The 61,603-nt window shown below is 39.7% G+C and overlaps 2 protein-coding genes across 2 annotated transcripts; one reads left to right on the top strand and one right to left on the bottom strand.

The window, feature by feature from the left end:
- Positions 1-1,751: 1,751 nt before the first annotated feature.
- On the top strand, positions 1,752-15,247 carry CCDC146 (coiled-coil domain containing 146; the record flags this gene model as incomplete). The annotated part of the gene is made up of 6 exons (XM_010074866.1): positions 1,752-1,976; positions 2,593-2,821; positions 10,010-10,138; positions 11,677-11,814; positions 13,211-13,459; positions 15,044-15,247. Coding segments are annotated over 6 exons (1,174 nt in total), but the record flags the coding sequence as incomplete, so codon positions are not given.
- A 1,714-nt stretch (positions 15,248-16,961) lies between these two features.
- GSAP (gamma-secretase activating protein) lies at positions 16,962-58,590 on the bottom strand. The gene is made up of 30 exons (XM_010074865.1): positions 58,507-58,590; positions 54,015-54,071; positions 53,245-53,314; positions 52,766-52,822; positions 52,535-52,623; positions 52,079-52,148; positions 50,891-50,937; positions 49,511-49,615; positions 48,497-48,556; positions 47,789-47,832; positions 46,098-46,183; positions 41,480-41,557; positions 39,123-39,200; positions 38,561-38,653; positions 37,152-37,369; positions 36,774-36,843; positions 35,994-36,076; positions 35,371-35,424; positions 31,321-31,446; positions 30,837-30,892; positions 30,400-30,431; positions 28,667-28,728; positions 26,993-27,088; positions 23,451-23,521; positions 22,796-22,890; positions 21,548-21,667; positions 20,371-20,432; positions 18,315-18,419; positions 18,073-18,166; positions 16,962-17,062 (listed from the first exon to the last, which is right to left on the bottom strand). The coding sequence occupies exons 1-30, from the start codon at positions 58,588-58,590 to the stop codon at positions 16,962-16,964; spliced, it is 2,463 nt and encodes an 820-aa protein (XP_010073167.1).
- Between the last annotated feature and the right edge of the window lie 3,013 nt (positions 58,591-61,603).

The following is a 61,603-nucleotide window of genomic DNA, read 5'->3' as shown; positions in this document are numbered from 1 at the left end:
CCAAGTCCTTCTCCTCGGGGCTGCTCTCTTTCTTAGTATCCTAACACTTCACAATTAGCTTGGGCATCACTGCATGGCACAAAGCATTTTTGAAGTTTGGCTACTTCCTCACTTTCCCATTTTGTACCACAGTTCTTAAGCCTCCAGCATCTGCATTATTCATGCTGTTTCATTCAATATGAACAACAATCCTGTACTTATACTTGCTGTGCTTAGAAAAAAGAGGTCCAATACATATACAATTCCAGAACGGATTGGTGCATGGTACTATTAAATGAGTCACTGGCTAGTAATGCAGCTGTCTAATTATTAAATTGGAACAATCTGGGTTTCTTGGTTAAAACTCAAATTGAAGTTTATTGGATAACATTTATTTCAGATAAAACAAAACATGGTTTCAATTTTCAGGCAATCCCAGTCAAAATGAAAGGTTACATTCACAACAAAGAGGATGAAGCAGAACAGTTGGTGCTTATGATTATTTTTTCCTAGACCATTATTTAGTGGAGATAACTTTTTGCCATCTTTTTGTCATCCTAGTCATAATATTCCGCAATATAGACAGAATTACAACGTCTGGTCAGGGTTGGAAGGGACCTTAAAGATCATCTAGTTCCAACCCCCCTGCCATGGGCAGGGACACCCTCCACTAGCCCAGGTTGCTCAAAGCCTCATCCAGCCTGGCCTTGAACACCTCCAGGGATGGGGCATCCACAGCTTCCCTGGGCAACCTGTTCCAGTGTCTCACCACCCTCAGTAAAAAATTTCTTAACATTGCATTTCTGCAATATTGTCATGCTTTCAGTCTGAAACTTGCTTTACAGAAGTTTAATTCAATTCATTAATACCTTGTGGAACTGGAAAGTGTTATATGCGTGGGAGAAATGAACCAGAAAGAAGCTCACTGCTTTGTACAGAGTAATTCAACAATGTAATGATGGAGCCTGTGAGGGGAGGCAGGATATTTCATCTCCAGTTCTGTATTTTAACAGGCGACTATGCTTCTCCTTTCACTACCTCTTTTGCATGTTGATGTGAATATTTCCCCAGTGTAGATAAAGCAGTGATACTTGATCAAGAAGTGATACTCACCACAATCAAATGCAGTACCTCTGAGTTCCATGTTGTGAGCAAATAAATGGTATCTGTGGCAACAAGAATCTGTCTTTTAAGTGAGGGACCATCATCTAGTGGCCAGCAAGGTCACTGAAAATAATTTTAATTGGTCTATAATGTGATCTTGTCGGTAACATTTTGTTGTGATTTATTTTTCTCATCTGTCAAACAGAGAAACCAATAATTTTCTTTCTTGTGTGAATGTTGTGATACATTGTTTTATAAACAATAAACTTGGAGACCTTTGAATTGCAACCACAAAATTATGTAAATATTGCTCTTAAATAGAAGGGCAGAATTTCTACACATTAAAAGCCTTTGCATCACAGTTGATGCTTCTGCTCTTGAACTTTATTTCTGACAGCCCCTTGGGCTACCCAGTGGAGGAGAAAAGAGCTGTAGTGCCTTCTTTATAGCATTTTTCCTGGGTCATAATCCAGTTCTCTTCAAGCTGGAAGGAGCTTGCAGAGGGAAGCTGTTCTCAGAGAGCCTTTCTACTTCTTGTAATGCTTCTGTGAAGCAGAGTGACAGAGAAGATCCTTTCTGTATTTGAGGAATTAGTTTAAGCTCTGCTTTAAATTACTGAAATTGCTTTCAAATTGAAAGGACAAAACTTTCTTACTTTTCTGTTAAAGAAAATTGCAGAAGCAACATCTGAAGAATACAAATAATCTAGCAATTAGAGACAGTCTCAAAAGTGATTATCACAGGATTGCAGAAATCATGCATGAGATGAAAGAAAAGAAAAAGCAACGATGTCTGGATCTTGAGAGGCTTACCCATATCGTCACCTGCATTGAGGAGGAAATTCTGCAGCTACACAAAAAATATGAAAGGGCTATTCAGCAACAAAATGAGAGGTATACATGGAAATTCGATGTAATGTAGTGTTTAATTTTGATATTGATGGATCAACACTGTTTTTAATAAGAGCACTCCACATAAGGATTACTAAAAGACTGCCTCACTGCAATGTTTCACTGCACAGTCTGCCTCACTGCAAAGTCAGGGCTGCTTTGCGTCACACAGAGATTTTTACCTACTGGTGAAGGTGTTCACTCTTCAGAACTATTAGTAAAAAATATGGTAGCTTGGCTACTGATTGCCTTGAGAGCTTGTGGCCTCCTATTCTATTTGTGCTTTGTGCACAGATAAGGTTTGAAAATGCAGAAGATGTAAAGCTCCCTGATCATGTTAATCCATTTTTAAATGAATGCTGTGGAAGGCCAGAAGAACTTTAAGAATGATATGAGAGATTAAAATAATCTTTGTAACTGTGTGTTCTCTAATTTTCACATTGTAGTTATTTTGTTACCTGTTTAAAATGTCATGATCTTAATTTCTTTTTTAAATCTTTGTACATTTTCCTGGATTATTACAGTCTTTCAGCATCACCAGTTATGTTCTTGAATGGAATATACTAAATAAGAGTTAATTTTAAACATATGTCACCTTTTAATTTTCGACTTATTGCAGTGGTCTTCTGCTCAAAAATCGAGAAGAAGAACTGTGCATTTTGTATGAAAAAATAAACACGCAAGAGATGTTGTGTAGAAATGGAGATATTGAGATGCAAGTTATGGATGAGAAGATCAGATTTCTGAAGCTGAAGATAGCTGAGAAAAAAAGACAGATTAAATTGTGGTCCAAAGCACTCCCACTGAAGAATGCCCTGGATGCACATCTGGTGGTACTTCAGATACAGGTTGGTGGGAAAGAAAACCTTTTTTTTGTTTGTTTGCTTGTATTAGTCTGTATTTTAAAACTTCAGGTAATTTCATAGAAAACAAATGTCTGCATGTACAAAGTTTATTCAAACAGAAAGTTCAGTAATACACCTGTTCTAGTAATACACCTAGTCTAACACTGATGTACGTTTGCAGCTTCGGGTATGTGAGTTTCTTGCTTACATGTAGCTGGCTGATAACGCTTTGTTATGCACATGCCAAATGCTCCCTGGGTACGGAATCTCAGCTAACCCTCCCCATAGCCTGAAAAGTCAGTATGACTAAGCTGGAGAATGGGAGTCATGGAGAAAAAATGGGAATGTAGATAAAATCTGTTAAAACTGTATTGATGGGGGTAGGTGGAGGGGTGGGAGATATACTTAGCTCTTCAAATGCCTAAAATAATAACTCAATTCACACTTGACCCTGAGCCTACTCTGGAAACTCCGCTGCCTACAATGATATAATCCACATATATTTTCTTCTACACAAAAACAGTGTAAGTTTTAGTTCTAGTTACAACATGACATTAAACAACTAACAAACTGCAGTGTTTGGGACATTCTTTCCTTGCTTTGTGAAATGGCTCATTTACTTTTGACCTTATCTCCAGATGGAAATTTTTTCCATACATATTCTGTTAGCGTCTGCACAAAGTCCTAAATTGGGGTGTACCATTGCCTTTCGTCGTTGCATCGGTGGGAGCTGTGACTCACTGTTAAATAGTGGTTGCACTATTCTGTTAATTTGGGTAAAATTTTAAAATAAAGAGATTGCATGCTCTGCTAAAAGAATAAAATGTTGTACAGTGCCTTGTGCAAATTATAGCCCAAAGAACTTCACAGTGCCATTCCAGATTTAAACAATGAGTAGAGGGAGTATGAAAAAAAGACAATAAACTAAAGAAAAAAAAAGAAAGAGATGTTTTCAGGTGAGATTTAGAATAAGACTGAGAGTCACTGAGTCAAAGACAGTAACAAAATACAGATGATTTTTGTAAACTGACGGTGTCAAACATGAAACTTTGATTTTTCTGTTCTGCATTCCTAAAACTTTCTCCTTTGTGATGAGGGTTCACGTGAAGCCTGAAGTCACTGTTAAAAGGAGGCTATTGTTACAGGTGCTTTCAATCTTTTTGCAATATTGACATAAAATTAAAAAGTAGGAAAATACAGAATGATGTGATATTACACATGGAGTAGTCGTAATAAATGTTCCCAAAAGTCAGAGATTTTCCAGTGAAGAATGGCAAATAACCAGTTATCAGCCTTTAAAATGTAAGTGGATACTGTGGTTGCCAAATAGTATGTGATTCAAACTGGCCATTAACCCAGCCATCTCCTTATGCACAACTGTTCTAGCATTAATACTCTTCCTCCCACTGCCAATAGCCATTATGTCTAGTGAGAAACAGTTTCAAATTGTTTGGCTTTACCTCCATGATTTAAATAAAAGCCATAAGCGTCAGCCTGAATTCTGGTGTTGGTTGCTAAATTCAGAATGCTAATTTCTGTACCAGTTACAGATTTTATGCCATGGTGAAATCCAACTCGGCATCTCATCAGTTATGGTGTGCAAAGGCTCTTATGATAATGATCATTTCCACAAGACTTTGGCTTGATGTCGTGAATACAGATCTAAACCACTTGTCTATGAAGCCAAGCTCTGACACCAAGCTGAAATCTGAAGAGGTGGTAACAGAAACTCCCTTTCGACTACCATTTGTCTGTCTTTCAATTCAGAGAGAGGATCAGTCCACCACAAGACTTTGAAACCCTGATTTCTACCAAAGACTACTGGATGTCCTATGACGCAGACTGTAAATCTTGTTTCTGAGTTCTCCTCTTCATTTTTATTTCTCCATTCTGTTGCGACCTTGTGCAGGAGCCAGCATGCCCAACTGTAACTTGGTGCTAGAAGCCCACTGAACAAATTACCCAGATAAGTGAACGAGGTCTCTTTATTAACGGAAAGAGCTGGGTGTCTTTGCCTCCAGATGGAGATGCTGATAACCTTACTTAGGCAGCATGATATTCCTCTTGCAGGTCTTTATTTCTCAAGGCACCTACCTGTCCCCAGTGATTGTATAGGAAACTTTGAATCATGTAAGAAGGATGCTACAAATGGCTTCTGCATTTGAAATACAGTTCAGAATTAGGCAGGCTGAATCCTGCACCTATACCTCTCAAATTTTATTCTTCCTTTTTTCCTACCATTCCTGTCTCCCTAAGTTTTGGATTTTTATCAGACATTGTCATCTTATTATTATATGTCCTATTTTTCTCCTCACCTGCATTTCCCAACCATTCTATTACCCCAGAACTTTTTTTCCTTTTTTCTCATTCCACAGGGGAATTAAACTTTCTGGTATTGAATGCTGAATGATTTTCCAACAGATATCTGTCATTGGTAATAGTTGAAATATATAGAGAGACATCTGAAAGGAAAACAAAATCCAGTCTCATGAAATAGAAAAGGTTTCGGTATTTGTTGGTTGTCTACGTTTCAGTGAGATCTTCTGAATTTTCTGGACACACAGTTTGAATCTAAGTCTCACATATTCTCTATAGATCCTTATGGAGAAACTGACCCCCTGTCTTGGTGGCTGTGGTACCCATTGGGAAGGTGAAAAGCACAGGTCAGGGCTGTGTGCCAGTTCGGGAAGAACAGAAATGTCACCTGGGTCGTCTACATTCCAAATCACCTGCTTAATCATCAAACTGATGGATGTTCCACTCTTACATTTTTCATCAGAAGCTGCATATTTCCACCAAAGAGCAAAATGTTGGTGGATAAATTTTAACTAAGAAAATACTGTTGTCTTAAGCAATACCAGACTTGTTCTCAGCAAGTGCTAATAAGGTGGAGTACGTATGTTACTACCAAGGCAAAGCATTCAAAATAGAAACATTTAGAGGTACCTGGTGAGATTCTAAGGTGGTTTTCTCTGGGCATAAAACTATGTAAATTTTAATTGGGCCTGCACATCAAGTGACTGTTCCTGCTGGCTGAAATGACCCATGAAAACTAATCTGCCTTCATGCATCAATGAGAAATACTTAGCATTAAGCGTTAATTAGTCCAACACATAGACCTGCTGAGCTGTCAAGGTGCTGTAGATGGGACTTTCGTGCCTCAGAGTTCAGCTGACATACAGGGACTGACAGTTTGTTTGAGGCATTTGGCACCAACATTTGTCCAGGTTTTAATACAACCCCTTGAAAATCTCCAGACTACATCATCACAGTCACAGAAAAATGGGGCTAGTAGAGAGGTAGAGTTCCTCTAGGCAATCCTGTTCCAAACTCCAGCATCAGACGGCCTGTCATTCCTGAGAGAGCTAAGTCGTGCTTTCAAACCACCGCTGGGAAACTCCAAGTTTCCCCAGCAAGGTATCCCAGTGCTTCCTTAGCACTGGATTTTCTTAACCATTAGCCTGGATCTTTCTTGTTGCAGTGTAAGCCTGCTGATCTGTATTCTGTCCACAAGAGACATAACAAGTGGAACATTCTCCTTCTCCCTGCAACATTTCATGTTACTGGAAGACAGTTAATCCTGTTCCTCTCCCATCTTTTTGCTAGGCTACATAACGCTGTTTCTCTCCATCAACCCTTACAGATTTTTCTTAGACCATTCTTTTCGTTTTGGCAACATGGTCTGTATTTTTCTTGAGGTTCAGTGCCTAATATCAGTGTCTGAGAGTGAAAGGATACATCCAGACATCTTGCAGGTTATACTTCTGCTTGTGTGTCCAGGTATGGTGGTAGCCTTTCTTGTAACACCATGACATATTGATTCATGTTCACCTTATGACTGAATGTAACAGCCAAACTCTTCTCTTAAGAAAGGGTATCTAATCAGTTGGCTTTGATTCTGTATTTGTACAGGTGATTTTTCCTGCCTACATGTAGCATTTGTTATTTAATACTCTTTGTTCAGACCTTTTTTCAGACCAATGTAATTTTGAATTTGAATCTTCCCCTCCAGAAAGTATTTGCAGTGTCTCATTGTAGTGATGTAGTACTTACCTTACATTTTCATCAAGACTGTGTTTCCTTAGCTTGTTTATTAGCATGTCATATGAAACAATATCGAAGCTATGTAAAACATCAAGATGTATGATACCTACCATTTGCCATCCACACACCTGTTAAGTTTTCATGGTAGGAAACTGGTCTGGTTTCGCATGACTCCACACACCTGTGTGGGCTGTTATTCCTACCCTTTTTCTTTTGTAGCCACCCGCAAAGGAACTTTAATGATTTGCTACAGATTTATTCTTCAGAAACAGAATCTAATTATCTATAGTACCATACCACCTTTCCCCCCGTTTTTAAAAACAGGTATGACACTCTCCCTTTTCTAGTGCTCTGCATACCTCACCTACCTTCTCTGAATAACCATCAGTTCTCCACTTTTTCAGGCAGGTCCCTTTATCTAGATATGTGTTCCCTCTCATCTGTTCTTCCTTCAACAATTCCTCCTGACTGATTGCAATCAAACATAGAATAGCCTCTCTTGTTGAGCCTTTTCCTATCCCCTCTATCAAATCCACTCCAAGAAAGAAGGCATTTTTTTTTGTTTTAAGATTTAGAATCTTTTAGAACCCAGATGAAGTCTTGTCCAAGGAAAATAGGAGAAATTATGAGAAAATAAAGAAAGATGCCTATAGTCACATCACTTCAGCAGACACAGAATAGCATGGTTATCTCTAAATGTGCTTTGTTTTCCATACTTTTGGATTAGACTGTGGCTAACCACTCCCAATCCATATTGCATTTAAAAGTAAGCCTAGTATTTGAGTTTAACAAGAAACTTTTTATTGATTTTTTTTCTAGTTTGGATTGTAGTTTTGTTGCAATAGTCCTTCTTCTCTACATTAACTATTCAATCCTGCAAAATTTTGCTTGGTGAGCTGTCCCTAACCTCATTAAGGCACCACTGCCTCCAACAAAGCATTTTCAGCTGAGCTAGTGGTTGAGAAATTTGGCCTCAGAAGTGAAACCTCACTGGGAGCATACCTGCATCCTGTTGTTTGTGCTAGTCCTGCTCTTACATTCTTCCGCTCTGTGTATTATTGAGCTTGAGTTTTAGATGTTTATAATTAAAATGAATAAATCTTTCAGTATGCCTGAAATCAGTCACACACTGAATGGCATTAATTTTAAACTGAATCACGACTGGACAAGGAACTTGTTTATTACAGTCATTTAAAGTTTTTACTTTTTCTGCTCTTAGACAAAGTATAAAAGAAAAAGCAGTATGAAACTTTTTTACCAGAAAAATAAGTATTTAAGACAAGTGTTCTGGTAGTGTTCCACAATCACCTAAGACGATCTGTCCGTTCTCCCTTTTACAGTTAAACATGACTTGTTAATTTCCAGTGAACAAACCCCATCCTGGTAGCAACATCTAAACATTTAATTTGTCTTTTTTGCAAACTGTTCATAACTTTAAGAGCCAGTGACCACTTATTTCCTTAAAAATATCATCACCTGCAATTCCTGGTTAGAATTTACAGCAACTTACTTGGGTCGTGTTATGTTGGAGCTAATAGATCAAAGTCAGAGGGGCAACATGCTGACGGATGGCCAGGTGCATTTCAAAGCACAAAAAACTCCACCACTGGCAGTCCTGCAAGTCCCAGTCACTCCTTCAGCGAGTATTTACGTGAAGCGTGGATGTCCATCTAGCCTGTTCTGGGAAGTGTTGTTCCATGGGAAGGGCTCACATGGGAAAGGTCAGGGAACACCTGCCTCTCTGGGTCCCAGGAGTACCACATCGCTCAGTGTCTGTCCCCACTGAGTCACTTCAGGACACGTGCTGGGAACTTTAACGTAGAAAACCTGATGCCTGGAGGGATGAGACCTTCAGCACTAACCAGCGGGGAAGCGGGACTTTCAGATTTAACTTGCAACCAAACAGGCACTTGTATCCTTCCTGCATCCCTAAATGGATCCTGTAGGTCAAACAGAAGATTGTAGGGATAAAGGAAGACCCCTCCCATATCAAACATTTGGTGTATTCCTGAAGATAATGGAAGTAGCCTGAGGACAAAGCAGCAAGTGGGACTCCACTTCTGGCAGACAGCAAGGGTTTGCTTCCATCCTGCAACTGTCACACCACTGTCTCCTTTAAAAAAATTAAAAATGGCTCATCATCCCTTGTATTAACCCCTCTCCCTGCCCCTCCCCCCCCCGCCCCAGCACAAGGAAATCTTGTCTGTTAGTGTTAAGAAGCTCTGCGGGGACCTGCTCAAACCATGAGTCCCAGAGGAGCCCCAGGCGCCCACCGCTGCCCCGCGCAGCCGCCTCCACCACTGATGGTGCTGCAGAGACCTGGGGAAGGAAGCAGACAGCGGTGGGAACTCCCACCCTTCCCGGTGCTCCTCTCCCTCCTCAGGACAGAGCTGTAGGTGTGGTGGGTCTCAGCTCTCTGCCCAGCCCCAGTGACCACACTCCATCCCCCACTAACAGCAGCTGTGGAGCGTGGCCCTGAGCCTGCCCCGCTACAGCCCACAGGACGGGATTTGGTACAAACCACCTGCGGCTCTTCAGCCAGGCCACCAGCAGAAGGTGAAGAAGCCATCAGTCCCTGGGACAGCCTTTTTCTGACTTCCCAGATGTGTTCAGAAGGTGGAAATCATCTTTGGTCCAGGGCTCTTGCCATGCTACCTGGTGGCTCAGAGAAAAAGCTGCCTCTGTGTGGCTGAATTATTCATACACAAGTTTAGGTGGTTGTGTTGCACATGGAGAAGGAATCAAGGGAACAAGCGTTCAAGACATTTAAACCATTAATAAGATGAAGCTGATTTATATTTGTGCTTTATAAGGAAGACCTGTAACACAACCCACTGTTTTTCAGATTCCCATTCATTAGCAGTAGGACAGGAGAATGATGTACGTCCATCTCTGGTTTCATAGGGAAATGTTTCCCAGTGTTTGACCAGTGTTGTTTTGCCGAGTCCTGCACCGCCCAGGCATCCCAGCAAGGCTGGAGTCTTGCTTCCAAGCCCAGGTATTGGCAGTGCAGCCACCCACGGCACACCCAGGCTACTTTAGTGCGGTTCTCCTGGTGTAGGTCATTCCATCTCCAGTCATGTAGTAAAAGCAGGGCTTTTGGCTTCTTGTCTGAAAAAATAACTGTTGTGGCTTTTTGTTTCCCAGTATTCCCAGTGCAAAGACAGGATAAAACAGATGGAGGCAATCTTTGCTGACCCCATGAATGAGACCAGAAAGCGGGAGTTGGGAGGGAAGGACCCATCTCCACCTGAGCTGCTAAAAAAGATTGAGCAGGTAACATCACTTCTCACGTCACAAGTGCTCACACTGAGTGACCTCTTCCAGAAAAAGCAAATGGTATCTTTTATTTTCAAAATAAACGTTCTGTACGAGGAATTACAATAATTATAATTGGCTAATGGGAACTCCAGCCCAGAGTGTGCTTTCAAGGGCAACTCGATGTGGGACATTTTGACCTTCCAGCAGAGGGGGAAGTATATGGGCTCGGTGTACTGCACCTGGCTCCACAGCAGCCCCTGGGAGCTGGTCCATTCGCATCATTAGCACAGACCCTCCTGCTTCGCTACAGGAAGGCACAGAGAAGGCGGCAGAGGGAAATAAATGCTGAATAATGAACTAACAAATGAAGTTGTCATTCTGCTGCAACTGGCTCCTGGCTGTTCCCCTGCAATGCTCAGGCTGTGAGCGGGAGGCAGACCCACTGCCCTCCTAACCAAGTCCGCATATGTGACACAGGATCAAACATCCTTCTTGGACTTCGGCTGTACCGCTTTGTTTCTGTGCCCAACAGGGAGCCCCAAAACAGACCTACACGGTAGGGGCAGTCGGGCAGCAGAGCAGCTGCACACCTGCTGGCAGCACCACCAGCCCCTGCCAGAGCAGGTTTCAGCGTGAAATTAAGCTTCAGGTCCAATGTCAGGGCACCTCCTGTATTGCGCGTGGGGGGAGGTAAAGGAATGGGAAGACCAACCACGGTGTTTTCTTATATGTTATTGTCTGTCCCATTTACAGGGGCACCCCCCCCCCCCCCCACCCCCCCCCCCCCGTATGTAGTGCCTGGGGAGATTCACACAGGGCTGGGGAGGTATTAAGGTACCGGTGAGCTGGGAGCAGTATGCATCTAAGTCCTCCTTTTGAAATCCAGTTTGTAATGATTTACCAAGAAAGTTTCCCAGTATGTACTTGAGGTTTTTGCTTTACTTTCACCTGTTCCTTGACAAGAGGGAGCTCGGGAGCCCAGCAGGCTACACCAGAGCCTGCTCTTACTGACCCACACAGTAGAAAGCCAGGTTTCTTGGAGTGTAAATGTTCTCTTTCCATCTCCTTGTGTTTTTAAAGTCCTTTTAGTTACACAGTACTTTCTCTTTTAGTCTTTGGAACCCATACTTAGGTTTTTTTTAGCAGCAGGAAGGAAAAAATATTATTTAAAGCAAGAGCTGAAACCTTCTCATTACGGCGTGACTCAAGGAGCCAGAAGCTTAAAAAACCAAACCAAAACAAATATCACTAGAAAAAAAATAATTGCTTTCAAGAAAATCACAGCAAGGCAGTAATAATGCTGGTGTAACCCCCTGACCCCAAAAGGGCCTGGTCCGATAAGGAAGAACTGTTCAACTGACAGTAACCAAATGAACCAACTTTGGCCTGGTATTTGGCAGAGAGGGTGAAAATCTTGAGAAAACTGATGAAGTGATTATTTATGGCTGTTCACCAATACTATTTCAGCAGCTCTCAAAGCAGTCACAGGAACTCCTTGTGTTGCACCTTCCCCTGTCATTCACCTACACCCTGTATCCTCCTCCTCACTGCAGTTAGAGGTGGAGCTGGTGCAGAAGGAGGAGAAACTGCTGGAGATGGATTTTCTCTACGAGCACGTTTCCCGGCTGACGGACAGAATCCGTGCCACAGCGCAGGACGGGAAGCAGGACACGCTGCTGTTAGCTAAAAGGGTAAGAAGGGCATTGCGCACTCTGCTTGCCAGCCTGGACAAAATGAAATAATATCTGGGCAAGGGGCACGATGACTCACTTGCAAATTACAAAAGTGGCTGGAAATAGTGAGAGGCAAATCACGTTAGTCTTCAGAAAGTATGGACATCAAGTAGTAACAGTAATACATACCAAAAACATTAGGTGAGTGTAGTTCCTGTTTGAAAGTTGCACTGTTAACTAGTACCTTTCACCAAAATTTAGGATTAGTTATTCCTCAGGTAGGTGCTTAGAAACTCGGTAAAATCCTCCTTTTGCACATGCACTTAACAGCCCATCTACACCAAACACTTCAAAAACTAAAAAGAAATAGGGAAAAGCCAGGTAAGCTCTAGTCCAACATACAAAAAGATACATTTGATACCTGGGTCAAAGTTTCTTTGTTATTTAGGTAGGGAGAACCACACAGGAATGAAATATTATTTTCAATACTTACTTTTAGATATTATAGTATTTCCTTTTAACTGCCAGTAATATTGTTTGGGGGTAAGCAAAAATCCTCTCACCTTGGCCTCTGTAATGAAAAAGCTCCAAATAGAGCAGAGCTGAGTGAAAGATAGGAAAAAAGTGTAATGTATTTAATGTAAAACAAGGCCAGGGTTGATATTTTTTTTTTCCCTTAGGTGTTAGGTCTGGTACTCAGAAAGGCTTAGAAACAAAACACATCTCTATAGTAAATCTTTAATTTTCCACAGACAGAGAAATGACATGGCTGTTATTTGGATTTGTGAAATCATGGCCACAGGCTAATAAACTACTGTAAAAATGGCAGCGTGCCAAATGTTACATTTGAGCGCTCTGACTCTCCCAATTCCATGTTAGTTAGTTAAGAAACAGTTTTGTTGGGTTTTTTTGTTCAAGTCATCCTCAGACTCAAGGATTCCTGTCCTGCTCCTCTTCTGTTCATCCCCCTGCTGAGGATAACTTCCAACGCGCAGCCCCGCTGCATCTGCATTATCACTCGGTTGTTGTAGGGATCAGGCTCCCTACACCTTTATTACAGAGTTAATTGTGCACATGGGCAATCGGAATCTGGGTTTAACGCCTGCCTTTGCGGGCGGTGGGAGTTTTGCTGTTCAGCTGAGAAGGGCAGAAGATAAACACAAACTTGCTTTTCTGTACCGTGTATTGGTAAATGCACCCTTTATAGATAAACGCGACTTTTTACACAGGTTTCTATGGTGCCAAGTGTACACAGAAACACACATCCTGTTTCATTAAGTCATTTTCAAGTATGAAATAATTTCTAAAACCAAGTCAAGCTGGACTTGTTCTCACATAAATACTTACCCAAGTGTCATGCCAGTAAGTGTCTAGTGAGAAGCCCTAACTAAAATGCAGCTGTTACTTATTTCAGACAAATGAGCTGCAGAAGAAGATAAAGGACAGAACCCAGAAGATGATGGCTCTTGTTGCAGAGCTGTCCATGAAGCAAGCACTCGCCATCAGACTCCAGGAGGAAATGCGAGACAAAGAACAATTTTTGATGATTGTTTCATCAAGGATAGATCAAGGCCTTCCCCCTCCCAAAGAAACAGAAAATGAGTGGTTGAAGGTGTTACGCAATGAGAAGATGCAGAAAGAAGCAGCTGAAGCAAGAGCGAAAGTAAGTTTTTACCATCCGTTGCAATTAGATCCTCAGCCCCATCTTTCACTGCTCTAGCCTGTCGTTCTGCAGAGCCATGCTAACTCCCTGCAGAGCTCTCCCCTGCCACACACACTGCTCCAGGAGTCAGCGGCGATGGTGGTGCAAAGACAACTGCTAAAGCAGAACACGGGGTTTGTGGAGCTTTACCTGCAGTGTGGCACAGCGCTTAGGGCAGATCACTGACCCTTACGGAGAGAACACATTGCACTGAAAGGCAGACTTCCCTTCAATTATTAGAATCACAGAAGGGTTTGGGTTGGAAAGGACCTTAAAGATCATCAAGTTCCAACCCCCCTGCCATGGGCAGGGACACCCTCCACTAGACCAGGTTGCTCAAAGCCTCATCCAGCCTGGCCTTGAACACCTCCAGGGATGGGGCATCCACAGCTTCACTGGGCAACCTGTTCCAGTGCCTCACCACCCTCACAGTGAAAAACTTCTTCTTAATCTAAATTTACCCTCTTTCATCTTATAACCGTTACCCCTTGTCCTGTCCCTACAATCCCTGATAAAGAGAGTTTCCCCATCCCTCCTGTAGGCCCCCTTTAGGTACTGGTAGGCTGCTATTAAATAGCTATTTACTATTAAATTACTATTAAACTAATTAGCATGACCATGTTTTGGGATAATGGGTGAGACAGCCATCGGTGAAATATTGCTTTCCATTTGATTTCAAGGTAAAGCTGCAAAAGGTGGGGTGTGGGGTTTGGGAAAAATAAGTTTAGCACCTTCCACATACCAGCTGCAGTGAGCATCGGATCAGAAGTAGCAGGAAGTCAAATTGCTGGGTAAGACACCAGGTAGGCAGGGCAGCACATCAAACAGTGCTCCAGATTCTACCCTGCTGGATGTTGTGCCTCCTTAGTTGAGGCCATTAGGGATCCCTGAGCAGAGAGCTCCCAGAGAAGAAAAAGTAATATAAAAATTGTGTACTGATGTGTGTACTGAGGGAACTCTTGCTGATGGGAGATGAGCTTTGCTATAGGAATGCTCTAGTTATCACTCCGAGGAAATCTGAAAGGTGCACAAAGCTGGGAAAGGAACACACTGTGCATACACTTAAAGAACTTGAAGTCTGCAGTAAAACTTCTCTGTCATTAACACTTCTCCTCATACCATGACGCAGTTTCCTTTCAGTGCTGTGGATACCAGCTCACTGCAGTAACTGTATTTGGGAACAGCTGCTGTCAGCGTCAATACAGCGTGTTTTGAAGCATCAGAACAATTATCCCATTCCCGAGAGATTCTGTGCACACTTACTACAACTTTTATAAGTTAATCTAATCTGTTTTCTTAGCAAATAACGAAAGCATTACAGGCTCAAACTGTATGCTATTTGAAAGGACAAACACATGTATCTACATGGTCAATAACCCATGCTTTCCTTTCGGTGAACATTTAAAACCTCTCTGGGTTTCCTGATCAGCTAAGGATTAGACTAACGGTGTTTCCTTCGTTAGGCATTCTGTACGTTAGCTCAGGAGAGTACTGGAATTTTAAAGCATATAATCACTATGGGATCAAAATGTGCTTTTTTCACAGCATGCTGCAGAAGAGGAACAAGCTGCAGCGCCTGGCTGTGTCCACACGACAGCTGAACAACGCCCAAACGCCTACATCCCAGATGATGAATTCAGTCTCCCAGTGCCGCGGCCCTACGGCGCTCTGGCTCCTTTCAAACCGAGTGAAGTTGGTTCAAATATAAGACATTTCAGAAAACCTACTGTAAAGCCGATTGAAATCTGAACAGCACCTAAAGTAGGAGAGGCCACTAGCAGTTGCTGAATCTCAAGGTCAATAGCATTTACACTACACTGAAGGAATGTCCATTCATGTTTAGCCAAATTCCATACTGAAAACACAGTAGTCGTTAATGCCTGAAGCATAGCTGAATAGTCAGTGAGACAAAGTTCCCTTCTCCTGGCTAGAGGTGCCTGGTATCCCAAATGCAGTGCAGTATTTTAAAATGTTAAGAAAAATGAGGCATCATCGTACTATGCTTTTTTTTTTCAAGGTAAAGTTTTATTGCATCTGATTATATTTTATAATACATTTCATTAAAAGAAAAGGCTAGAAAATCTTCTCTTGTTATTAATATAACACAAAGTCCCCACCGCTCATACAAATACACCAACACAGCTTTCTGCAGTCTGGGACTGGAGCTTACGCTTGTCAGACAAATTTCAATTATATTGAGAAAAGTATTCATTCCCTCCATGCAGTTACTGAGAAAACCAAAACTCTACCTCCACTGATGACAATGACAAGGGAATGACCATGAACTTGCCGAGTCCCTCCTGAGAGCTGGATCCTTTATTTCACTGGTTAGCAACAGGAAACATCAGTGGAAACTCCTCAGAGGGAATATCAGATGTTGCTATTGAAAACCTCCAAAATCTATCAAATTTTCAATGAGTTTCACTGGCTTAGTAGTCTGAGACTTTGATGGAGTTATTTTTAAATGCAATAAAGACTGTAGAAATCCTACATGTCAGAACTGAAGATTTTCTCTGCATAGCAAACCACTATTACTATTTTAAATTAATGTCACAGTTCAGAACTTAAAAAGACACCAAACAACAGTGCTTCAGTTATACATAAATAAAAGTTGAAAATTAAGAAAAAACAACCTCCATCGTTTCTTTTTGAAACCGAGGTTTGAAGTGTAACACTAAAAGCTGTAAGGAAAGAATTAAGTAAAACTCTGTCCAAGTCACCGTTAAGGTAAATTTCTAAAGAACTTTTTCTTATCCTGTATTGCTTACAACATATTATATGTATCTTAAAAGACCAAAACAAAACTGTGTCACATGCACTTTAAGATTATATTTTGTGCTAATTACAAAACTGAATATATTAGAACCCAACTGCAAAGGCAGAAGTACCGTACAATAACACATGACCACCACAAGGAATGAATACAACGTTACTGATGCATTGCATGCAGAGACCAGCATTTGTTATTCTTACCTGCTTCACAGGAACACACCAAGAAATCCTTTTATTAATCTAAATAAGTAAACAGTTACCGGTTTCTTGTTACTGTACAGTACAACTGGACTACCTTTTCCAGTGTTGTCCGTCTTCTTAAAATAATTGACATTAATACCAATTTTCACAGCTGAAAAATACTTGCTACTTTGATACTTCCTGCAGTTCCACTTATTTGACCACTTCAACATGAAACAATGAAACCACAGATACCTTTAATTGGAAACCTGGGTTTGTGTCAGACAAATTCTCTAGGATTTATCTAGAAGTCAGTGATTTCAGCCTTAATACATTGCACCAAACAATACTGAGTAGCTTATGTCAGTAATGGTCGCTACACAAAACTGCAGATGATTTGGAAAACATGACATTTAAGTTTAAAACAAACACAAAAAAAGTTGGTTGCACACTTCAATGTGAATACTTAAGTAACAGTATCACAGTTAGCTTTCTTCAACAACATGTTATTTCAGGAATAGTTGAGGCCCAAAAGCGTCATAGTGTGTTTGAGTGCTGTTTCCTCTACAAATCTTACATTAACATGATCTTGGTTTTCGTATGGATGCACACCTAGAAAAACATTGTGAGAAAGTTAGTATTTACAAAATCATAAGTGTTCTTGTCCTGCAGTCTATTAAGCATCTTGATCTACAATACTAAAAGATAAGGTAATAGACAGAACTGTGTTTTCATTTACTCAAAATACCTCCAGCTTTCAGTGGAGCCATTTGGATGCTCACCCATGGCAGAACCTTTCCTGTCAGTAAATGACAGACCAGCTCTGGAGGCCACCAGGGATTTCCTACTACATTCTACACTGGGGAAGCCAAAACAAGCTTTAAGCACAGTGGCTAGGTTTGTGCTAGTACATAAAATGCACCAGGGCACATTCTCTTATAGTTCTATACAGTTTCACTCTTCTTCCTCCTCAAATGGGATGGTATCCATACATGGAGAATCCTGTTCTAGCCTTAAGGTCCTTATCCCGACTTTATTTTGCTTACTAATGTAGGCATAGCCAGTAATACTAACAGGTATAATGCTTCCTTTAAGGCACCTTGCTTTTTGAGTGGAATTCAAAATCTTCAGGTTCACTGTATGAAGCAAGTGCCCTAACCAATTTGAATTTAATTTCAAAAAGAAGGAACAGTGTTGAAATAGAAAAATGCCTGTTACCTCAGAGCACCTCCTGACCTAGTGATCTCAGTGTCTTTTCTGAAGTGGAAAATCTTATTTTAGTTGCCTCTTAGCCATCATACTGTATAAATAGGGAACAGGCTATTCTCCTCATTTGAACACAGAATAACAAGCTACCACCACACTGGACATGACCCATGTTTCACTACATGTGTTCACTACAAGTTTGCCAGTTGGATTCAACACACAGAGGATTCGGATAAAAGGATACACAGTGAAGAAGCCGCTGACAACTCCCATCAGCAGCAAGACAACCAAACCTACATGTTCAGACATCACTGAAATTTTAGAACTCAGTTGTGTCAATATAGTCAGGATATGGCTGAGTGTGAGCACCAAAGAGTAACAAATTCTGATCTTCCCAAGTACGGAATTAACATTACCTTGACTCTCTATCTCTGCCAGCATATTAGTCAGGTAATTCAGTGGCAAAAACTCTACAGGGACCGAGAGTCTCTCAGGAATAGGCCTGCTGCACTGAAAGGAAGAATATTTCAGGTTAGTTCACAAAGTCAAGTGTGCAAATTGCAGTGTTATATTTAGTGTGTTATAGTCTACAGAAAGGACAGGAATGTCAAAACTGTCAAAGCAAAAGACTTTTAAAAACTGGCCTATGTGCTCTTACCTGCCTGTTCCCCAGCTTCTCAAGCAAAAGTTTCACATATTTCCGTGCAATTAAATTAGCATTTACTGGATGATTCCAAAACTGGTGGATCTTTTGACCAAGAGTCTAGTAAACAAAAAACAAAAGCCAAAACCTGAGAACATAAATACAGGACAGTGGAAACTTAGAAAGGTGAAAATGAGGAAAAAAAACAGAAACAAAATCCAGGCTGTAACACAGTGCTTTGCTTCCAAACACTGATGACAGAAGCCTAGCCGTCATAATTTTTAGCCTCAGAGCCTTCCTTTCAGAGCCAGTAACTAAGAGATTAGAATATGCTCCCAAAACATGGGAAACAATCAAAACCTTGCTACTAAGTACCCACTGAGCTACTCACTGAGTTTCTATTAATCAGTCTGTCCCATTCTCTCTGTCCCACTTTGCATGTGCACTTAAATATTAATTGAGGCTTAAAATGACCATTTATCCTTTACTGTGGCTCTCTGGTTTAGACTCATTCTTCTTCCACAGAACAACACAGATGCCCCATTCCTCAGTGCTGTGTTCAGAACAGAGCTTCTCTCAGGCTCAGTTTAAGGAAACTTACAAAAGCAGAATGCCAGCAGAGAGAGATACTGGGAACACAATTTGCATCCCATTATTCAGGACATTGTCCTGTGAATTGATAGCATTCCCAAAGGCAAGAGAGATTCAAACCCAGATGTCCCAAAGCTTCCAATCCTAACCAATAAGCAAACAAATATGAACACACTGTGAAATTAGCTCCACCTTCTGCTATTTTTTCCCTATCTAGATTCCACCCCCCCACACACACTTTTATCTGTATTGCAACACAGACTACTGAAAGCGTTCATTCAGGAAACGCTGGACAGTTTCACTGGTGCTTAGATACTTGCTTCTGATGCAACTGAAGTAATCTATGAACGTAACCTGCTCAAAATAGTCCGAGTCACCCCAAAGTGTCCTTTTTGGCAAACAAACAATTCACTGCATTTTTTCCCAAAGCTGTAGATAGATACAATAAGGCATTGAGTCCACTGTGCATAACTAGCAGTACATGTCCCCTAAAGCACTCACAGCTCAGCCCCTCACGTCAAAGCGCGGTTGGAATGGTGTTCCCCACCCACCAGGCCTGGGGCTGACAGCTCCAGGAGGCCCCGCGCTGAGCCCAGCTCACCAACCCATGCCCAAAACAAGATACAGAGAACAAAGAGTGTCCTGTGGAGTTCTATTTCCCTACCCCTTTCAAAACTGCTGCCAAATAAAGAAGCCCTTGTTAGAGAAAACCAAAGTGGCACTTCTGGCCATTTGAACTACATGTAACAGCCCATAATGAGCAAACAATAAGCAACTTATGTTGAGAAAAGCCTGTTCTACAGCAAGGCACTCCCCAAGGGGGGATCCCTGGTTTTCCTCTGCTCACTGAGATGTTGTGCTTCATCTACAGTACTGTCATGTGCGCTAGGAAGTAAAAGGGGAAGAGGGGAAGTTAATGTCCCATTCTGTTGCAACTTTTAATGGAGCATCAGTAATTAGTCCCAGCACGTGGCTAAATGAGTCACCTCACCAACGGGCGAGGCTGGGAGATTCCACAGAGGGGAAGATGTAATTCAGTCCCTGCCACCGGGTTGTGATATGCTCAGATTTTACAGGTTTTACTGTACCACCTTTTGAACCTATTTGATAAAATGAATAAAACTAAAAACAGAGATCATAAGTGAGAAAGGCATTTGTGGATGCTAAAAACCATACACACAATCCTCTTTAAACCCCATAAAACTGTTATTGCTTTATGCAGATGAGTACCCAACAGAAGTGTCAGCCTTGTCTATTTGACTCCTGCAGGGTACTAGAGACACTGTAAAACACTAATGACAAATCTACAGTTATCAGCGTACCCTACAGGGCACGAGCAGCAGATTGAGAGCCTGTGGAGGCTCAGGTTATATCTGTGGCCTATTTGAACGGTGTCTTCCATTCATTTGATCCTATGCAGAGGGAGGAATTTCCTATCAATTCTAAAATCCAAGAAATGACATCCAAAGTTATTAGTTACCTCAGGAAGCCTCATAACAATACTGAACTTCAGCTTTTCATTCTCCTCAGTGTCATCCAGATCTACAAGGGAAAAACAAAACAAAACAAATCCATCACTCTTAGTGATAACCACGTAACTAGAACTTTCAACTTTCACATAAGACATTCTGAATAAATACCACCTCTCTAAGGAAATGAAAATTTTAATTCTAAATAAGGGTTATTAGGAGTGTTCTTTATGTTTATACTGTTTATATTATACTGTTTATAATATTTTATTTACAAAGATCAGGCACAGACAGATGCTGCATATTGTGTCCCTTTTCTTCAACACTGGAGAAATAGCACATTACAAGGGAATACAGTTGCAGCTGATGAAATGCATTACTGTTCGGGAGCTTTAGCACAGTGCTGCTGTATCCCAGGAAACTTATGCTACAGTTCTGTCTTCCTTCTCATCTCGAAAAGGCAATTAACATGGATGTGATGCTAACTGTGACCTGCAACTGCCAATCTGCCTCACTCCCCATTTTGTTCTGAAGCCTTAGGCTCCTCTTCATGACTATACAGGTTCTGATATATATATATATATATATGACTATACAGAACTGACTAACTCCCACCTTTAGGTAAACTTACAATAGATTTAGAAGACATTCACAACCTCAATATTTACTAAAAATATTGGGATGTTGGGTCAGGTAGGCTTTTGTTTACTTATTTGGAATTTTAACTTCCTAGCACTGAGTTTCTAGCCATTTACCAATCCTAGCACTAGGATTATCTTGTTCCAAACATAATAAAAGCAAAAGATGAGGACTGGATGGCAGACTAACTTCCTTACACATAGCTGTGCACTTTCATATAGTCACAGAAATCCCCCAACAAATTCTATGATGGTCTTTAGTATTTACTTTTCTAAGAAGTGCCAAGTGGAAAAATTATAAACTCAAACTCTCCCCAAAGATATATTTGTTTGTCTACGACAATAAAGCTCAATTAATATAGTCTGAGCCATAATTTTCTCCTTTCAGCTGGGCAACGCCATCAACTACAGCGCTCAGTGAAAGAGCACTCTAGAAGAAGAACCGAGTCTCCTGGGCAGTATTCCCGTGTGTCTGAGTTTGAATGGCTGAAAGGACAGCACTCCCAGTCAGCTGGCTGGTAACAAATGAAACACATTAAACTCACTGTACCTCTCAGCAATTTCCTGACACAGGTTTCTGTCAAATGCAAGACTCCATTATCAATATAGTGCAGGAGAGTGTGCAGAGGAAGACATCGAACACCAAGGCCCAAGTGCAGAGTGTGAAAACCTATGAAAGAGAGACAAACTTGTTTGGTATCACAATGTATATTTTTTCCTAAATCTGTGTTAGAGACTGGCATTACTCTACGGCCAACTCTCTTCTTCTGACTGTTTATAGGTAGTGAGGAAATCGGTTTATCAGCAGCCATGTAGTCTTATTTAGGCATCGTTTAAGTCCTCTCAAGTGCAAGAAAGAAGAAAGTCAAGGGGACTGAAAACATTCGTTATAGTCATACGTGGTCATTAAACATCTCCAAGGCCTTGCCCTATGTCTGAATTGCTCTATTATTTTGCCTTTTATCTCCCTCTTTCTTCCTAATGAATCAAAACCAGAGACCTCAGCACCCTCAGTACGTGGCTCCCACCCACACATTCCCACAGGCAGCATTAAGACTTCAGTTTCTCACTTAACATCAGCCAGATGATGGTCTTGTCATCACGTGACACTTTTATGTGGCAGCATTTGTGCCCACACAGTGTAAGTTTGAGGGACAACCTCATACCAAAATCAGTTTCAAAGATTGAAGACAGATCAGGAAATACAAACTAGAAAGATTCAAATAGAATCAGAAAGCATTACAAAATTAAGAAGTCTTTTCCTAACAAAAACAAGCAAGTGCTTTGAAAAGACTAAGTGATTATGAGGAGCTCTAGGAAACACAAGTCTACTATCAAGATCAGCTCTTCCATAAAGCTGGAGGTAATCCTTTCAGGATAAAACCAAAAAAAATATTAGCAGGGCAACATGAAGAGAAAAACACTTTTTTTTTTTTTTCTCCAGGATAGAATTTTCCCATGGAGCCCTTCACACTAAAGTCCAGTTGCCCAAGAAAAATATATAAGTGAAAAAAGTCTAAATCTTAGTTCTGAGCTAAGACTGTTCCCAAACACTCCACTGGAAGCTGAAAACAGAACTAAACCTCTGATTTGTTGTCTCTATTTGCAGTAACTATTCAGTTTTGTTTCATTTCACTTGCATGTGTTTATGGAGGGTCTTGCCCTCTCTAACTGTCTCGAATAGATTTCAATACTGCCAAAGCTAACTTGACACGTGTGCTGCAACTAGCGCTCCTGGGAGCAATTCATAGCACTGCTCTCCTTGCTTAGGATTAAACCAGCAAAACATACGACTTACCAGGAGGTAAAGGCATGCACATGCCATTTGCAGCTTCCAGAATCCGACTCATGATGTGAAACACTGCAAACTCTTCCGTACTTCCTCTCTCATCACTGTATTTAACAAAGTAGCAAAGCATAAGGAACCTCTCCTGGCTACACAGTCAATTTGTTGTACTACACTTGCACTAGATGCATGCATTTGGGGTGAATTGCCACGGGATGCTATTGTTTGCTTAGGTGTCTGTCACCTAACAGCCCTAGCTGTTCATCTAAATGTTGACACACAATATATCTGTGGTGTCCCCTTTCTCCTTCCCCCACTCCAAGTCTCTCAGCAGTACCTGGTATCAACAGCACCTGCTGAAATATTTTGAGTATTGCTATAAGTGACCTGGCTTTATAGGTGTTCAACACCCACTACCCTGCTTGAGACCACTGTGAACTCAGCAACTTTGAGCTCCAGCTGTAAAACCACCTAGATGATGAATATTCACGTTGGCTTAGAGAGGGCCAGCAGGATCATTGAAAAGCGTACATGACAGTCATATTGACATTCACAGAGTAAGTACTGACTGTTTAAGTGAGTAGTATTCTTGAAGACCAAAATTATTATGCATTAGTATGTATTATTTAAAACGCAGATTGAAAACTTTAACAAATTACTTGCTCACAAGCAGAAGATGCAGGAATGAAGCTGGTATCTCCTCCAAACTTCTTTCATTATTCGATGTATCAGATTCAGCTAAAACAAAAAAAGACAATGTTTCTAGGATCACGTGTACAGCAGGTCCTTGTCCTTCATTCATTTCACACACCAGTTTATGTTAAAAACTTACCATGAGACTCCTACTAAGACTTCAGCATTTATATTTTTTTCTAGGGGCTTAAAACGTAAAATTGATTAAGATTTGAATTAACTGAATTGCTCTCTTCCAGAAGTTTAAAGTAAGTGCTTCTAGCTCATGAAAACATTGTGCAAAACATTCAGCATCTTAACACATTGTGCTTCTTGAGAATCAACTGATCTCATGCTCTTGCATCAAACTCTCAGAGATCTGTTTGCCATGAAAGCAAAAACTCCATGTCCAAGTGGCTGAGCATTTGGCAAGGAAAGGTCCCTAGGGCCCAGACAAAACTGGATGATGCTGAAGACAGGGGAACACTCAGTTTGCTGAAAAAAGTCTGCAGGAGGAATCGCAAATCTAGTCCTGTTAAGGAGGAAAGATGAGACAAGCAAATGCCTCTTCTCATCTGTCCATAGTGAAGTAAAAGTAAAACTGTCCTCCTTTTTGTCCATAGTGAAGTAAAACAATCCCTTGGCCCATATTGTTGCTTCTTTGCACTCCCAGGCTAACCTCCAGCACAGACTGTCAGCATATGAAAGCCACAAGCCCTGTTCTCACTTGGGTCTTCTAATCTTCTGCAGCTGAAAGGGAGAAACATGCATGAAAGAGCTGAAATAACTTCCTCTAGCTGGCCCCTCATGGTTACCATGTGTAACCACTTCCGTTTGGCAGTAACAGAACTGAGACACTTCCTCTAGGCCTTTTATCTCTGAGCCTCAAAGTGCACTAATCAATCAATCCCATGAAACTCCTTGGAAGCAAGTCTGACCCCCATTTTGCAGAGAGGTGTTACAAGAAGTTACAAAACCTTTTCCCCCCTAAGATGGCCAGAATCCGGGAATCCTTTTTCCTATCCTCTTTTCTCCTCATAGACTCTGCTCCCTCCAACCTCTAACTTGTCACAGGCTCCGAGCAAGAGAGAAACAAGACGCACAGGAAAGGTTCATATGCAAACGCCACAACAGGAATACTGGTCTCATAACGCTCCCGAGTGCTCTCCTCTGTACCTTGGCCAGAAAGCTCTACCAGGTAGCACCTTTTTCCTCCACCACTCCATCCAGCCTTGCACAGCTACCTGATGCAAAATAACCACCTAATGCTTTCAATCTTCATACTTTCTGGATTCAGTGGAAAGTTCCAGTTTAATCTCTCTGTAGTACGGCAAGTTTTCTTCACTCGTTTTCCATGAAAGGAGCGATTTTCAGTTTTCAGAGAAGGGTCTCACAAGAACTGCACCTGCTGCTGGAATGACTTTCATCTTTGGCCAGCACACAGGGTGCAGCTAAGGCCTCTGTATCAGGAGCTACAGCTGGATCTTCAGATCAGCGTTGAGGTGAAGGAAAGCTTCTTATAAACTCCAGAATCATCAGAATCATCTCTTAGTATTTGTGCAACAAAAATTGTGAAGGGTCTCACAAGAACTGCACCTGCTGCTGGAATGACTTTCATCTTTGGCCAGCACACAGGGTGCAGCTAAGGCCTCTGTATCAGGAGCTACAGCTGGATCTTCAGATCAGCGTTGAGGTGAAGGAAAGCTTCTTATAAACTCCAGAATCATCTCTTAGTATTTGTGCAATAAAAATTGTTTTCATGGGTGTGACACTCCAGAATCAATATTCTTTGCTTAACAATACAGCAAACTGTATAGCTTTCGCAGGGTATAAAGAAAACTAAGTCATAGTCAACCTAGCTATCACAAAATACTTAAATGCTTGTGACATGACATCCCCAACAACAGCACTTTGGAGACCAGCCACAACGGACATTGTAGAAAACACACAGACAGAGAGGCCATGTCTCAAACTTTTTTCACACAGAGGACAACATCCATGAGAGAAAAGAAACATATATGTTTCATAGGAGGAGTACAGGCAGATGCTTCTCCAAGGCTAGCAGCAGGTCTCTGGAGGAACCAAGTTAAGAGCTAAGCCCATACCTTCATGGCAAAGCCATTGTTCATTTAGTAACAAAGATGTAGAAGGTGAGTTTTTTCTGTGCAAGTATCAGAAGACATTTCCTTTGGAGTGTTCTAAACTAGTGAGAGAAAACATGATCAACAGCAAGACAGTGCATGCAGGGTGGCCTAGGCTGACATTTGCAAAACATCTTGCTGTCTTGAAACATCTACCTCTGCAGGCAAAGGTGCTGAGCAGACTGAAGTTCCAGAAAGTCATTCGTAGCCACAAGTGCTCAGCTCCTGTGGCTGTTCCTACAGGAAAGACATGGAAGCAGCTGGAGAAAAGAATCAGAAGCAAAGGCGAAAATTGAGTAAGACAAGGTCTTGCTGTCTTCCAGATTCCCTCCTGCACAGGGAATATGAGTCAGTCCTCCTCCTGAGGAAACTCAAATCCAAATGGTGCCTGTCTTCTATTCCTCTGCAGTGGAGACCTCATCAGCCAATAGCCACAGGACACCAGCCCAGAAGGTGCAGCCACTGCAGCAACTTTCAGAGAAATTTCAAGAGCGTATTCTGGTCTGTCTCTTTCTTGTGCCACTGGCCATCTGTTCACTCTGCCTCCTCTTCTGTTTGCTGTCAGGGCAGCAAATGTCATGCTGCTTCTGTAAGTTATTTCCCCTCTTTTCTGCCCTGCTGAAATGAAAAGACTGAGGGAAATAGATACAGAGTAAAGCTAAGACAAAGAGGTTGCAGAGGAGAGAGATAATATAGACACACAAACAACTACTGCAGGCTAGGTGGCATGTGAACTGGTAACCAGGAGTACCGGGCTCTGCAAACCTCCTCGGCAAACAAGGGAATTCCCAGTGAAACATTTCATTCACACTTCCCCAGGTTACTTCTCTGTTTACAAATGCACACAGTTCTCTGACAGCAACCAGCCACTAGTCTGTTGTTTTGAGAAACTGTTCATGGTCCCATGTCTTGGCTACTTCAACTCCAGCTGCAATTGATTTATACAGTGGCTACACACCATGGAGCCCTATTCTCAGCCACTCATTTGCTCCTGAATGTAATAAAAAATATTTTATGAAAGCACACAGACAAGCAAATAATTTCAAGTGTCTTCCTGTTTCATTAGTTTCAGTAGCTCAGCTACATGCTGCTGATGCTACAGAAAACTGTCAGAAGAATCAAGCCAATTCATTCCCCTGAAGAACTTTGTAAAATCTGTAGAGGGAACTGTTTCTTCCGTACTCTAAGCAACCAATACAACTGCTTTTACTATTATTTAAGTATTATTAGTGCCTTTATCAATACATACAATACTAAGCAGCAAAACATGGTTAAACATCTTAAAAACAATCTCCTCCCAACAAATATATGCTATATACACACAGTATGTACCAAAGACCCTACCCTCCAACAAATACATGCTTGCTTACAATAGTGACTATGAAATCAAACCAACCAGGTTTGCAACGTAATCCAAAACTATTTGGTCAATCTTCTTTTTTCCTACATACTGCAGATGTCTCATAAGGTGATCCTTTAGCTGAGCAACCATCTAGAAAAAAAAAGCCAACAATTCAGTGTTCTTATGGCATCTTCAAAAAGATGCAAAAGCTCCAGCAGGTGCAGGGTCCTATCACTAAGCATTAGCACAAAAAAACGTTGCCCCGTTACAAAACTCATGAGATCTCAAGATACCATACGATGATACCAAATTCAACAGCAGATATGAATATCAAAATGGTAACTTGATGCAAATTTAGCAAAATGAGCACCAAGTTGAACTTTCAATGACATTAAAGAGATAAAGCTTACAGTTCTTATCTCTCTCTGGTTCAAGTCAAGTGAACAGGGTGAAAGAAGGACTTCAATGTGAACATTGAATCCTGAGAATATAAATATTTATTACATACAAATAAACCTGAGAGATTTTACAATAGAGAGAACTATCACAGGTACAGTTCGTGATAGCAGCCAAGAACGCAAGAGCCTGTGTGATTACTGGCAACTTCAGGTTAAACATTAATTGTAAAATCTTTAAAATCAGATGTTTGTTATCATACAGTCCATGCCACTCTCTGCCTTCTCCTTTTTGCAATATTCTCTGACCCCAGGTAGCTTCTGATTGCAACTCAAGTCCATGCAGATTCTTTGCTGAGAATTACTATGAAGAGTTATTTGTGTCAAAGCTCAGAGAAAAACTTAGGCAAATAAAATCTCTGTCACAAGCAGTTTACAAGTAGATTAATCTCAATATGTCAGGACAGCAATAGGAAATTAGGAAAATACTGACAAAGGACAGCAGTGAGCTGCTTTTTTGGATCTGTCTGAATAAACTGCAGGGAAGGAATGTAGAGAAGCTTCAGAGAATGAGAGGCAGAACTTGAAAAAAAGGGGCAAGAGTGCAAAAAATGAAAGTTGGGGTTAGATTTGGACAGGCAGGGAAGAGTTGATGTGCTCTTCACAGACGCAGTGCTGAGAACTTCCAGTGCATGAGAAAGAGTTTTATTTGGTTTTGATAGTAAGAACCAGAGATAAGCAAAGATGTGTATTTAGACAGAGAGAGCACAGGTAGGGATTTGAGAGAGGATTTATTACCCAGAAGCATAAGGACGGTAGGTCCTTTGGGGACATCATCAGTGAAAACAGTGCAAAAGAGAAAGGGATCTCAGAATAGCCACAGCAGTCCCACAAGTGAGGTAGAAGGAAAAGGAGACAGTAAAAAGATGTTAAAATGAGGAGCAAAAAGATCTGTGATCTTCTCTTTCAGGTAAGCAGTGGGTGGGGAATTTCCCTATACATGTTTTAAGGATGTGAAGTAGCCCCAAAATAACTGACAGATTAAGATGAACTCCAGGAGGATGGAATAAGAGTTTCTAGCAAAAGAAAAATTGTATTGGGAAAAAGCATTTTGACAAACAAAGTTTCCATTGCTGTTTTTCCCCTATGCCTTAGGATATCATGACCTGCTAAGATGATATCATGACTATGAACTCTAAAACTTGGGAAAAACCACGTTGGTCCCGTAGTTACTCTGAGTGAGCTTCCACTCAGCACTGGAACTTATAAGCTTACTCTTTACATTTGTTGAGGCTGTGCGTCCTCTAGTGTACACTGTGACAAAAGCACATACCAGTCCCATTAGTAATTGCTGCTGATAATCTTCCTCTTGAAAGAGAGGTATTAGCCTTTCCTCTGAAACAAAGAGAGCAAGAATCATTCAAGGACATGATGCTACAGAAATACCACAAGACTTCAACCAGCTTCAAAAGTACCTAGAAACATACACAAGCAAACAGAAGTTGTGGTTTTATCTACTCCCCTACAGAACTAGCGAAGAATCAAGGACTGTGTAAGAGAGAAGTAAGGAATGGAAAATAACTCTGTATCTGCCATCTTCTCCCTCAAGTGTTTAACACTGAGCATAGAGGAACACAAGCCTGTCACACCTCTTTACACTTCATTTGAATTACTCTTTGATATTTAAGTAAGAGTTATCACAGTGTGTTGACTCAGCAGAGCAGATGCACAGAGAACCTTCTGGTAACACCGGTGCAAATGTGTATGCTACTTAAATCTTGTGATTTACAAACAAACAAGCTAAAACAGCTGCATGGGTTTTCCAAGGAAATGGCTAGACAAAAAGTAAATACTCCACAGCATCACCTCCCATTTTCTTGGTTCTCTCCCATGATCTGGCTGCTTCTGTTATTCTGATTTGCAGACCGCTATGTAAAAGATCACAACTTCTCTAACCAAACGGAAGGAGGTTATAGTATCCACTGAAGTTTAAACCCTGTATTTCCTAAACAACACTTCCTGTCTACTAACAGCAAAGGAAAAAAAAAAACAATCTCCTATTTCATCATGTAGCATAAAATCAAGTCAACATTTTACAAACCTAAGTGTGAAATTTTTGCAAAGTTCTTTCCAGCCATCTTGGCTCACCTTGAAATATATTTACTCCACCACTTAGCGGCACAAAGATCTGTGTTGCTTGATTTTAAAGGTCCTGAAGAAAAAACTACAGGGAAGATACACTCCATTGATGCTTATTACTGGCTGGCAGCTATCTAGAAATTCTCTAGTAACAGTTAAACATCTGACTTCTTTATCAATAAGCACCTTTGGCAAACATGAACCTGAGGCTAGCAAAGTTGATACAAGGTCCCTCAAAGTCAGAGCCCGCAGCAATAACCAGCAGTGGTGTTGATGACCCGTGTTAGGGGCTGGAAATGAATGCACTGAAAATTCTTCATATTAAAAGGAGCGAGCAGCACTTAGATCAGCATCATTTCACAGAACAGCGACAGAGCACATAGAAGGCACTGGTGTGTAAACAGCAGGAACATAATTTTCTACTGAATTCAGTCTTACTTATTGTTGCAGAGGAACTGAGATCACAAAAATCTCAAGTGTTCCTGGCCTAAGGAAATTACTGCATGTCTGCTTTCTCTACACCACGATTTTTCACCAGGCATAATCTCCCATGGTACACACGTTCTAGAGTTGCAAAGGAGCTATGAGTGGACAAGACTCAGCAGTAACATGGCATCACTGATACCCCGCTCCAGGAGAAAAATCCCGAAGGAGAAATCCTTAGGCAGACAAAGGTTTACTGCTTATGTTCTTAGATACAATATGAAGTAAGAACTTTTTTTTCAAGGGTTTCCTAGTCAGTATATGATCCTATCATGACTATCAGAGAAGAAGTTTTCCTCTAATCTAATAATGCTCATCTTAATGCCTCAAACTCTTTAGTGGTGAAAACATACACAGCAATTTCTTTTTAGCCAACAGCAGCTAGATGGAAATATTCTAATAAATCTTACAGCTAAGGCCTACATCAAGACAACATTTACTTACCAGGGTCCCAAGTGTCCAGATGAGAAAGCACCCTGGGTTTTGAAACAAAAAATCAGCTTGCTTCATATGCATTATTCTAAAGGATTTCATAAGGACATTCACAAGCTTAAACAACCCTTTGATCTTTCAAAGACAGTAAAGAAATCCAAAAACTGTACATGTGACTACATTTAGTACAGACATTAAAAAAATTCTACCTGTCTCAGTTGCATAAGATGAACTCTTTACCACAAATTCCCTAGCTCTAGAGGCCTGGAGATTCAAGATCCTGCTCTAGTGATTACAAGGGCTCCAATAATTGATTTTCAGATGGATAATATTCTTTAAAGTAAGACATCTAATCAGATACCTAACCAGCTATTTAAACGGCACATTAAATCCTTCAACATACTCCACCAAAACAGGAAAGGTTAAGTATAATAGAAAACAGTACCTACTTTTTGGCATTTTCAAAAATATTCCTCAAATATGCTGTGGTTCTTCTCTCTTCTCTCTGGTTTGTAAACAAACAAAAATCCCCAAATGAACAAAGTACGCAGCCAATTAAAATACTTCCTGATAAAACGCAGATGAGAAATTAAGCTGGTTTTGCCTTTGAATTGAAATAATGCACAGTGGGGCTTCAGCCCACCTGCCAACTACCCATGCTCACAGGCACTCACTCACACACATCTAACCTATCTGGCAATACAGGTACATGCAATCTCAGCTTTTGTTTAGTTTCTCGCATTATTTTAACAAAATAAGATTCATAGGCAATCACCTTATACGTAAAATGACTGCACGTCTTTGCGCTTCTCATAATCAGATTTACACTTCTATATCCTCAAATAAAAAAAAAAGCTAACTCGTCTGTGCTTGGCTTTAAAACATCCACTTCACAGGCAGCTCTGGAGACTGTTTCAGTGCACACATATTTACCTGTTCTGAAAGGTGACGCCATTCCCTCCTGAGCACATTATTGCGGTAATGTAAGTGTGGCTCTGCATACTTCACACTCTCCAAGTTTGAGCTGAGTTTCCCCCAGAAGCCTTTGGAGTTTCGGAACTGCAAAGTATTGCAGGGAAAGCATGAATACAGGGTGCACTCTTAAAGAAATACCTAACCACCCTTCTACTAAGTGACCAGAAAGAATTATCATTAATGTAGCTTCATAAAAATCTAAGTGAGAAAAGTTAAACAAAAGCAGTTACACTATTTTTTCCCAGTACATTTATTTCCTTGATTTGACAGCAGGGGTAGCACTTACTTAAACTTGAGGTCAAGATTTGGTGCCTGTAAAGCAGAAACTTTGCCACCTTGGGACCCTTTCCAGTTGCTGGGAAGAAATTTGTACTTCTAGGTCATAATTCATCTGACCTATTTCAGATGTTTGTGATGGGATGGGAAGGACTGCACCACAGACTACACTGGCCATATTGTCTAGACTTCTGCTGACTGTAAAAGGAGCCTTAAGCAACTGACTTAGATGCAAATGTTTACATTTGGTCAAATAAAACCTATTCTGGGTTTATAGTAGTTCCAAATAGAGGAACACCACCATGACCCCAGCAGCTGCAGGATGCCACTATTTTCAAGCTGCATCAATACTTACATTGAAAACATCCATTTTCCAGCCTCAAGTAACAGTGCCTCATCCCAGACAAGAAACAAAATCCAAACATTTCCATAGCAATTCTAAAACTCTAATGCTGAAATTAATTTAAAAACTCATCTGTGAACAGACAGGAGGAAAAAAAAACACACAAACAAACACACACAGGTTTCCTGAGCTAGTTCTTGGACTGGGTATAAAGATCTGAAGCCACTGTTTATAAAGCTGGAGTGATGTGATCATTGCTGAGAAAAAGATGAGATTAAGGGAATTTATTTTTTTTTTCAGTTTTAAAAAATGAGATGGTACTAGCTGTTCTTGCCCCCCTTTACATACATTTACCTTCCCATACAGACGCTACCATGGTGACATTTGAAGGAAAAGAAGTTTGAGTTCACAATATTTCTCTGTTTTGCATTAACAAACTGGATTTTGCTCTCTCCCCCCTACTTCTCTACAATGACAATAACTTTAGAAGAAAACATCAGAAGCCTTCAAAACCACTTCCTACTATAAACTATGATTTGCCAAGGAAAACAAATTACAGAGACTCAATCCTGCCAGCCACTTCCCTGTCACTGCCAGTGCTGATTGTCACTTTATTGTTGTAGCTGCAGCAGAGAATAATAAATCTCCTTTTTTGCTTCATGTTAGTTATATTTAGCTGCTGGAAACTAGGAGTACATATAGCACCCCATCTTCACCCTGCTGGAGCTTACTAACAAGATCTACAACACACTACTGCAGTATGTTGCCTAAATGTTACCAATATGAAAGCAGAGAAATACCAAGAACACAGCGTAAGGGTATCATCTAGTGACGAATTTATGCAACTGCGACAGCACCACCACTGCAAAACAGCATTCAGGCCACACTGGAGTTTGTTTGATGTGTGGCAGGGGGGAAGCAAGACAGAAAGTGTCTTTCGTATTTTGAGTCTGTAACAGGAAGTGGTAGACTACAGAATTAAAAGCATTCACCACTGAAAAGCTGCACTTTATTAGATCTCATTAAAAAGTCAGAAGTTTAAAAATAAATGATTTTTTAATTAAATCTGTTATTTCTTGAGGATCATCAGGGCAAGGGCTGGAAAGAGAAGGTTTCTTCATCTTAGGTGGTATTTATTTTGCAGACATTTCTAGAGAGTCAGGAATTAATACCTAAGCATGAATGCCAAAAAGACACTGTATTGCCAGAAGTCAAAGCATGGCCTTTACCAGTTTGCAACCCATGAAAAGCTCCCATGAAGCCTTTCATAAGTAGTGGTCTTTTAACTGAGGACAGAGGGAGCTCTCTGCTATATCCCCCTGAAAGGATGCAGGGTGACAATGACCTTTAAGAGGCACATGTCCTCTCCGGGGGAACTGTAGTGCCATGTCTCCCTGGCAGTAAAGGTATTCAGAGAGCCACGTAACCAACTACATAGCTGCACAGGCAGATACTCCTTAAAACATCACTCTTCACCCCAGTGGCTCAGCACAGCATGACGGAGAGGCTGCCTTTTCCTGTGCTGATCCCTCTGACAATTGCTTGCACTACACATCTTCACTCTCTTCCTGGACCTCCTCCTATTTTCTTCCCTTCTTCCTCACGCCCCTCCCTTCTCCCCTTCTGATCAAGCCTATTTGCACCCCTTCAAGTTTGGTTTCTGTGTTTAAAAATGAAAAAAAATAAAATCAGACTCTTAATCTGATTAATCTTAATCTGATTTATCCTTCGGTAAAGCTTTTTGACAATCGAACTCCGACTGTTCCCCCTTTCTCTCAATATCTCTTGCTGAACAGGAATTGAGTGACAAAAATACACCTACTACCCAAATATTTTTTGGGGAATACGGACACAGCCCTCCCAAAGGCTGTCAACAATTCATGGGCTTGAGAACTTCAAAAAAGCTTCTCAAAGCAACAATTCACCATTGTTTCTGTGAAATGCCATAAAATCTTTGCAAAAGAAATACTACCTGTAAGACCAGATTTGTCACCAGGGTCTGACTTGTGATGCCAACAACGCACACCAACTGAAAACCCACCAACTGCCCAGCTGAACGCAAGCTATGGTGGGTTTGTGCCACTGCAGCGGTACAAAGCAGCCAAAGCACTAAACCTTACCCTGTGTATTATCATCTTTGTCCTCACTCAAGAGTCAGAGCAATTTGCAATCAAAAGTAGCAGGAAATATTTGTCTTTAGTTCAACTCTGACCTTTTCAATCTGTTTAGGTTTCAGACAGAAATAGGAAATGAGTTCCACAATCAGGAAGTATAGCTGCTAAAGGCATTTGCCCCCAGGGGCTTGAGGTTCAATCTCAGACAAATTAAGGCCTGCTAACTTTGACCCCAGTGAATTACAGGGATTATCTAGCAACAAATTTTCTCAAGATCTGATTTTCCCAGGTGTCCCAGCTCTCAGGGCAGCCTTCTCAAGCAAAGCATGCAAAGCAGTCGTGTGAATCTGTAGCAGCACAGCAGTGATGCACTGTTGCAGAGTGAGTGAGCAGTGAGTAATTTCACTGATTTTAAAATATGTTGTGAATGCTAAAGCTTTATGACCTAATTATTAGCACTGGGGAGGAAACAGACTCTCATCTCTTTAAATTGCTATGTGAAACAATATTGTCCTGTATCCAGAGTCTACTCCCATGTCTTGCTGGCACTGTTGGGTTCAAGCTCCGATTCTTCACATTAGCCCTCCAGAACAAGCTGCTTATTAAAAGCCCCTTTCACATTTTGTAGGGGAACACTTAGGAAAATTTCAAGTATTTCTCTAAACTAGAGCTGAGAGAGTGGAATGGAAGACAGGAAGAATCATTCATGCTGTTTTCAATGGAAACTACAATTTCCTACCCAAATGGCATGTGCTCTCCCCATCCAGCTCACCACCTTTTCCAGGCTGTGCAGAAATTTGTCTAGATTTAGCTAGCAAAGCCCTGACATCAGTGCAATCACAGGATGCTCTGGACAAAACAAAGCGAGAGGGTCATGAACCACTGGTACCAATGGCAGCACAATGAAATATCCTTCAAAGTGGGGATATGTAGACATACGTATAAATCCTACATGTTTGTTGTGCCAAGTTTACCTCCAGCTAACGAAGCCACAAAATGAAGAGATATCAATCAAACCTAACAGGAATTAATTCTTGTAGAACCTTCCCTGATGAATGGAAGAAGTCTCTTCAGAAAAGGAAAAAAAATACATCTTTGAGCTAGCAAACATCAGTCTGAATAGCTGGTATTTTTTGAACAGGGTAATTTTCTGTTCACCCCTATTTTTGGATAGGGCTGTGGGGACACTGCTTCATTAGTATTGAGCACATCCCCATCCCACAAAAAAAACCTCTGAACATGCAAATATTAATGTGGCTTTATACTGGAACCTACCTCTAACACAGGTAGAGAGATAATGTCCGTTGCACATGTTACTCCAGGGATAATCTATAAATACAGACAAATTATAAGAATATAAATCATTTAGCATAAAACATGGGCCTGTTTGGGAAACTAAGTCAATCTCCATTACTTGTTTCCTTTAGATAGATGGGCAAAACCATACATTTAGTATTGTCAAAAAGAAATATGGAAAATGTTTCTCTCATTCATCTCGTTTAAAAAAAATAAAACATATTAGAACAGTGTCAGATCAGAGAAATTAAAATAAGCTAAGTTTTTATTTACTGCTGGTTAAATATATTTTGTATTCCTTATAAACCTCATATGATAAGCAATAAATTAAAACCTCATTATGAAAATGGAAAGATTTAATAATCTGTTTCATTACAGTAGCTGTTCTTGCTTTATAAATGCTTTTATTTGTTGACAAAATATAGGACTCATGGAAAACACCACTAAGGTTAAGACTTGACAAAATAAAATGGCCATAAAGCACAGATAGGGATTTAGAGCTTGTCTATGCAAAGGCAAAGCATACAAGTTAAAGGCTGTATTAAAGGAGAAAAAATAGACTCTTCTCTAGCTATTAATAAAAGTACCAGCTGTTATCTTACCCCAATCCAGTGAAGCAGTGATGTGTAGGGTAAAAGTTTATCCAGGTTGTGAGCTTCTGGACACATTCTGCAGTACAAGGAGGCTGAATGCAATGTAAAAGGGCAAGATTGTTTAAACTATCAGTTAACAAGAGTAGGTTTTACAGTCAGTTTCTTATCTCACACATTTTAAAAGACAAATCCTGCTGCTCTCTCTGGAACAGTTTCCTCCATGGTGGAACTGGTCCCATTCTGTTCACAAAAGGAGGAAGAGAAGTCCAGATGGCTGCAGGGCTGGGTCAGCTGCTTGGCTACAGCTCAGCACTGCAGGGGTCCTCTGTACAATGGCTCAGGGCACAGGACATGCACTGGCTAGGCTGAGGAATCAGCTATTAGAAGAGAATATCATGATAGGCCAAATCCTCATGAAAAAATAGTTTGGGCTGAGCTAGAGGAGTTCTTTCCTCCGCTCCAGTCTCAATTATTTACATTCCAGATATCCAAGACAGGAGCCAGATGGAGAATTTGCTCTCCAGTGACCCAAAATAACAATAAATCTATTTGTCCCAGTAGACAGAAGAATGTATTTGAAAAGTATTACTGCCAATCTGATTCTGAGAGATCTACATATCTTCTAAACTGCTGATATTGTCTCTAATACCACAAAATGCAGGTCAGTTAACACAAATTATAACCAGAAAGTTTGGAAAGAATAGTGTCACTTTATGATATTGTGGCTTTTTCCTAGGTCACAACTGGGGTATACAGAAACATTCAGCGTGCAGGAAAAGAAACACTTACCAATGATAAATTCTTGAATGGGGTCAAAAGAATGGCACGTTGACAGGTTCTCAGAAATCCACCAAATAATCTGTCGGAATGAGAACAGAGGATTTTGTCACATCTATCTGTTTAAGCATGTGTTGTAAGAGACTGTAGAAACTTTCTTCACAGTAGTAACACTTTGCATGAAGCAGTGATACAGAGATACGTGTTCTCAGGACAGCCTTTACCAATAAAACAGTTTGGGCAGCGCAGCCAGCCCAGAGCCTGTTGGCACTGCCAAAAGGTACATGTGAATCAGAACTTTTATTTTTTGGCTGATACCATTTATGCCCTGACCCTGCTTTGTATGAGACATCAGTCACTGAAAAAAATTAGAGGAGGTTCTTTTCTCACCTGCATTTCCGAGTCTTCTGTATGTTGGAAGTACAACAGAGCACAATGCAGAGCTGCCAATCTCTCGCTGTCTTGTTTGCTGTTCTGTAGGAACCGTAGTAAGGCACTGTGACAGATGCTCACGGCATACATACTTCCTACGTAGCAATCCAAGACTGTTGACATGTGTGGGGATCGGATGGAGCAGTTTTGCAACACGTCAATCCTTGCATCCTCACCTGAAGAACATTGGTTTGAGAATAAAAGGACTAAGAACATAAAATTCGGCTGCTACCACTACTCCTCTTAAGAATCCCAGGTCCCCAGCAATAAGAAACAGTCTGCCTCCTGTACAAGCTGCCCTGGTATTACACTGAAGAGGAGATGGAATGGTGCTGGCTGGGTAAAGGAAGTAAATAAGGAGTATAGTCCATACTCAGTTCTCTCCTTCCCTAGTGCTGAAGCAGAGAAGGTGTACAGATTTGAGGCACCTAAGGGTACACTTCAGAACTGCTCACATGCAGAAACATGATACAAACTTGTATTGGTGGACCTCTTACCATCAGTCCCAATGGCCAGAACAGGACAGTTTCGCCCTATGATTACTGATTGAAGCATCAGATCAAAACCACTTTATTTATGCTAGTGCTAAGATTCACCACCACAGTACTACACAGTAGGATTGCAGACCCTTTGCATCAGAGAAATGAGACCCACCATCCAGCAGTGATGCTTTCCACTCATTTCTAGCAGAAGAGTATTTCATTATGTATATACAACAGGTATTAGCTTCCCGTGATGCTCCCCCTGCGCCAGTTCTCACTACTTACCTCTCCTTCACCCAATCAGAAGAACAGATTTCTGTTTTCAAACAAAGGCCCCCCACTTCCTAAAATAACCCACTTCCCACAAAGATGTGTTTGTTGGAAATGAAATAACGTGCCTCTCAGATGAGACTCTAAATCAAGTTGCAATAGCCTGATCAGGTGAAGGAAACACAGATTTCCTCTCCCCACACCCTCCAAACACGCACATTTAGAGCAACTCAATTGGAGGAAGGAAATGTAAAATCAAATTTACATCTCCATGTGAAATTTGAGAACAGTGGAGGATGGAGAAGCATGTGCAAAGATGGGGGAAGGGAACCTATGAAACCAAGGCAAAGAATTTCAAATTCAGTGAAAGGTCTTCCTCCATTTCATAACAAGCTAGAAATACGTAATAGATGAAGTATAGAATGTCACTTCAGATTCCCTTTTTAAAATGGAAAGTGGCAAAAATGCCATTCTTATTTTTTCAATCTCACTCCTCCTTCTTCAGAACACTGTGCAATAAAGAAAACGTTAAGAAATACAACTCTATGTAAAGAGATTTCAACAATTTCCACTACAACAATAAAATTACTTCAAGCAGCAGCAGTCTTACTATACCTGTCAGAAACAAACTATAGCACAGCAGGTCAGGATGCTGAATATTCAGTAGGTGCAGGAACTGGCCAGGCAAATAAGCAGCCACATAATAGTCTATTTAAAGAAAATAACAGCGGTCAATTTAGCACTTGTTCACTTATTTAAGAGGCTGTTTCACATGATTCTCATCTTGGCCCACTTCTCTCTGATGGAATTGATTACATCTAGGAAATATAAGAGGAGTTAATTAGAAGCTGCTGTTATACTAACACAGGAAACACTAGCAATACATCTGGGTTTCCAGGGGAGGATTTGAGAGACTCTAGACACTCAAGAACTCAGTAGCTGATCTCCAGAGAGGATTCCGAGGCAATTCAAGTGGAAGATGCTTACTAATAGTGAGGTACTGCAGTAGCAAACGCCAAATATATAAGTGAAGAAAAAAAAAAAAAGGCAGCAAAATAACACAAATATTTAAAGTCAAGGAAAAAAATCCTTTCCTTCTAGAGAAGGGTTAGCGATTTGTCTCCCTACTGGGGACAGAGAATGGCAGTCACAGAGGGAAATAACATAAGTAACCTACCAAGATTCATAAAAGCCACTTCCTTCAATCGATGAGATTCTGTTCTTTCTAGAGAAACTGTAAAAGTTTTGTTGTAACCTGGGAAAAATAATAATGTTTTTAAAAACCCAAACAATAAACACCATCTGTTACAAGCCAAGCATGACTTTATAGCTAGAAACTTCAGTAGTGCCAATATACCCAAACAGGGATATTTTAGACTGTTTTACAGGCTTGTCTGCACAGATTTACTTCATTCTAAACAGAGCTGCTGCATACATACTACACCTGCACCTACACAATGCAGTTCTTTAGTATGCAGAAACCGGCCATGCACTGCACAACCTACATTCACGTTTAAAGAAGCATTCCATCCCTGAGCAAGCTTGTGTAAAAATACCTTCACCCCCAGAAAAAAAAAAAAAAAAAAAAAAAAAAAAGCTAGACACAAATGCACTAAGTAGCAGTGCTTCACATTTTGGTGATCTTTCAACTGCTTTAGAGAATTTCCAGTTTGCTTATCTGCATGTCCTACTGCTGCAATGTAGTTCAGCTCTGCTTAAACACAGGCTAGTTTCAGACCTACTGTGTTTGCATGAGCTTTGCATCAGCACAGCTGTTATTTTATTCTAGATTTGCACCATATTTCTTCTGGCATCCAGTAAAAATTACATAGAGCTCCCAAATGACCTTAATCTCCGAGAAAAGCTGAAGATCAAAATAACTAAGGAGACAATGACTGGCTTCCAAGCATCCATGCTGCAATATCCTAAAGGCTGAATGGTGTCATGATCAGGATGCTACTTAATACTGCATGAAAATTCAAGATAAAACAATAGATCCACAGTTTACAAGACCACCAAGGAAAAAAGTAGATCAAGAGCCATGCTTCAACCATTAATCCAGGACTTTGCTTCCTGACCCTAGCAGAGAGATATGCTTTAGCTAAAAAAAAAAAAAAAAAAAAAAGAGACTTCCAAGACCAAAAGCAATACTACAGATGAAACAAATATTTTTCCACACAAGATACTGACTGAAGTTTGCTTGCAATGAGTCAATATACTTATGATCACTACCCTGTTCCTTGCCAACACAAACACATGCAACCTAATACCAGCACTGCAGAATACACCTGCAACTTCATCACTTTTGTGTTTATCCTACACCAAGTAACTGCGTGGACCTGCTTTAACAGGGGGAGGGAAGCTTCCTTCTGAGTTAACAGATGCTGCAGCACAGACTGATCTCCTTATATGCTTCCAAAACACTGCTTATGGACCTGATATACCAGTGCTTCTGTGGGTCACCTCAGGACCAGTCTTAAAATTCTCTTGTACAAATCTTACACGAATCCAGAAACAGCTCTGCACCAAAACAACTCTGTTCCATGAAGGTCATTTCAGATGCAGCTGGTCAATATCCCCATATTTATCCTCAGGTTCTTCCTGGTACAAACAGGGATGTAGTAGGGCCATAGCTGGTTCTAAGCAATGCAACCACCTTTCAGCTACACATGAACGACATCTGTGGAAATCAGCCCTTCACAGCAATACAATGCAGAGTGCTGCCACACCCATAATGGACTTTTCCAATTTATTAATGTCTTCAAAAACACAAAAAATGCAGTTCATTCAATCCCACAACATTCCAACAGCAAAGCAACATGCTAGTGCAGCTCTGACACATGAAAAGTTTCCTGACACAAGAAAACAAACACTTAAAACAGAGGTATGTTGTCCACTTGAATACGGTTACTCCATACTAGGCAGCTTCTCAATTGAGAAATAATTTGCCTCTCTCCTCCCTGTATCAAAGGAGAAAGATCTTGCTAATGACAAGTTTTGCTCTGATCAGAATAAAACAATGTTCTTTATTCAAGAAAAAAAAATAGGTTTTTAAAATTAAGAGCTAGAGCACCACTTACATAGCAAGTATTCTTACAGTCAGTGGGTGTTGCACCTCTTGCTGGGAAAATGACATGTTGAACTGGAACTCTAAATAGACATTCAAGCTAAGAACTGCTGGCTCTATTTCCCATACAAATGCCTTATGGCACAAATACAACACACCTGCAAGCTCCCACAGATTTCATTGATGTTTGTGCTCAGCATGCCAGAAAGTCTGGCTAGAAACAAGGGAACAAATTAATAGCCACTCATAAGGCCACTGGTTTGAAGCTACACATTCAGCATCAGGCAGGAAGTCTGCAGCAGGAAAGTCACCTTTGCAGCTAAAGGCAGCTGCTGTCTTTAAACACCAGCCACAGTAGTTTATTGTCTGCAGACTTGGGTAGTTATTTGTTTTGCAAGGCATTCTACAGCTCTTTCAGCAAATTGACATTCTTCAAAATAAAGCATAACTTAATAGGTTAATCTTACCTTTATGTAAAAAATATATGGAATATGTTATTTCATCAGGAATATCAGAGGCTACACTATAACACATGCACAAGCCTCCTAAAAAGACAAAAAAGGAAAATAAAATTGACTTGTCTACCTGAATACCTAGACATCATTACATTGCACAAAACTAAAGCAAGACTGTTTCAAATTAGAAACTGAAAATAATCTCTCAAAAAAAGGTAATGATTACAGAAATATATATTACATATCTCTAACCATCATTTACCCAGCAAAACACAAAATAAGAGAGAACAGAGGAGGCAACATGGCACAGTGGAAACCCAGGTTCTGACATGGCCCATTCTTCTTTTTAGGAGAAGCACATTTTTAGCCTTTCCCAGTAGAAATCATGCTTGCAGCAAGAAAACTGCTCCTTCCTCTCCACAGACTGCCTCCATCTCCAGATATTTTCAGCTCAGGGATGGTCAAATACGCACAGAACATAGTAAAACACAGTTTTTTTGCTTTCTAAATAATTTCATACTGGCAGCAGCATGATAATGCTACTAGAGCCTTCTTACACTAGAAATGATAGTCACTTCTCCCCTTTCCAGCCTAAAGAACTGTTAATTCCTTTTTTAGGATAAAAGTCAGTCCATGGCACAAGATTATTTCAGCCAAGGTATGCTGTGCAGGAAGGCTCCTACCTACCAGCCTAATTCTAAATCAGACTGATAGACGGTTTTGAATCCACTGGATGGTAGCTCTCCCTCCACCTCTAATAAAATCTTTAATCCACTTACTCCGATGCTTTGGCAAGATGCTTTGGCATTCATTTTACAAACAGCTTCCAAATCACATTATCCCAGTACATTTGGGAAAGCTAAGCCACAACTATAACTATTCACCTTTTACCTTTATATCACTTAAAAGGAAAAAAAAAAGGCAATATTAATACAGATACTCTTCTGTAAAAAAAATAAAGGTTTATGTATACAAGGTATACAGAAAGATGCAAAAAAAAAAAAATGGTTTCTGTGCACAAAGTATATGGAAAAAGGTACAGTATGGAAAAAGCACAGCTACCAAGGTATTTACTTGGTTAAATGCCTTGTACCATAGCTGTGATACAGATACAGCTGAAGCGCTTCACACTTCTGAGGAACGTAAGCACTTTAAGATGTTTTTTTTTTCTGCTTATTCTTAGCTGATTTAATATTGTTTGATACAGTTTTGCTTGGATATTTGAGTCATTTAGACAACAGACAGGCTTTCTGCCAGAGCACTTGGCATCTTTCAGAGCATGCATAATTTTTAAAGTAGCAGCATCAGGACTCACAAGGAAGACTGGAAAAGCTCCAGCAACCCACAATGCTGTTTTATTATCAACAGCTCCCTTCCAACACTGCAAATTTCTTTCTTGTATGCTGGAGGCTAATGTGTACACTCTTCTGTAAATTGCGCAATATGCAAGTGAGTCTGTTCAGACTGAAGTGCCGGTGGGTATATATGCATGCTGATAACAAAAACGGTGGCTATGGTGGACTATTAATAGGACACACATCTTTCAACTCTAGAATACTGGTCCAAATGTTAATAAACTGAACTATGAACAACAGAAAATATCAAACAGTGCTTCATTAATGCAGATAGAAACACGACAGTCTCAGATCAGCAAGTGTCCAAGCAATGTTACATCTGACACTGTCTTGGCAATCCCATTAGAGCAGCCAGAGACTGAGAATATAAAACTAATTCCTTTCCTACCCTTAACAGTGCTCTCTGCAAATCAGAGCTGGGGTGTGGTGATGCAGGGAAAGCTTGTTATCCTATCACACCTACATGGTAAGTGTTTTATGCAAATACACAACCAAGTGTTCTACACCATCCATTTCAAAATCATATGCGAGCAGTAGGAGCTGTAGCTAAATGCCGCAAGGTGAGAAGACTCACATGAAGACATATTTGGATGGACTCTTATCTTTTCAGAAATAAAAGGGAAAAAAGATCTCAACCACAACAAAGTAAAAAAAAAAAAAAAAAAAAGAATCATTTAAATACTAAGTTCTACTCATGCAGGGTAGCAGTGAGTTACTACATTTAGCAGAATTAGGGCAACAACAATTACAGCTCTGCCACTTGATAAATGAACATCATACCACAGAAATTGCAAGTCTCCTACAAAGACATCCAGTTCTCCCTAGAAAACTGAAAACTTTAACTTCTAATCTCTCATTTCTGTTCATGCAGAAGATGTAAAGCTGTACCAACATCTCAACATGACATCTGAGTGTCACAATTCAAATACGACTCTGCACCATGACATTTTGTCTAGTTGTACTGGCTTAGGAGTGACTTGCCTCACCTAACTTCAGACATCCAAACACCTCTCATTTAGACTCTTATACAGCAAATGAAGAAATATGGATCGAAGCAATCATCCTCTGGAGATGCCTTTTTCTCTCTAAAAATATAGTCCAGATGCTTAACTTTTAGGCATGTAAAGTTAGGTGATGGTAATCCAGGGTTTATGTCGTTTTACTGCCTGCATTTTTTTTTAATACTGAGCAAATTTAACTGAAAAATACTTCTAAAGCGCTAAAAGAAAACATAACAGCCCAGTGTTGTCTAAATAACCAGTGAATTCTGGACATACAAAGTTAATTCTAAGACTGGAACTGCTTGATCTCAGCTAATCTAGAAGTACAGAGCGGGTTTTAGCTGGAGACATTTAGTCTGTGTCAAGTATAAGGAACAGGGCTACTTTTCTTCTAGTGCGGAAGTCTGAGAAAGGAAGAGTGATTTCATTCAGAGTTCAGATTGGCAGTAGCCAGTAACAGTTTTATTAAATGGAAAATTGCATGGAATATTTCCTTTTGAAGTTATGCCAATTATTCTTTGCCAGAGATGTCCAAATGGTACAAATAGGGATATCACCACTAATATTTGAAGCATGAGCAGTTCCACAGAAAGCACCATTTGCACCTCAAAGAGCTTGCAGTCCAGTTTTTTAAATTGTCACAAACAAGAGGTATAAAAGGGAACTTCAGTGTGATTATCCAGTGTTCTTCGACAACTAGATATGGTCTCAGCACTGAAATAATTTGCTCCAAATCATCAGTTACTCAAAATGGGTTGTGCAAAGCAATCCTCAGTTTCAAACAGCATTCAGTGAAAAGCCACATACAATAATTGCATTTAGTGAGTGTAATTGCCAAATTACGTGTTTTACATTAAGTGCAATGAAAAGAGCATGTGAAAGGTTCCGCACCAAATTTAAACACTGTGCTGCCAGATGGAAAAAACCATTTTCCTTCAGGGTAATTAAACAACAGTCTTGTTGGAGGAAGACTGAATTTCACCCTAAACAAAAAGGAGGTGCTTTAATCTTAACAAACCCCATAGAAGTATAGATTTAAAAAGGAAACATATATATATAAATCAATAACATTTTCCATATTGGACAGGCTGTTTGTATAAGAAATACTGTGTCTTGCTAACAGAGAAAAAGTAGCCTAATCTACATTTGGTAGATAGAAACTTGGCTTTCTCTTATTTCTAATTTCTTCCCTTTGATCTTTGTAAGTGTGTTGTCTGCCTTGGTAAGAAAAAAAAAATCCATGTAAGGAAACTGTACTTCACTCAATTTGCATTAATGGTCATTTCAGTGCAGCTGGCATATACCTCAGCAATTTGCCTGTGTCCATGCGGCACTCCTTAAGAAGCGAGATGTAAAGTCACTTCTGCAACGCGTCATACCCCCATACAACTCTGCAGACTATTCAAAGGTTAATCAGATACCATCTCTGCTTGGCAGTACAATCTAATTTAGAAGCTGAAAATGTAGGCATCTGTGATGAACAGATATCTCTTGAGACCAGTTTTTAATCAAAAAAAGCTCATGGCATGCATCAGGATGCAGGGACACTCTGAAATCCTAAAGGTTTAAGCAACATTTTAGGTTTGAGTCTAAGGAATCATGTGTATGGTAAAACCCTTAGGTATCATATGCTAACATATCATACTAACTTAAGTATCATACTAACAACAATATGAAGTTCTTAGAATCTGTACTGAATATGCTCCATTTACGGGGGTCCAGCCTGTAACACAGTTACATACTATGTCACGCACCCAGCTAACAGACCTAGCCAAAACCTCCCCTGAATTTACTTTATAACACATATTTGGTCAGCTTTAACATGAAACTGTTGTAATGTAATACACAACCATGCTTTGGTACCACCTGTGTTCTGAAACTAGCAGAAAATGCTACAGTGTACTTAGATATTTCACCAGATGAGTGCATGATACCAGTTCTTTGAAGTTGGGCTACCAGAAAACTTCTGGGTGACTGTTTTGTTGTTGGTGTTGATACATAAAATCCCAGGTACTCTGCAGCTCAACTTGGAACATAGCTTTCAGAGGATAAAAGAAACAGTACGAAAAATAGTGCACAGTTGCCTTTTCCCTCTCCTCACAGTTACCTGTCAAGTACACTTCAAAGGAATAAAAATCTCACACTCGTACAGAAAAACACACAAAAAATACAAACATATATAATGTCTTACGAAGAAATTTAGTAATCAATTACGATTACACTGCATGCTAATTACTAGAGATCATTTTGACAACACTTGCATTTACACCTTACCTGCTTTACTTGTAAAAACCTGAAGATTCAAAGATTTAGATGCAACATCTTGGTCTTGACAGTAATTATATCCAAAATTCACAAGTCTATGGGCAAATAAAGATCACTAAATAAATCATTTCTTCATCCACAGTGATTCATCATAACACAAAGATTATGAGAACAGTCACTATGTATCAAATCATACTAATTAAATCATAATCAAATGCTCTCTAATTCAAGTTAAATTGGGCTTTAACAGCTCAATGCTGTTAGAAAAGAGAAACCCAAGAGCGTACACTGTTATCAGAAACCAACAATTTTGATTACACCTGCAAACTTCATATTCACATACTGCAGCATTGTCAAACCATTCCTATACGTTGAAGTGAAAGCAAGTTCTGGTGAAGTCCTGGAAATCCAAACATTCGCCACACCTGAGAACTCAAAGGCTTTGCAGCCTAACTCTACCATTTTTATGTCTGTAAAGCTACGTTTTAATCTGAAATTAGGCACACTAATTTCAGCAGAAATATTCAAAAAAGAAAGCACAAAATCACACTCACACGGAACTTGTTACACCATGACACTCTTTTTTAGTCTTGTGCTGCCTGTGCTTTAATGGTTTTTCATATCTTTAAAATCTGCAAGTCCCATTTTTGCCATGTAACAGAAGATTGTAATCAGTCTGCTTTGGCTTTGCAGTTGTTGTTTGGGGTTTTGTGTTTGTTTGGTTGGGGTTTTTTTTTGCAGAAAGCATTTTGATCCTATAGGGATTTTCCCCTAGGCCTTCTACAATAATTTTGAAAAAAAAAATTTATAGCACTGAAGCTCTTACAAGAGTTAGATTTTTTCAGTACTAACTGCAAGAGGATACACTGCCCATTTAGGGCAACCTGCATGTGAAGTAGTACCACACCGAGCCTTCTGCATAGCACCGAGACATTCTGAGAGCCAGTTTGGCAGGTTGGAACTCAACTACCTTCAGTTACTGATATCTGATCTAGTAGCTTTGGGCTCTCTTTGTATTCACAAAGAGAAACAGGCCTTTCTTGAACATCAGTTCAACCAACTGAAGACAGATGAGGATGAAATTAATTACGACTGAGAGTCAGACCATCCCGACTAGTTTTTCCTCAATTAAAATGAAGCCTTAAGGAGACACGCTCAGATGCAGTCACGTGCATGGTAGACAGAGAGACGCAGATGAATCTTAGCCTTTGAAAGTGCAGGCTGCAAGGAAATAGCATGCTGGAGGAGAAAAGAGTATAGGCAGTGTCTGATAGTCTATAAAAAGGAACTACTGGTCTGGTTAACTGCCCAGTAAAACATATAACAGCAATTAAAAATAGAGAGCTTCCCTTGACAGAAGTTTTGACACCACCCCTACAACATGCCCAACATTAAAACTAATTTAAATAGATACTGAATACTCAGAGGAAGGATGGTTTAACCTACAGCTCAGCTCTTCAGACAAATGATTTTAATTGGCACCAAAAAGCAGTCAAGGATTAAATCACATTTTGCAGTTGACCCTGATGAAAATGAGAGGAACTGGAGGTTTGGACACAGTGTTCATATTACTCTTATGTTCCAGTACCATGTAGGTAACTGCAAACAAAGATATTGTGGTTCAGACACAAATTTCACTTAGGTTTGTAAAACATTACCCTATTAAAAGCAAGGCAAAATAAAACATAAAAGACCCTTACTTTAAATGTGTGTCATTTACAGAAATATCCAGGTGTGATTCCAGCTGTTAACAAAAAAACAAACTTGTTATTTAGTGAGGTCAGTATACTATGATTGATATTTCAGCCCAGAAAAATGTGTCAAACTCACATTTCACCAGATTCAACATTTTAATAAAGTTTACTTATCCTCCTCTAATTCTTACAGTCAAATCACAAAAACATAAAATAGATTCTTTAAAAAAAAAAAATAATATAAATCGTGAGACTTTTAGCCTCCTGTATTAGAGCAAATTTCAGCCACTGGGACAAAAGCCTAGTAACAGTTCTATGTTCAACAGTTGTAATTTTTATGTTCCATTCTCTATATTTTGTCTGCAACAGATTTTCCTATCTCGCTTAAAACTGACACAAAATTAGTACATGGTTTCTTTGTCTAGTGCATTTGATAACCCTGCTTTTCAACACTCAAGTGTAAGGTCAGTATACTGTCATGAAAGTTGCTTACTTCTAGGTCAGTATCTGTGCAATTCCACTCAAGTTACCTTACCATGGTGCAATCTGAATCTGACTGAATATATTCTTGAAAATAATATAATGCAAAAAAACTAACTGGAAAAGCAAAACCCAGACAATAAAAGACACTGAAACAGATCGCTGTATCAGTGCCTGGAACACATAATTACATCCAGCTCAAAAACATTGTTTAATAAAATACTAATGACTTACTATTGAGTTAAAATTTTCATCAGGATAAAACTGGACACATTTTAAAGTACTCCTTGATTCCTGGAATTAAAAGGATATGTTTTGTAACTGATAAAATAGAAAGCATATCACATAGACCGAAAAGTAACTGGGTACTCCACAGCGTTCTATACTCAATCCACTTTGCTAACAGGTATGCAGAAGCTAGGGGACAAAAGATGACTTTAAAAGCCACATATAACCCCCAACAATAGCACTATGACATGCTTCCTTCCTGTCCCAGATCTTTATCTGCCAATCACCTATAATTGCGTGGGCCCCTACTTGAAGCACAGCATTACATGTCACACACACACACATTCTAGAAAGTTAGAAAAATGTTTTCCATAACAACCTATATGGCAAAAGGAACTGTATTTTATTTTGTTCAGTTCAAAAAGGGCATCTCAGAAACAAAAACAGGAATACGTGTCTCCATCACAGTTCACTTCCTGTTATTTCCTAACACATATATTTTTGGTGGCTAAGAAGAGTTAAGAAAAATCAATGTTCATTTACATAGAATACATAAAGTGCAAAACATCATCTCAGTCAAAACAAGAAAAAAACCCAAAACGAAACCCAAATCAAAGAGTTGCAGCATTTCTAGCCAAGAACTTGCCCTCATTTGGTCCCTCAGTAAGTCTGTGTACAACATACTTTCTAGATGTGAATTCTCTAGAAGAACAACATTATACTCATAACAATTTTTGTTAGATTTAGATCCTTTTGAATAAAAGGCCTTTTTAAAGCCAAAAAACCTAACAAATCAAACCTTTATTTATAAAAAGCACTGAAACCACCAGCCTCCTTGCAATTTACTATGTGCAAATAGCAGTTAAAGCAAGTCTGGCTTTTGCTTTAGGTTATTTGAGGCAGGAACAAGATAGACTACCAGAATGAAAAACAAACTCAACTATTATTACCCCACACACTCAAAACTTTACTGCCACGAGACAGGCAGGAATAAAACCACTAGAATTACTTTCATCTCACCTTTGGAACAATGTAGAAGAGCCTTTGTTCCATCATATCCCATTGTGCCCATATGAGATCATCTGCAACTCTGGCTCTTGGAAGCTGACCTGAGTTTTGAATCACCTAAAGGGAAAGAAAGAACATTAGAAGTTGTCAAATAAAGTTCTGTAAGAATCATGCACAGTCTGTGCTTTAAAGAGAAAAGCAACAGCAGAAGAGGCACAAATACTAAGGTGCTTGCAGGTAACATACTACTTGTTAGCTGCACAAAGTCTACCTTTGTTCTGTGCAAGGTGCTCAGTTTTAAGAAATCAGTGCACAGTTACTACCCAATATTGTCTTCGAGATTTCCTTGCTTGCAAGAAACTCATCACTTAAGCTGTTCAAAGTGAACAAAGAGAAACAAACAGCACTCTTCATTGGAGGGAAGGGCAGAGGAGTGAAACACCACAGTCAGCTCAGAACCAGCTACACTAACTACTGAAGGAAGATGCATTAGCTACAAAAGGGATTCCTGTCCAAAGTCTCAGCCACACGATGGTGACTACAGGCAGCACGGAAAGGGCTAGAATTTTGGAAAACTGTCAGGATTGTATAAATGCACTCTTGAAAGAGGTAGGGCAATTTCTTGTCAACCAAAACAAATCTGTTCGTTAGAAGGACATCAGATCTGTTTTTTCTGGTTACACTCTTAGTCTTCACTACTGTAGTCTGCTTTAAAAGCAATGATAAACTTTTAGAAAACCAGGAAAGACTTCAAAGTGACTGAAAATCAGGACCTTAACTTTTTCCTTCCAAGCCCACATTTGCCTCCATAAAGCTAAACATTGGCTTTTGTGACAGAATGCTTCACTATATTAGATGTTTGTTTATTAGTAAGTCTTTTAAGCAAAACATCCGCCATCAATTTGTTGAAGACAAACTCACGTTAAAAAAAGAAAAAAGATGAGGGGGAAAAAGATCGGAACATTCACCGTACTTGGAGCATATCCAAGTTTTATGTGCTTTGTTTGTTTGCTTGTTTTTTAAGTGAATCCTTCACTGGGACACACGGACTCCAAAAAAGCAAAGTTAGAAAGGCAGAAAGGTGACTTTGCAAATATTTTAAATGGTTTAAAAACATATATATACTAAGTTTACTCCCAACATTTAACATACAGACACATTCAGCATGAAACAAAATACAATAAAAAAATTAACTTTCCTCATACATTACATTGTATACAGGTTTTTCAATAGGCTTTGTAGTTAGCTGCGTAAGTTGCCATAATATCAATAATTTAATATACTTCGTGTTGCCCAAGCACAAAACTACAAAAACAGTTAGCTAAAATCACAGGTGTTAATATTTGCAATTAAAGTAAAAAATGTCAAAACCCAAGATTTTTCAAGTCTTACCACTTTGTGCTCTTCTTCAACAACACGAATGTCAAATTGTTCAATATCTTTAAAATATATAAAACGAATCATTATGAACATACATCTTGATATGCTTTTATACAGCTTATAAAACAATCTCACGTCTTATAATGCTATCAGAACACATTAGGGCCAGGAAAGTTCAACTCAGTGTAGGAGGAAATCTGTGACACAAGAACACAAGAGCCTACGCAGAGACCTGGATTCTCTTCCTCTCCCGAGCCGAGGGTGGCCTCAGCCATACCACCTCGTAGAAACAGTTCTCTGCCCACATCAGCACAGCACTGTCAGCAACACCGATAAATGAAACATGCCAAACCAAGCCAAGGAGCGTGCTTACAAAGAGAGAGCACGCACAGCTGCATGCCTGTGCCTGAGAGGGCACCCTAGCCCTGTTTCACTTCCTAGCACGAATACCACCTCACAGTCCTTTCCCACACAAAATTCATAAAAGTTATTGGTAGTTTGCCTGTGCAACAGGGGAAAGATTCACCCAGCAGAGGTTATAGATCTGTGAACTGTATCAGAAATATTTATGTGAATGTATTACGAGGTGAACTCTGCCCACCTAAGTCCAGCTACATAAAGGTCAGTGTCCAGCTTAGCAGGAAAGATGGGCCTCTCCAAAAAGATGGGAAAAGCGATCTCACTATAATAAAACTGAAAGGGAAAAGGGATAAACAGCCTTTTCCAAGTATCCACCTCTACCCATTCCTTCCCATGAGATTAGGTTGAACACACAAAGATAGCTGAATCCAAGGAACTATTGTCCTATTCTCATCTCACATGCCATGCAGTTCAATCACAATCCACCTCCCATAGTCAACTGATCTGCTCTAAATTTATATAGGCAACTGTGAAAGTCTATTTTAGCTTTTCTAGAAATGAAAATGACTGATGAATGCATGAACTAAGCAAGTAATTGCAGCCAAAGGTGGACATTCTGTTAACACTGAAAAGAATCCCACTAAATTATACAGTTTTTGAAAGACATTGGGAACACCTAGAATAGTTCACACCTTACCCCCCCCCCCACCCATAATTCTTCCCCCTCCCCCCCCCCCCCCCCCGCCATTTTTTTCCAATAAAAGCCTACCAACAATATTATCTATAACGATCATCTTAAAAGTACAAGAATGACAATGTACTTTCAAAATACTAACTCACATTTATCTTCTGAAGCTAGCAACAGGTGACTTTCTGTAGAAGTATTTCTGCCTTCAACTGGATAAAGAAACTACAAAGAAAGTTTCACAAAAGTAAGTAAATAAAAAAGTAGTTTAGAACACTTACCTAAAATGGGGTTTTTAGCTGGATATTTACATATTTTTAAATTAAGACAGGCACACTAATGATACTTAATTAATAAAAATAGCCATTATTACAGACTAATAGTCACCAATCACTACACTTGAAAGTTTCAGGGGATTGAAGAGAAATAAAAAAAGTAACCTTCATGTCAAAGAAATATTCTACATTAAACATTTTATGACGTTTCTCATTTTTTTAATTCTTCTTTTAATTATTTGCAAGATAACACAAGGTATTTCTGCACTCAACCACTTTTTCACTCTAGCGTAATGGATTAAAAAGGTTTATATTTAAATCAGTTGAATAATTTACCTGTACTCGAACACAGCTATCCACAGCCTTTAGGACTCTCACATTATTAATGGGATGAATTTCAATTAGCAAGGTTAAATACTTGGATACTGCAAAAAGAACACACGAACATGTTTTAAATAACATTCTTTTTTATACACAATTTTGTGTAAAACAGAAATCACAGGGGGGAGGGAGGCAGGAAGCAAGAGTACTGTATTTAACAGTATTAAAACAATCCACTTGCAGTACCTGACTGTAATAGCCGACTTACTCTTTCTTCCTCTGTATATTGACGGAAGCTGACCGCTAAGGGAAAAACAAACAAACACCAACACAACCACAGTGAGCATGCATATTTGATAATAATCTGACTAAACACTCTTGGTGAGCAAGCATCACAATTTTTTTTACCAAAAACATATATGTTAAAGGAACAACAGACGCTCCTCTAGATCTGAGAGGCATGTATAAATACAGGAGGGGGAAGCAAACAAAAGATCAGTTTGTCTTAGATTTTTGTTTCAATAAAACAACAATATTGTTACAGTTGTGTCTTTATGTTGTTACCTACATTTTTTGGTGATGGATCCACCGAAATGCACAGACTGCTGTGGGCAACACATGGGTCAAAATAGATTTAGGTAATTCTAGACCCAAATGTATCATCCTACTAAACTAAATCATCGTTACCACAACAAAAAAAATGTAATGATAAAACACATATTTACCCAATAACGTCCTTTCACTGTTGACCGAACAACTGATTATCTGTAGATCCCTCTCAAACATATAGAGGTGCTACAGAGAAAAACATTAATACTAATAAATTACTTGTTTTAACTATATAAAGAAAACCATTTAATTATTCCTCTGTAGGAAAACACTGCTGACCAGTACACCATTTTCATTTTTAAAGCAAATAATTTCACAACCAGAAGAACCATGTGTCAAGCCTCAACTGTATTACTTCTCATTTGTTTGTTTCTTATTGGTTCTTTGGAGCTCTATGTTGCCACTACAGCAGCACAGCAGACCTTTATGTAAATACGAAGTTTAACCCATTTCCTACTGTTATGGAGACACCTGCAAAGGCCCATTATCATGATTCCAGCCACTGAATTGCAGCACATTGACTTTTAGAATAATTTCTTACAAGTGGTAGCACCAAACAGACTGAGTATGCACACATAAAGAAAATAAAAAATATTTACTTCTCAGCACACACATTCAGAGTGAGGAGGAGTGGAAAGGGCTTGAATTAGTTGTTTAGAAATAAAGATTGCAGACATAATGCTTTACTACTCCCAAGTCATTTAGCTGTTGGGTAAAATTCTGCATCTTAATACTGATAAGCATCATTTGAATACCTTCTAGGTCTCTCTGCTGTTTCAAACAAGCATATAATCCTTAAGGACATAACATACTGCGTTGCAAAGCATCAAAATCTGAAACACCCCAGCACTGTCTTCACCAGGGAGAAGCTTGGTATTGCTCTCACCTCATTTTGTTTAGTTTGAAGATCGTACAATCCAATGTGAGTATTTCTCTGATTTCCCTATGGATGAAAACAAATTAGTACCAGCAGTGTAAATATATACAAAGTTAAACGTTGTTTTTATTTTCTTCCTCCCTCCCTCTCCTCTTCCCCTGGACTGTTGACACACGTCCTGTCCTATAAACAGGCAGTTAATTATCTAATTCCAAGAAAGTGAGGCAAGAAAGAGAAGATTTTTTTTTTCTTTTAGAACTAACACATGGGATAAAGCTGAAATGTAGCCAATCCACAGCCCACAAGCCATAGCATAAGCCAAGTGCCTCTCTCTCACTTTGGTTCTAAACTGGTTTTAGTTATAGGCAGTAGGGCCAAGAAGAGAGATGTCTGTGTAAGAATGAAAGGGAATGCTATGGCCCCTGGAAGATTTAAGGCCGATATTCCAAACCTCACCAACTCAGTGGGTCATTGCTCCAAAAGGGAGCAAAGAAACATCTAATATCACCAAATACAGCTTCCAGTGATTTGGCTGCAGGCTGAAAAAGGATTTCAGCTCTACCTTAGGAAATGCTTGTTTGAAGGCCAAATATATTTCACAAACTCAGATTAACACCATTAGCCTGCTGCCTTTGAAAAGAAACATAACACACATCCTTTCCAGCTTATTGACAACAGCATACAATGATTTTGTTTGGGGCACTCTAAGACTACACAAATCAAAACTATTCTTCTTGGTAACTTTTAGCATACTTTAAATTTTCAAAACATTTTTTAAAAAATTAAAATAAATTCTGCTTGGCAGATATCAAATCAAGCTGAAGTCTATTAATATACTCTAGGTATAGCCACTGAATTGCTAAACTGTTGAAATCAAAACCAGCCGCATAGGCTTGTACTCAACAGTGAGCATCGTTGTTTTTAACTACAGCTTGGAAGGAGAAGGGAGAAATCTGTGGTTATTTACAAAGTTATGGCATCCTGCTTTGTGAAGTTAAAACAAAAGCCTGAGTATTCTCTTCCTAAGGGGTCTATTTCAGAGTATCTCGTTACTGTTGCGGCAAGGACAAAAGTCTTTGACTTCTGATTTAAACAAGCAAAACAAAATGTGTTTAATATTAGAACATAAGCTTCAGGCCTACTAATTTAAGGTTAAGCAAGTGCTTCCACAAATAACCATTCTTTCCAAGTGTGTCTGAAACGCTAACATCCTCTGTACTTAGACTACTCAAAAATATACTTTACAAGACTGGCAATAGGACATCAGAGCCCATATCTGTGCATAAGCTATCACGTTTGTTTTCATGCTTCCTCTAAAGATTCTTGTATTGCCTTGTGAAATAGAAGCGCTGACACTAGAATTCACTTCTGTTTAAAATATCTTCCTTCACACCAACTATCAGTGTCATGAAAGACAGACACCTTCAAAATTACAGTACAATGCAGTACTCTAAAATAAGCCTGAAAATAAAGCTCATTCTCCACCTGCCTCTGATTTCAGGCAGTATGCACTTGATTTTCTTCCACTTAGCAGAAAAAGCGTGTTTTCTATTTGTACCTATTAGGAAACAAGCCAGGGCAGCTCAGTTCAGTTTACATCCTTGTTGTGCACTATCCTGACTGACAATCTCACAGATGAAGTTTGCTGCTATAAAACCAACAGGAAAGGCTGATAGACATATAGCTGTGTCTTGCAAAAGTGGTAGCTCATTAGTTATAGTTTATCACAAAGGGTGGAGAGACAGAGAAAGAGATACTAAACTACCTTAACAACACAGCAAGATCTGTAGTTTGTCAGAAGCTGTAATTACATTGTGATTTCTCCAACATACATTTAAGGAAACAGAAAGACTAACTGCAGACACTAAAAGCAGTTTAGTTTCCTAACCTGTTTTCCCCAGGTAAGCTTTCCAGTGTGATGATGTACATTAGGAGAATAGAACAGAAAAGCGCAAAGAATACTTATATTTTAGAACAAGTTTGTAAAAATTTAAAAGCAGTGTCAAATTGGTGCCTAAAATGCCTTGTTATTCACTAAGATGTGTACACCAATATGTAAATATTAATGGATACTCCTCTTAAGAGGTTTGCAGTAAACTCTGAAACCACAGAACTATACCCATATCTTGTCAATGGACTGTTTTAGAAAAGGAAACATTTGGACTGAATCCTTGTTAAGTCAGTAGTAAAGTGCAAAAACACACCCAGACACACAATACTTCCAACAGTTGATGTTTTTTAGCATTCTGCTCAGTCCTGCTTTAAGGTATGACAGCCTCAAGATGCGCCTGCAGCTGACATAGGCATAACTAATTTAACAAAAGCACAGACATCAGGAAAGGCACAGCATTAGCAGCTCAGGACCCAGCCTGTTCAGGCCACTAGGTGGGTGCTATGCAGCTACAGACAGGGCCACCACATCTGCTCCTACCAATACACAAGCCACCTGAACTAACACAAGCTTTGGGGCACACATATCCACGTTCTCATCATGCACACAGACAGCACCTAAGTGGGTACCAAGACTTTCAGCTGATAAGTAGAATTTTTATTGATCCAAGAAAGAAATGTGTACCACACACTCTACTTCTCTCTGGGAGAAGCATCACGTATCTTTAATGCAATACCACCTTAAGAGACATTTGTTCTTTGTGAGAAAACTCCAGGAAGTATCTTCCAGTTTGCCCATTAACAGGCATAAAAAAATAGAAGCAAACAAAGTATGTCAGCATCCTCCCAGTAGAGGAATAAATAGATGCTGGTTCTTCAGCAGGCTGACTCACTCCAGAGAAAAAGATCTTGTAGTCTTACTTTATCATGGTAAGAGAACAGGAAAAGAAGCGGCAGCAGCATCTCCTTCGGGATGGCATTGGAGAGGTGAAAACCGCAGCACAGCTGTGCAGTTGGCTAGTTCCAGTTCTCAGGCTTCGTCATCCAGCCATTCCTACCACACAGGCTGCGGAGGTCACTTTATTCCCAAAATTAGGAAAGAGAAACTACAGTGAACATTTTCAATGACTTGCTATGCAGCCATTACCTCTAGGTTAGGGGAACTAAGCCTAGGTGTTTAAATCCTCCTGAGAGTCATGGGCCTACTCAGTCAATGGAGTCTAGTGGGTATTTGTCCACCTCCTCCACCCCACACACCTACTCCTAAAGTACAGGCTACAAGTGGACAGGTCTCTGAACTCCAACAACAGTTTTGACCAGATCCCTACGGACTACAATGGGAGCTTACACACCTAGCACACAGGCAGACACCTACACAGGGATGTGTGAACCTTGAGCTACAACTCATCCCCTGTGCCACTTGCAAGAGCCTGAACAGCATACAAAGCAGTTGGACTCTGCTGTCAGAAGCTCAAAAAGCTTAGTGTGAGATTCCACAGATGCTAGAAGGCAGCAAAATCACACATACGCAGTACCACATCTCCTGTCGGGAGTTAGATGGGTTACTTTCATTAAGCCTTTCTAGAGTTTTAAGCAATGAAAAAAAAAAACCACCAAACCCAAATCTTGACACATTCTTTAGTGTTGTTTTTACGGTTACTGTTGTCTCGTACAGACTCCCCTTCCTATGCTTGTACTAAAGGAAACATCCACCCACAGCTGAAGTGTATTATACCTTGATGAAGGCCTCACCTCTTCCCTTAACCCTACACAAGCTGGGGAGTTTTAACAGTATTGAGCTGGAGGGGAACAAAAGGCAGTCCTATCCTACTGGAGTCTGCTATCTTCAATCTGTACTCTTCAAGATCCAAGATCCTCCAGAATGCAAATGGGTCTTCAGATTTCTCCAAGATGCACAGAAAAAGAAGCACGGCTTGTCTCATCAAATGGAAACCTTCTCAAACCATTTAAAAATCTCTTGGAACTACAGCTGTTTCAACCTCAAAGCTATACATATGCCATGGAGAGCAGAATCCGATGTTAAGAAGGACAGCTCTGGATACTTCAAGACATCAAACAAACTTCAGACTACTTGCAATAAAGTGCTATAGGTACTTTCCAGACCTAACCATTCTATGATTCTATGAATCTTTAAGTAACAAAGAAGAAAGGCAGGAGCTGAGTTAGTGTAAGATAAATGGCATCTTAACATATATATTGGTAGGAGGAAACATATTTAACTAAAGCAGTGTACATGAATTTAATAGTCAGACTTCCTTGAGAAATCCTGAGAATGAAAGAATGTGCTGCTTATGAATTTATCTGTTAAAGAAATGGCATTTCATTCATTATGAGATTCTGACCCCTAAAAAGATCAACAGCAAAAATTCTATAGACTTGATCAGGTCAGCACTTTACTCTCCATTTCATCACTCTTAACCTTTGTCTGAAGTGGGAACGGGTATTTTCCCATTGCCCAACACCCAGGTTGTAGTCAGTTGAGTTTTCACCCTCACCGCAAAAAATTTTAAAGTACAAGGGCTCAATTGGGCATAGATACATATATAGTGTTATTCTCTGCTACATTTTTATTAAGTTGAGGCAGACTTACCTTCCAAGTATAAATAATTTTTCCATTTCTTTCAACATTTACAATGTAGAGTGCTGATGAATTCTCAGAAGTATCTGAAATCATAAGTATCAAAAGGCACAGGATTTTAATTTAAGCTGGTTCCTTATACAACTTATGCACACTTTAACCAAAGATATTAAATAAATATTTACATATAAATACCTCTTTGTACATGCCAAAATTACTCCCTTCTAGACAGAGGGAGAAAATATTTCTCACACCATGATTTAAATCTGATAAACTTCAACACAAATTAGTTAAGGGGTTTCAAAAACACACAGCAAATAATTATTTATGTAAACTTCTAACTCTTCATTATAATTGTGATTCTAATGGTGACTACTTTTTGTGATGAAAATGGAATGTGCTTTCTAACTACCTTCCATTCACAGAAGAAAAAAAAAAGCATTTATCCATTATACACAACATGCGGTTCAAACACTTAAATTGTACTCCAATCCTCAGAACACTACAGGGAGACAGAACTACCTCGAAGAAAAGTGTCGCTTGCTCCCACCTGCCCCTTCAGCATCCCAAAGGAATGCCTGGAAATAAACTTAAACAAACTACATCTCCATAGATTAGCTCTACAACACCACTACATCTCCCCCCTGCCCCACCCTCCAAAAAACAAAACAAAATGCCAAGAACCACAAGATTAAGCATCATATAAATACATATATATACACACGCAACATACCTAAAGGTACAAGGGAATTCAGCAATGCAGGACAAGGCATGTGATGTGTGGTGTGAATGAAAGAGTAGGGTTGGAAGGGAAGCAGAGAAGCAGGAAGCTAGGATGGACACAGAAAGAAAAGAGTGCATCTGGATGAAGCAGCACAAAATAAAAAGTAAAAGAAAATACCAGAAAAAAAGACAAAATATTATATTCAAGGTGACAAGGCGACAAAAGTGCATGCTTTCTTGATGCTATTTTTCTGTTTTCTAATCACCACAACTACCAAAAAAATATGTTTAACTCAGATGGAACTTTTATTAAAAATGCCTAAATAAGGTTGACAGCTGCATGATTGGTCACAGTTTTAAGATCAAGGTAGCCTGTACTTTAGTAAACATCAACAAAAAGATTTCTTCACAAGTCTCAATAAGCATTTAGTCGAGTTTGACACTATTTACTTTGCAGTTACCTCAAGGCATTGATAGAAGGAAGACATGTGAAACTTAGTTTCACAAGCCTGATATTATAAACTGGCTTGTACATCTTACAGTGATAAGAAAAAAAACAGAAGAAAATAAATTCTGTATTTTGTTGTGAGAGGACAATGAAGATTTTTAGTGTACATTTAACAACACATCACTTTCTACTGGTTTCAGACCAAAGTACACAACAATAGCACTGCATTAGGGCTAGACAGTGATGACTGAGAAAGTCTCAGATAACCACATATTGTGCTATTTTAGTGGAAACTTCCCAGAATTTAACCACTACCTCAAACTTTCAAGATGAGTACTACAGTCTCCACACTTCTCTCTCATACAACACTACTTCAGAACAGAATTTAGCTAAAGAAGGTGGTCCCCAAGAAATCTCCATATCAACTAATTTCTCTGTCACCCAACACAAGAGATCTTAAAGGTGTTGAAAAACTTCCATGTCAGAAGTGAGTTTCATGTCACTGAACATTGTCAGTGGGAACACTGTTGGAGCCAAAGAAGGGGCAATCACCTCCGCCCTTGGAAAGTCCTGCAGTAAAACTCTGCATGTAGAATTACAACTTCTTCCTCATCCCCACAGCTCAGACCAGCAGATGAAGGGCTGCAAAGAACCAACCCAACCCGCCTGCCCAGCAAACAACTCTTATCAACATACTCGGGAGAATGCAAAGTTTGGTTTCCTGAATGCCATTATATGCAGCTCATAAAAAAATAAGTGGAAGAAAGAGAACAAGGCTGGTTCTCTTCACTTGCCACTCCCATCATCATAGCTACTCCCAGCTCTCAGGCTATTAGAAATTCTCACATTCAAGGGCTTTCAAGTCCTCAGGAAAGAAAATAATAAACATCTGAAACCACTGACACAAAAGTACCATGACTTCTAAAACTTACTTGCTTTCTGTGACTAGGTATTTTTTTGATGTTTAAATTAATCTTTTCAAATTCCTACCTCCCACCTTCACATTCCTAGTACAACAGCACTGCATCAGGGGAAAAAGTCAATATACACAGCCAAAAGTTGAAATGCAATATAGCAACGCTGGTATCTGATCAGAATCATTTTCCAACCTAGATTCTTCTGACTGTGTATTACTGGAGGAATTTACTGAATGAAGAGTCTGTATTACATTTTAAGCTGAATGCAATTATCCCTTTCCCAAACACAAGTCAGCACCATTTTGAGATCTTTATGACATAAATGCATAGGTTAATTCCCTCATTGAATACATCACAGATGCACTACCAAACTCATAGATTAACTCATTATACGTGGAGAATTTCAGAATTTTACCTCAAACCTCTTCAGTACACCCTTCAACAACTGTCAGTAAAATAACTGAAATAATTTTTAACAGGTTTTTTTTTTTTAACTGATGGCTAGGTAAATAATTTTCTTTTATAAAACAAACAAACAAAAAAAAGCTGATGCTTTCTGGTTTACCTCCAAACAAGTCCTTATGAAGCAATCTAATATCAGCCCCTCAATGTGCAAAGCAAGTTAAATATTTTGAGCTAATTAAAAGTAACCAAAGGAGGTGACATTTCAAGGTCATCACACAGGGCATCACTGACCATCTACTTCTACTCAAGCAATAATTATTACAGTATTTTTTTTTTTTTAAACTAAGGCTTCCCTCAGTTCTGAAAAGCAGAACTGAACCAGCTGCCCTGCAGATGAATGTGAATAAACAAACAAAAAACCACAGGGCCAAGAATACAGGCGGTCATTCTTTTTTTTCCAACCACTACACCAAGCACTCTCCCCGCTAGCTATCGCAGGCTGGTGTGACAGCTAACGCTGTATCTAATTTTAACTAGCGCTCATTTACCACATCGACAAGAGTCCCCCAGAAAGGGGAGAAGCGTCGGAGAGGGAGTCATGCTGAAAGTCTTTGGG

The sequence above is a fragment of the Pterocles gutturalis genome, unplaced genomic scaffold, assembly GCF_000699245.1.
Source record: "Pterocles gutturalis isolate BGI_N339 unplaced genomic scaffold, ASM69924v1 scaffold43722, whole genome shotgun sequence".
Lineage (NCBI taxonomy): Eukaryota > Metazoa > Chordata > Aves > Pterocliformes > Pteroclidae > Pterocles > Pterocles gutturalis.
The sequence above is the reverse complement of the archived record's forward strand: the minus strand, read 5'-3'. Positions and strand labels throughout refer to the sequence as shown.

Excerpts from the sequence above, each read along its gene's own strand:
- GSAP (XM_010074865.1), bottom strand. The coding sequence starts at position 58,590 with ATGATTTCAGATACTTCTGAGAATTCATCAGCACTCTACATTGTAAAT. Across the intron at positions 38,654-39,122 it reads AGTGGCTTTTATGAATCTTG|ACTATTATGTGGCTGCTTAT; the intron begins GTAGGTTACTTA and ends TTCTTTAAATAG. Across the intron at positions 30,893-31,320 it reads GGCGTCACCTTTCAGAACAG|AGAGAAGAGAGAAGAACCAC; the intron begins GTAAATATGTGT and ends TTTACAAACCAG.